The 71764-nt window shown below is 44.3% G+C and overlaps 4 protein-coding genes across 11 annotated transcripts; all 4 read left to right on the forward strand.

Moving 5' to 3' along the window:
• Positions 1–2489: 2489 nt before the first annotated feature.
• LOC109756121 (histidine-containing phosphotransfer protein 1-like) lies at positions 2490–6447 on the forward strand. 4 transcript variants are annotated; one of them, XM_073500784.1, is made up of 6 exons: positions 2490–2619; positions 2736–2866; positions 2978–3005; positions 4830–4901; positions 5628–5701; positions 6151–6447. In XM_073500784.1, the coding sequence occupies exons 1-5, from the start codon at positions 2563–2565 to the stop codon at positions 5658–5660; spliced, it is 321 nt and encodes a 106-aa protein (XP_073356885.1). In that variant the 5' UTR covers positions 2490–2562; the 3' UTR covers positions 5661–5701; positions 6151–6447. The 4 variants fall into 4 exon arrangements, with proteins under 4 accessions (XP_073356885.1, XP_073356886.1, XP_073356883.1 ...); XM_073500785.1 differs by having other exon boundaries at positions 6154–6447; XM_073500782.1 differs by lacking the exon at positions 2978–3005.
• A 22905-nt stretch (positions 6448–29352) lies between these two features.
• On the forward strand, positions 29353–30818 carry LOC109776900 (transcription termination factor MTEF18, mitochondrial). Its single transcript, XM_020335575.4, has one exon. It carries the CDS (start codon positions 29487–29489, stop codon positions 30639–30641), a length of 1155 nt encoding a protein of 384 aa, XP_020191164.1. The 5' UTR covers positions 29353–29486; the 3' UTR covers positions 30642–30818.
• Positions 30819–36069: 5251 nt separating this feature from the next.
• LOC109776913 (uncharacterized) lies at positions 36070–41557 on the forward strand. Of its 5 annotated transcripts, XM_045229513.1 has the most exons (3): positions 36076–37026; positions 37102–37327; positions 38557–38954. In XM_045229513.1, the coding sequence occupies exons 1-2, from the start codon at positions 36179–36181 to the stop codon at positions 37319–37321; spliced, it is 1068 nt and encodes a 355-aa protein (XP_045085448.1). In that variant the 5' UTR covers positions 36076–36178; the 3' UTR covers positions 37322–37327; positions 38557–38954. The 5 variants fall into 5 exon arrangements, with proteins under 5 accessions (XP_020191169.1, XP_045085448.1, XP_040247523.1 ...); XM_020335580.3 differs by having other exon boundaries at positions 36070–37327; XM_040391589.3 differs by lacking the exon at positions 38557–38954 and adding an exon at positions 39048–41557 and having other exon boundaries at positions 36076–37327.
• A 19696-nt stretch (positions 41558–61253) lies between these two features.
• Positions 61254–61969, forward strand: LOC141025670 (uncharacterized). The gene is made up of 2 exons (XM_073501584.1): positions 61254–61823; positions 61910–61969. The coding sequence occupies exons 1-2, from the start codon at positions 61254–61256 to the stop codon at positions 61967–61969; spliced, it is 630 nt and encodes a 209-aa protein (XP_073357685.1).
• Positions 61970–71764: the final 9795 nt, after the last annotated feature.

Genomic DNA, 71764 nt, shown 5'->3' on the forward strand with positions numbered 1-71764 from the left:
AGCAGTTAAAAATCTTTCAGGAGCCAAGTTAGCTCGAATCAGAGCAGAAAGCTAACAGCAATGCTGCCAGAAGCTAACAGGCAACAACTATTAAACTCAGAAGAGTATCAACATTTTCTATTATCACAGCAGCATCGGTATGACAAGAGTTCTTGTGTTTTCAGAACGTTGGGACTGGGCTTAGCTAGTTATGATGAGAAATCACTTTCTTATCTTAAATACATCAGTGAAATGCATAGTTTCATAGAGGTTCACCAAAAGCGAAATGTCATTTTTATAGTGTCACTGTCAGCGGATAAAACTGCTTTACCTTGAAGTGCATAGTCTATGTTTAGTATCTAAAAAATGTATTGAGGGCATGTGATGAAATCCAAGTGCAAATGCTAGCTGATTTGTATCATTCTTATTTTCTGGAATCTATTTCTCCAACATTTAATGCATATTCATTTAGAGTAGATAAATAAACTTCACAAGTGAACTTACTGCATGAAGGCAATGTGCTGACAGTTGATAATAAAATACAGCTCCTGAATTAATCCCAAAAATCTATATGGAGCAGAGATAAAAACTCACAGAAGAGGCCATGATGAGCAATCGACGCGGCGAGGATCAGGAGAATGAGAAGAGCAGCAACTGGGGGATGATCACAGAGGAGAGCCCAATGATCGCGCTACTCCAGAGCAAACTCTGTAAGGTTGTTTACCAACTGAAGTTTACACAAAGAGGCGAGCCTAATGATGAGAGATTCAGGGGATTGAACAGGGGTCGCGTTGGGTTTGAACATGACAGGTATGGTGCCACGTACAGGGATTCGGTTCAATTAAATATTCAGAGAGAAGAGCAGCACAAGATATTCCAAACTACAGCCACATCAAGTGCCTGACAGACAACATGTTCATTTTTCGTGCTATACTACGAAAGCCATTTCTCAGTTTGTAGAAGATTTGCTGATACGGGATATAGAAGATTCATGGTGCTTTCTTCGTCTTGTCCCAGGAAATCGGCGAAGCATGGCAGCTGGGCCTTTGCTATGCTCACTAAGCGTGATTCTGATGCCCTGAAACGACATTGGTGGGGGCTTTGTTCAGAGAAGAAGCTCCTTCTGGGGCTTTGCATTGCGGGATTCCATGGTCAGCTCAGCTCTGAACAAACAAAACAAGTTGAGCGAACAATCAATTCGATGTGGTATGCTTTTTCTACTCAAAACTCTGAATTTAAACCAGAGCCGAAAAGTTAGCTCCGAGACTGAAATTTTCAGACTTGATGGGTGAGCTCTGGAACTTATTACAGCCAAGGCAATTGTGATTGATGCTATCTATAGTAAGCGTTTATTAAATCTTACTCCCTCTGTAAACTACTATAAGATCGTTTAGATCACTAATCTAAACAACCTTATATTGGTTTACAGAGGGAGTACAATTGAACGAGTCATGCATGTGCGTAACAATCAGTTTGTGCCCTATAATAAGTTTTGCACTCGCAACTCTACATCTTTCAGACTTAATTAATTAGTGAACTCTGACTTACTTGTTAACTTGAATCACAACTCTTTTGAGAATTAACAAGAATCAGTTTGTAAGCATTCATCGCTAGAAATGTTATTTTTTTTCGTTTGAGTTAACGAATGAATGAATTGGCGCCAAAAGGTAATACGCAGCGTTCTGGAAAAATCATTAATTCTTTTTGAGCAACAATTGAATAATGTTTTAAGGCAAAAATCTAACACGTTGGATTTCTGGAGTGACTAAAAGGCTCCAAGGCCAATTAAGTCTAAGCAAACTCACTCCTTCCTTTCTTCCTAGGCTTGCTTGGCTCGACCACAACACGCAAACACCGACCAGTGGCGCTCGCAAAGTACTCCCTCCATTCCTAAATGTAAGTCTTTTTAGAGATTTTAATGCGGACTACATACGGAGCAAAATGAGTGAATCTACACTCTAAAATATGTCTATATACAACCGTATGGATCCTGATACGAAAGCCAAAGCTCTGCTATTCAGTTGTTGCATCCAGACAAAATCAGCAAGGCTCTCTGGTCTTTGCTCCAACATCCAACAGTTGGACCAGAGTATTGTTAACTATCTGCCAGTGTTTGCCAACCTCTATAGCTTTGTTGAGTACTGCTGTCGTTTTCGGTCTCTAGTAATGTAATGTAATAATTACATTACTAAAAACGCCGCTTAGTTGTAAACAGATGGGTAAAAGCTGGAACATAAGAGGTATCTAGCGATTTTTTTCTTTCTAAAAATAAAAGGTATCCAAAGAAACTATGTCTAACCAGTCGAATCAAGTAAGGCATTCAAAATGATAAGAAAAAACAATCTAGAAAATAATCAAAAGTTGCAGTTTTCAGATGAGAAAGGACGAAAAAGAAAATAAATGAGAGCTATAAAGAGAAGGAATGGTAGCCGTCCATTGCCATCTACGGCCGCAGACTTGCAATCCAACTCCCCTATATATATGGCACCTACCAACCCCAATCTCCATCCATTCACTCCCTGTCCTCTCCTCGCTTAGCTTTCTTCCTCCTTGGTAGATCTAGTCTCCTTGCTGTGGGTAGCCATGGCGGCCCCGATGTTGAACCAGCTCAACACCCTCGTGGCCAACATGTTCGCCGCGGTAAGCTATTTACTATTTTGGTGCCAATTATGCGGAATTTATTGAGGTGGATAGGTAACGCGATATTTGTCTGGGAATTTGATTTTTTTTTTTTCTGTGTTTATTTGGTGGGCTAGGGTTTGCTGGACGATCAGTTCCAGGAGCTGCAGATGCTCCAGGAAGGGAGCGCCCCAGACTTCATCGACAAGGTTGTCACGCTCTTCTCCGAGGATGGCGAGCGTATCATCGGCGAGATCGCCAAGCTGCTGTACATAAGCTTCCTTTCCTTTGCTCGCCCACCCATGTTGTGTGATCCGACCATTAGTGTAGAGTGGTTGGTTTAATTTTTAGCTTGGGGATATGGTTGCTGTTTTTGCAGGGACAAGCCATGTGTGGACTATCAGAAGGTGAGCCGTTTTGTGCTTGAACTCAAGGGAAGCAGTGCATGATGAGCTCTTTTCTTCTTCTTTCATGTCCTCTTTGTATGTAATTGTGCAATAGTATAGGAACCGTGATTGTTTCGGTTCTTCACGTGCAAATTAGGTGTTTAGCTCGCTGTTCGATACACGGTAAGGCGTCCAATCATCTTGGGGGAGAATTATGGTCTGTTTCATCATTATAGTGTTTTATGTCGTAGATCTGACAAGGATGGTCCATTTCCTGCATTGGTTGGACGACTCAATGAGTATAGATTGATGTTCGTTCGTATTAGTGCCACTTCTGGTCGACATGCGGAGGGCTGAGATCTGTTGGGCATGTTGCAGTGATTTACCATGTAGATCCGACAAAAATTATCCGTTCCATACACATTGGGCAGCTCACAAGTAGATCTTCCCATTTATTTGGGGAGAGGTGACATCCATTTGGCCGTTATACTCATTTAGATTTTGATACGACGAACAATTTTGTCGTCGTAATGTTTGTGATTTAGATACGACAAACTGATTGGCCGTTGTATTGTTCTATGATCTGCATTCGACAAATAGTTTGTCTGCTATATTCTTTTATGATTTAGGTCAGACAAACAGTTAGGCCACTGTACTGTTGTGTGATATGCATCCGACAAACCGTTTGGCCATTATACTACTATATTATTTAGATCCGACAAATTGTTTGTCCATTGTTACCATTTGATGATTTGGATCTGACAAATATGATCTGCTTCCCATAAACCAGACAGCTCAATGAGTACTGTGTAAAGTGGTCCAACCGATTAAGAAAATCCATTCAGCCATTGTCATGTTTAATAATTAGTTCCGACATCCGACAAAAAAAATCATATGTTCCACAGACATCAAACGGCTCAAAAATAGCACTTCACATCTCCTTTTTAAAGTGGGGCCTCCTATAGTTAATTTGGGTAGGATTATCATATTGTATTTTATGGTCACAATGTTCCATGACATAGATCGAAGAAACATGTCTCCATTGTCATGTTTAATAATTTAAATCTATCAATATGTTCCGCACACATCAAGCGGCTCAAAGAGTAGCACTTCACATCGTGGGTCTCTTATAATTAATTTGGTGAGGATTATCATACTCTCTTTTATCGTCACAACATTCCGTGACATAGATCGGAGAAACATGTTCCACTGCATACTCTCTTTTATCGTCACAACATTCTGTGACATAGATTGGAGAAACATGTTCCACTGCATTCACATTACTTGGATGGTTCTGTACACTCGAGTTATCTTACGTATTCAGGTCAACTTATCCCATTCGAACTAGTTGATAGTTTTGCAAGTTTAGCCCTTTGTGTGATTATTAATATACATTGGTAGTATTATCCTTAGAAACTAATATTATTATGCCCAAACTGTTCCCTTGCCTAATCAAGTTAAGTCCATGTGTGTTTTTGGTCTATACGTGTGGTTCTTATGGAATCAGAGGATGTAAGCCAATGAGTCGGTACCACTTTACATGTAAAATATCTAGCTTATTTAAAGTCATTTATCTTGGATTAGCACTTTCATTACATAAACTACACATATTCCCTACTGGATTAATGTTTCATATTGCATATGCTCTGGTGAAATAAATTGCTTTGCTTACACCGGGCTTTCATAGTTGTATTTAGTTGACTTCTTAACTCAGGTACAGATAATAATAGTGCTACATCTATTCGCTTAGGATTGTGAAGTGAAGAGATAGAACTGCGATGTTCATTTTCATTCATTAAAGCGATTTTGTGGGTCTTTCTGATTGTATGCTATTGCATATTGCAGTATTGGTGCTCAGAGAGTGAAGAACAGTTGCATTCAGTTCCATCAGTGTTGTCAGGAGAAGAGCAGAGATGGGTCAGTACCTTGTATCATTATGTCACACTATTGTATTTTCGATCATTTTGTTACTCAAATCTCATACTGACTGTGATGGCCTAGTGTGCTTTACTCATCTACTGCAACACATTTCCATATTATTAGTGTTAGTATATTTTGATGCAATTGCATGTTCATTGCCTTTGTAAACTACTCATTTTACTCAGCCTTTATAGACACAGGTTTTGGGCGACTCCACTGAGCTTGTTGGGTTAGGAATATAACTGCGCTAGCACAATTTTCTAGTTAATCATATCCTTTAATAATGTTGTATTAAATGTAGGAACACTATTCCATGAATGTTTAGAAACAAAAATTGAAACGAAAAGCTGGGTTCTCTTTTTGCAGCATTGACGGCAATGCCCTAATTATCATAGCGTTTAGAGCTATAAAAGGGAAGCTAGGATTTGTCTTCTTCTCTGGATATTGTCTCTGTTAGATTATTGTCTATGGACGCAAGTGTATATCTTGTTAAGCAAGTAAGTCAAGGACTCTGGGGTGATATTCATAAGACCTCTTAAACTGTTAAGATAATTCTACCGGAGAAAAAAAACCTATGGAGGCAAATTGTAATGGGATGAGAATTTTTAGTAGTTATTAATTATTATCATGTTTCTTTCATGAGCTGCTAATTATTTATAAGTTTCTTTTGTGAGCTGCAAATGGGAAGGAGTTTCACAGGTTACTGTACTGTTTTCCTTGTAGGTGCCTGAACTCACTGGATTCTGTGAGGAATGATTTCTATGATGTGTGCAGCATGTTCAATCCACATGCTTCAGGTACTACTTTTAAAAAACTCGTCTTAAACTCTTTGTAGCATTACAGTCGTAAAACTGGAATGCCAAGGAGACACTTCTTATCCTAAAGTTTGCTTGATATGAAAAACATTGAACCGAACAAATGAAAAACTTGTTAATGAGATGAATGCAGTATTTGCAGTGCTAAAATGAGTTGTCTAGAGTAGTGTTTGGGACTACTGTTGATAGATAACTGGTTTTGCATATATTTTATATATGAATATTAGCTTCAATGTAGCTCGAAAGGTCACTATAGTTTTGCATCAACTTATCCCATCATTGATATTTGATACACTTCATGTCGTGCTTTATTGTCTGGATGATGGACATCTTTGGAAATACTCTGTGTTTAACTGTTTGGGCTGTAGTTCTTAGTAAAACTCATTTTCTTATAGTGCAAGCTTTTCTTAATGGGTTACGCAACTAACCAGCAGGTCCAAGCCTTCATCCTAAACTGTAGACTTGAGCGATAAAGCTGGAACTGCATGTTTCTGATGGTACAACACCTTTGAAGTCGTGGAACCATGCTCAACCTAGCTTATATAGCTTGGAGTCATTTGCTTATGTGGGGTCTGTAGCTGCCTAGCGGCAAGCTAATCATCTACCAGTATCGATGTCTTTGTTATTGTTCGCACTTTCATTTGGAATTCTCAGTGGTCAAATTAAAAATTCAGCTGTGGTTGTTCTGTGGATTATTGGTGGTTAATCTGGTGCCTTATTTCTCGTCAGTTTGTTGCTCGTAGAAATGCAGCTGCAATATAATCTTTGTGCCTTGTTGATCGGTGTATCGACTGTGGAGGTATATTGTGGAGAACGTATTTTATCTATCTATTTTATTTTATATCATTAAGACGAGGCAAACAAGTCACCACATTTTGTAAACTAAATAATCTCCTCTGCTAATTTTTGTGCACATTATGTTTTGCTTGCATGGTTTGTAGGCTTTTGAACTACTCCTGTCTTCGTTTAGGCATGGATGTGGTTCGCAACTCAGTACTTTATTTCGTTGTTCAAAAATATTGGCTGATAAATCAGTTAAGTGGCTGATTATCCCTACTCGGTGGGTCACTGAGTAGCTTATCAACTGATTTATCGGCCGATTAACTGCCATTCCCTATTAATCCCCTATTCGCCAGCCGACCAACAGCTAATGATTTCCTTAATATTTTCTTATTTGCTATCTGTTAGCATACAAGATGACAACGAAATTATATCTTAATTCTTTTTCTCTGCGAAATTCAGTCTATTCATATATGGTAGTTGATTGATTGATTTGCTGTATTTTTAGGATAGTAAAACCTATCCTAATCTGAGCCCTCTCACACACTCTTCATTTCTGGTCGTTTGTTGTCGTGATTAGGCCTTTCTCGGTCGTTAGAGTTGTTTATTTCCACCTTCATCACATGTTAAATTTTCTGGCCCAACTATCTTAAGGGGCTGCCCGTTGCAGAAGAAAATTTGGGGACCCTGCGGTAAACTGGGCCTTTTCCAGCCCATTTAGTTAACGGACCGGCGGTCCACAAGGAGTCCATGTAGGTTGCACATCTCTTCTGAGGAGAAAAGGCCGCGAGGCGATGTGGGTTCCGCTTGGAAGACCTAGGCACCCTGCCCCACTTGATTCCTCTCATCTCGCTGCACACCAATTGTCGACTTGCTAGCCAGGCCACCACCGTTGTGCTCACTACAAACTGTGTGCTTCTATGACGAAAATCCTTATGACAGAACAAAAAACGCCGCATAAGATCATTCTCTGTGACGGAAAGACAGTCACCAGCGGATTTCCTCTCGGGGCAGCGCCCTCGACAACTTTGGTGACGTTCTCTGATTTTCGGCAACACATTTGATCGTCATTAGGCATGTGCATATTCACTGATGATTTTTAGTGTCATAGAAAAAGTTGGGCGAGTTAGAAAAAGGATTAAAAAAATTACACGATGGGGTTCACAACGTACTACCTGCTTTTCTGCCATGGAAGAAAACATATCGGAATCAAATTTTTAGGGGCCATAACTTGAGATGTTCATACCCAAATCCATTGTTTTTTGGATGTTGTTTCTGCATGCACAACGGAGTAGTTTCTGGATGCTATTTTGTGAGTCCTGATACTGTTTTACCAGGAGATTCGTAACTCTGGAAAATCTGAAAGCAAAATATGGTACTTCCAAAACTTGAAGTACAAGCTTGCGTCAGAACTCAGAACATTCATTTCTGGGGAGCTGCCATGTGCCCACACACTCCCTATACATGCCCCAAGAAACTACATCGCTTAATGAATAGGTTAGTATAGAAATTGATAGGAAAAACTATGTATAAATGACATGAATATAACATGTAAGATACAAAAACCATAGAAACATTTAGTATGTATCTCACCCCCCCCCCCCCCCCCCCCCCTCTTTATAGTATGGAGTTCTTGTTGACTTGATAAATCACGTAAATCGACCTTTAGTTGTCTCCTTCTCTTATCATGAGTGCTTCTCAAAAAATGTGCTAAGCATTGTGAAGAACTCATGCACATGGTTATATTAGCAATCATGTTATCATTAACATCAAAATCAACTTGGGGGATGTACATGTCCTTCCAGTTGTGTTTAAATTTTGTCATGTAATTACGTAACAAAGTAATTGTATGGGCGGGCCGGCTTGCATATTATGATTGAATGTGTTAACGAATACGGGAAACTAACAACTCGGTCACTGAGCAATGATAGTCAACCCTAGATATATGGAACCTCATTCAATTCCATATAGGATTGGCTATTACTCACGCTACATCCATACATGCAAGATCAATTGGTTTTCCATTATGCACTACTGGAATCAGATAATTTGCTGTCAGCCAGTTCTTTGCCGTCCGCGGCAAAGACCTTCTTTGTCGTCCGCTTATGAAAAACAGACGGCAAACTGCGCCTTCGCCGTCAGCCAGTTCTTTATCGTCGGCTAGCAGATGGCAAACTAGCTCTTGCCGTTAGCCAGTTCTTTGCCGTCGGCTAGCTGACGGCAAAGTTGCCGTCAGCTAGTGGACGGCAAAGAATATTCTATCTAACGGCGCTGACGCGCCCGCCGATTAACTATCACACCAGAATAGTCTGTTCAGATGGCCAGCTTCATCGACCAAGTACCTAAAGAAAAAATCTGAATCTCGCTCTTACCTCGCCACCATGTGACTGATCACCGTTTGAGCATCCCCGGAAGCAATTGATTCGTGCTTGTTAGCATGGCAGAAATTGTAAATGTCCCTCATAATGCATCCAACCTCATCATATCACCGTATTGCATGCACATAATATCCATAATATGGTGTTTTCTGATCCCTGATTTTTCCATATCTGCAATGTCCGCTTTCTGCTCATCGCTAATTCTTCTGTGTGAACGCAAAAGACACGACAGATCCCGTGGGGCTAGGGGATGGTTGTGTTCATCGATGAAATCCTTCACAAACCACTGACCTGTTTCCTCCTGTCTTGCAATCACCAATTTAGCTTTACACCCTACACGAGTTATACTCCGTGGCCTCCTCTTTCTATCTTCCATCTTCCTCTTCATGTGCTTCTCTTCACGAACCCCTTCACGACTGGACATAAATTTCCTTAAAATTATATGGCAGTTGGATCCGTCCCACTCGACATAGCTTCTCCGGACACTAAAACCTTTCTCAAGACCATATTTGTTATAGAATCTATAACCTTCATCCTCACTATTAAACATCTTGTTGGCAATATGATAGTACTCCATCATTGACTCATGACTTACATCCGCCATGTCTTCCTGCATCACAATTCAGATGAATAAAAATCTGAAAGGAAAAACAAAAATGCAAGCAAAACCCAGTACGAAATCTTGCGTGGAATTTTAAACTTTGCTCCTTGTACATGTTATGGCAAGCGATCATAAACGTCCATAAACTGGGTCCCCCATAAACTAGTGAAGTGACCATGGATGATGAAAAATTCTAAATTGAATTGCATGCATTAGGGAAACCTAAATCGATGATGACTAAACAAATCTAAGTAGGAAGTGCAGGCTATGAATCAAAGTAAGTTGAGATTCGGGCGATTCATACCTTAGGATGCAAGTCCGGAAGCGATGGGATCGGCGGGGGGCTTTCTCCTATAGCGTCGCCGCCGACACTGCCGCCGCAGATGTCACGCCTTATTCGTCTTCCTGCCGCCGGGATGTACATGATGTTTTTTTTCTTCTTCCGGGAAACAAGACGAAACATGGCAGCTATGGCTTTGCTGTGCTATACATGATTCTGAAGTCTCTGTTAGTTGATGACGCCCTGAAGCTTCAGCAACAAGTATGGCCTGACAATGGATTAGTTTTATTCAGGGAAGCTCCTACTTTTCTCTTTTTTGCATTTTGCAAGTTAAGTAATCCTTCTAGTATTGTACTATAGCTTTGAATAAACTAGCAGCATCTTGTGCTTTAATCAATTTTCTACATTTTGTTGCATCTTCACTTGGATGTAAACAATCTGAACGAGTCATGCATGCATGTAAACAGAAGGCGGTATGTAAATTTTGTACTCTGAAGTCTGAAGTCTGAATTTGAATCAGAGCTGAACGCTAGCCATGAATCTTTCAAACTTCATGTGTGAACTCTGAAACTTATTATACCCAATTCAAGTGTGAACCTATAGTAAGCATTTAGAAATCTTTTAGGAGCCCAAGTTAACTTGAATCTGAGCAGAAAGTTGCCAGCAGCTAATAGGCTAAACTTTTATTTACGATTTCACTCCAGTCTCTTCAGAGCCACAACTATTATACTGAGAAGAGTATCAACATTTTCCATTATCATAGCAGCATATGTATGACAAGAGATCTTATGTTTTCAGAACGTTGGGACTGGGCTTAACTAATTATGATGAGAAATCACTTTCTTATCTTAAATACATCAGTGATTAGAGGATTTTGATTCTCCTGTCGTTTTCATAAATGTCCAATTTAGTCTATTAAAATAGGCATATTTTCATACAGGTTCACCAAAATGGAAGTGTCATTTTTACAGTGTCAGCGGATAAAACTGTTTTACATTGAAGTGTAAAGCGTGCATTTAGTATCTAATGTATTGAAGGCACGGTGATGAAATCCAAGTGCAATGCTAGTTAATTAGCATCATTCTTATTTCTGCAATTTATTTCTCCAACATTTATGCATATCCATTTAGAGTAGATAAATAAACTTCTCTAGTGAACTTACTGCATGAAGGCAATGTGCTGAAAGTTGATAATAAAATACAGCTACTGAATTAATCCTGAAAATTATAACAATTTTCTCTATGGAGCAGAGACGGGAAGACCACCGCGGCCGTGAGGACGACCAGGAGAGCAGCACCAACTGGAGGATGATGTAGTACTGCTTCTGTTTCCAGATCAAACTCAGCAAGGTTGTATACCAACTGAACTTTTACACGAAGAGGAGAGCCTAATGATGAGAGATTCAGGGGATTGAACAGGACTATAAATCGATGAGTCTAAATAAACAGGGGCTGGGTTTGAACATGGACAGGTATGGTGCCACGTACGGGGATTCAGCACAAGATAGTCCAAACTACAACCACATCAAAGTGCTCTTTCGTTCCTCTGGTCGTTGCTAGCTCCTGATGAAACTGATACTTTCCATTCCTTGATGGCACGGTTTTAAAATTTTCCATCCTCATGTCATGTTGGAATAGAGATAATTACGAGATCAGGCGAATCTTCGATGCACTAAAAATGCTACTCCCTCCGTGAACAACTTTGCTTCCATCCAGAATTTTGTACCACCATGTGTTCCTACGCATTTTGCACAACTTGAGGAAAGAAAACTGTTTTGCATCGATTTCCCGTTGCACTTGCTTTCCCCATTCCCTCGCCGCCGCCGACGCCGATGCCATCTCCTACCTTCTCCGCGGCTGCGCCATGATTCAGTGTTGTTGGCCTAACTGAATGGTGGTTGGCTGCTATCTATAAATTATAGTATGTCTGTTACATGCTCATTTGGTAGTGCTAATTCGGGATGAAACTTATATTTTTAACAGGGGAGATGAACCAAGAATGGTTTTACATGAGTCAAGACTGGTATGAAAATGGGTGTGTTCATTATGCCATTTAGTAGAGAAGAAAACATTGCATTGCTATGAACTTGTACTTTGTCATTTCATATTGACATGCATCTTGTAACCAAGAGAGTGAGATCATGGCATCCTACAACTGCTCTGAAGTATCTGTGAGTAGTATTTATGCACACTCTTCTCTTTACATTCTGAAATGGCCATTGTAGTTTTCAATGCAATCCTCAATCTATCTTTCCATGAAAGAATGTTCTCATTCTGGCCATGAAGATGATAACAAGTCTCAAACTATCCTTCGGATGAAAATTTTGGACTTCTTTTTCTCTGGGAAACAATTTTGGATTTGTTGGCCACTGTGGAGGATGCAGTTTTGATCTAGTTTGTTGGTTTCTTTGCTCTTGTTCTTCTAAGCTGAAAATCTTTGTCCTCTTGTAGTAGCTTTGTTTATAAGATATTAACTGTTCTGAAAGCATGTCACTGTTTACTAGTAATTTTATTAGTTTAATTTTTTGTTTACTTGTCTCATGTATTTTCTGATGGCCTACTAAATGGCTGAGTAATAGGGGCAAGTAGCATTTGTATTCATACCCTACTTGTATATCACTATGTAACAGATGTTTCGAATGCTCTGGTATTCGACTATTCGTAAGAGCGAATTGATGCTTGTATGTATATGCTGCTAAAAAGCAGATGGCATTTCATACAATAAGGGAACTTATGTTATGGTAACCTTGAAAAGGGTTATGACATTACCATGTTAATTTCTGCCATATCATTTAGCTTTTATTCCATATTAGCACTTTCTATATAGATAATGTGGGCATCGTCATCCCTTGGCATATTTTTTTTACGGTAGTAAAGTGGGTATTATGTACCATTTGTTTTACAAATTAATATCTAGGAAGTTGGAGTACGGAAAGAAAAAAGCCAGATGGGATGCCATGTTGTATAGAATCTTGCAGAAATTCAAACATAGGGATTACTACGTGCCTCAGTGTATGAACCAACTTATGTGAGGATAGTGCACATTTGCTTGTTCCTGTTGTGAGGCTGTAGAAGTTGGAAGAAATGATATCTCAAGTGTGTGCTTGCAGCAAGACAAAGGAGATGGTCCATGCTATTACGGGCAAAGAGATAGTGCACATTTGTAGGAGTTGGTGCTTGTTGAAATTATAGAATCAAGATTAATGAAATGTAGGCAAGGTGAACAGGTCGATGGATGAAGTGACTTACCACCAGGTGAGAAGATGTGGAGTTCTTCCTCAAGCAAAAAGTGGCTGGGCAATAGGAGCATACTGATTTACTGAATGTGGATGGTGCTTTCTTTCTTCCAGGTGAAGATGTGCTGAAACCGCATGTAGGTGGTGGTTTTTCTTCTTCCAGGAAACAAGAGGAACCATAGCGGCAATGGCTTTGCTGTACTATACATGATTCTGAAGGCTCTGTTAAGTTGACGATGCCCTTAAGCTTTAGTGACAAGTATGGCCTGATGATGGTGTGAGTTTTATTCAGGGAAGCTCCTACTTTTCTCTTTTTTGAATCTTGCAAGTTAAGTAATCCTTCTAGTATTGTACTATAGCTTTGAATAAACTAGCAGCATCTGGTGCTTTAATCAATTTTCTACATTTTGGTGCATCTTCACTTGGATGTAAACAATCTGAACAAGTCACTCATGCATGTAAAAAGTAGGCGGTATTTAAATTTTGTACTCTGAAGTCTGAACTCTGAATTTCAATCAGAGCTGAACGTTAGCCATGAACCTTTCAAACTTCATGTGTTTACTCTGAAACTTATTATACCCAGAAAGTTGCCAGCAGCTAATAGGCTAAACTTTTATTTACGATTACACTTCAGTCTCTTCATAGCCACAACTATTATACAGAGAAGAGTATCAACATTTTCCATTATCATAGCAGCATATGTATGACAAGAGTTCTTTTATGTTTTCAGAACGTTGGGACTGGTCTTAACTAATTATGATGAGAAATCACTTTCTTATCTTAAATACATCAGTGATTGTAGGATTTTGATTCTCCTGTTGTTTTCATAAATGTCCAATTTAGTCTATTAAAATAGGCATATTTTCATACAGGTTCACCAAAAGGGAAATGTCATTTTTACAGTGTCAACGTATGAAACTGTTTTACATTGAAGTGTAAAGCGTACATTTAGTATCTAATGTATTGAAGGCACGGTGATGAAATCCAAGTGGAAATGCTAGTTGATTAGCATCATTCTTATTTCTGCAATTTATTTCTCCAACATTTATGCATATCCATCTAGAGTAGATAAATAAACTTCACTAGTGAACTTACTGCATGAAGGCAATGTGCTGAAAGTTGATAATGAAATACAGCTCCTGAATTAATCCCTAAGATCATTACAATTATCTCTATGGAGCAGTGACGGAAAGACCACCGCGGCCGTGAGGACGACCAGGAGAGCAGCACCAACTGGAGGATGATGTAGTACTGCCTCTGTTTCCAGATCAAACTCAGCATGATTGTATACCAACTGAACTGTTGAACAGGACTATAAATCGATGAGTCTAAATAAACAGGGGCTTGGTTTGAACATGGACAGGTATGGTGCCACGTACTGGGATTTAGCACAAGATAGTCTAAACTACAACCACATCAAAGTGATCTTTCGTTCCTCTGGTCATTGCTAGCTCCTGATGAAACTGATACTTTCCATTCCTGGATGGCACGGTTTTGAAATTTTCCATCCTCATGTCATGTAGACACCACATGTTGGAATAGAGATATTACGAGATCAGGCGAATCTTCGATGCACTAAAAATGCTATTTAGTAGGTGGTTCCTTGCAAGAATTTCAGTATTTTTTCACTAGGCACATTGTGAAGTTATCATTTCTCAGCTGTCCCAGCAAATGAGAAAAGTGGTGTAGCTTTCCTCATCAATATCAAGAAATCAATAGACAATCGTTGCCGGCCGGCCTGCCCATCCCTCCTTTATATACGTGGGGAGGGGGGCACCCTAGAACACATAAGTTGATCTTTTAGCCGGGTGTGGTGCCCCCCTCCACAGTTACACACCTCGGTCATATCGTCGTAGTGCTTAGGCGAAGCCCTGCGGCGGTAACTTCATCATCATCGTCGTCACGCCGTCATGCTGACGAAACTCTCCCTCGGCCTCAACTGGATCAAGAGTACGAGGGACGTCATCGAGCTGAACGTGTGCTGAACATGGAGGTGCCGTACGTTCGGTGCTAGGATCGGTCGGATCGTGAAGACGTACGACTACATCAACCGCATTGATAAAACGCTTCCGCTGTCGGTCTACGAGGGTACGTGGACACACTCTCCCCGCTCGTTGCTATGCTTCTCCTAGATAGATTTTGCGTGATCGTAGGAATTTTTTTGAAATTACTGCGTTCCCCAACACTATTTCCCAAGTGTGGGATGGTCACGCTATCAAACTAACTTTTAGAAGAAATTTTAACCCTACCATGATGGAAGAATGGTATTTTCTACAGCAAATCATCAGGGGGTGTCTTATATGGATAAAGAGGATGCACTCATTTGGCAATATGAGGCGAAAGGAAAATACACTACTGGTTCCCTTTATAGTATTATTAACTTTAGAGGGGTACAACCGGTATTCATTCCCTCCATATGGTCCATTGTGGTGCCACCTAGAGTTCAAGTTTTCCTATGGCTACTGTCGCATAATAAACTCATGACAAAAGATAACCTTAAGAAAAGAGGGATTGAAAAACCCCCTGAGTGTGTCTTTCGCACAGAGCATGAAACTGTTAGCCATTTATTTTTTGAGTGTGTTGTCGCTAGGATTGTTTGGCAGCATATTTCTGACTTCCTGGGTATTACCCTGGGGGGAATTTCTTTTCCATTGCTAGATATTGGCCTGCTAGTAAAAATCATGCCGCCACTAATTCTGTCTGTGCCAGTGCATTGTGGAGCATCTGGAAAATTAGAAACGCCCATGTCTTCAATAATGCTAAACGGACTGACATGAATGCAATCTGGTGTATGATACAGGTGAATATCAGGAGATGGATGATCCTCTACAAGGGGGATCACTTGACAAAAATGGAGAGATTATCCCACTTGATTACTCAGGTGATTCAGACCCCTTTCAGGCTGGGAGTGGGATGAACCTTACGTCTTTGGGCAAAAAGGCTGCCCTGCGAGAGATGCTGTTCAAAGACCCGACAACGCAGAAAGACAGAGCTGGGGGTGAAGATGGTTCTGCCTCCCCACCAAGAAGTAGTGGCTGGATCCAAGTTGATGACAAGCCCAACCACGCCGCTGGAGATCTCGAACTCCCCTGAGACGACTCCACTAAAGAGGAAGAAAAGTGTCGAGCACTACCGGAATCGCACCCTATGCCGACGGCCAGGGCCGTCGGCATAGCCCTGACTGGCCGTCGGGACAGGCCTATGCCGACGGCCTCCGTCGGCATAGGGCCGTCGGCAACATATCCGTCGGCGTAGCCCGGGTGTCCGTACATCTATGCCGACGGCCCTGGCCGTCGGCAACGTTACCTCCTAACGGCGGCCGCCGTCAAGTGCTGACCAACGCCTGCTCGCCACGTGGCAGGCCTATGCCGACGGCCTGGCCGTCGGCTTAGTTTGAAACTATGCCGACGGCCAGGCCGTCGGCATAGGCCTGCCACGTGGCGAGCAGGTGTCACCCCTGGGGCAGGTCTATGCCGACGGCCTAGCTGTCGGCATAGGCCTGCCACGTGGCAGCAACTGGGCTCTCCTGGGGCAGGGCAATGCCGACGGCCTGGCCGTCGGCATAGACCTGCCACGTGTCAGCCACTGGGAGCTCACGCCAGCTCTATGCCGACGGCCTAGCCGTCGGCATAGTTTCTGTCTACTTTTTTTCTTTTTCCTGTTTTGTTTCAGCTCAATTCATTTGAATATATACAGCATATATAAGGATCATACAACAATATATGCATCACATAACAATAAGGAGCAGCATCACACAATAAATTCATCATCACACATCATAAGAAGCATCGCAAAGTATAAACATATAAGTATCATCACCACCAAAGCATATAAGAATCTCACAAACAACAATAAGAAACATCACTAGCATATAAGTATCATCACCACCAAGACCGCCACAATGTGACCCAAAGGCTTAAGCGCCAGGACGTCGAGCACCGCGGAGGTCGTCACCGCCAAGACCGCCGAAGCCCAGGTCGTCACTGCTAGCGGTAGCGCTACCGCCAAGACCGCCTCCACCTCCGCCTCCGCCTCCGTGGATCGGAGTGGTTGGGCTCCGTGTCTCGGGAGTGCTGCGAAGACCACTGCCAACGGTAGATCCACCTGTTCCCTAGATGTTGAAAAGACATATTAACGGGATATATGACTGTGTTGAAAGGCATGACATGCTTTGGGTGAATAGATTGGGGATGAACTAACCGGCGAGGGGCCAGCATTCTGTGCCACAAACTCCTCAAAGGTCAGCAGCACTGGTTGTGCTGGAGGACATTGTGCTGGCTGCAACTGAGGACACCTGCCGGCCGCCATTTCCTGAAAAGCCTGCTGCATCTGGTGATCCCTCTGCACCTGGTGTTCATAAAGCCTCTCATGCCATGCCATGGTCTCCTGGCGTGTGTACTCCAGGTAGGCCTACGGTATGACATGATGGAACTCATAAAACTACTAAATGCGGAAAATAAAGTGAGCAATGAAGATAAGAGGGAAAATACTTATAGATTGTTGCTCCTGAAAGAGGGACTGTGACTGTGCACTGGTCACTGGCTGGCTCGTGCGCTGGCTCAGGCTCGGGTCGATCCGACGGAGCTGTGTGTAGGAGATAGTAGGAGTGATCACAACATCGAGAACCGCCTCCCGACCGTGCTCCTTGGGCCCCATGCCCACCACCACCCTCTCGTCCAGATCCGCCGCAATGGGGTCAGGTGTGTCAGGATGTAACTTCAAATACCCTTCGGAGTAGGCCTTCTTCCTCCCCGCGGTCTTCTTGCCGTAGTACTTGGGCTCGCTAGGCTTGGGGTCCTTCCGCGTATGGGCGATCTCCCACGCCTGCATGTCTGAGAGCGGCCGCTTCAGTTTCTCCTGCTGCACCACCAAACAGAGGTTAGTCATACATAAGAAAGTGATGGTAAATAGAAGAAGAAGAATGTTTAATGGGGTTAGTCATACATTAACTGCCTTGTGGAGATAGTGGTTTCGGTTCCCTGAGCATGTACTCCCTCCTTCCCTCGGTTAGCCTTGTTTTTGATTCTCATAGCCGCCCAGGCTCCAGCCTCATCACACCAAAGATCCACCAATGCCTCCCAGGACTCGTCTTTTCCATAACACCAATTTGGACACACCTACATAATAAAAGCATAATGGCATGTCAACACGAAACGGTGAAATGTACCACAAGGTAATGAAAGCATAATGAAAAATCTTCTATACTTACCGCCAAGAACTCGTCCCTCTCCAAGGTAAGGCCCATCCTCCGCGCTTCTTCCTTGGTCATCTTCACACCAAGATAGTCGTGGTAGTATGTCAAGATGGCCACATAGCGCACCTCGTACTACATCTGGCGGGCCTTCTTCTTGCATTGGCGCAGCACGATCTGGTCCGCTCTGGCCCTGTGCTCCGGAAGAACTCGATAGAATTTCTACAATCATGCATGAAACAAGAATGGAAGAAGCCATGAGTTAAATCATTCATGAAACTAGAATGGACTTGTGCTTCTGAAGAGAACTCACCCAGAAAGTAGTGATCACGGCCTTGGCATGGGTCTCATGGTCCGCGTGGAGGGCCGCTTCCCAGTGGTCCCAGCTCGTGGCCAAAACCCGACGGTCCGAGTGCCTGACTGGATCCGGACAGTACAACCCCGACCAGTATAACTTCAGCAAGACGGTGATGAGGCCGTTGGGAATACTTGTGTAGCTTGGGTAGCCGCAATGAAGAGATCGGCTCCGGCATAGACGGTTGATGGTTTAACTTCGACCAAACCAATGGAAGGCGTATGTTTTACCCCCTCCCGTGGATCGAACCATCGGCATTTGAACACAGGCAGACTTAGGGTCTGACGCCCCTAGCGGAATTTAACCTCGTATATATTTTGTACCCTTCCGTAGTAGTCTACTGAATTTTGACCGGGGGTGTACACTCCGGTATTTATAGTTTTGGGATCGGGCCGGCTGTTTTGGTGCTCCTCTGTATGGAAGCGATACCCATTCACATCATACTTTTTACATGTCATGACGGCAGGGTCAAAAACCATGGAAACCCATCTCAATTCATCATCCATAGATATGTTCGGATCTTTTCCCTACAAGTATAATTGAAATTGTTGCGTGCATTAGTTCGGTTGACTAATAAATGTTGAACTAGGTATTTAATAGGGGAGTGTGGAAAATTACTTTCTCCATGAACCAAGCAACAAAATTTTTACGTCCAGGGTTTCCATGACGGAGAAGAGTAAGTGCCTCCGCCTCGGTAGGAGGATTCATTCCCGTCCATTCCTCTTGAACGAAATCACTAAAAAAAGAAAAGCAGTGTTAGACCGGGACTAAGTGAACATGGAACATGATGATGTGGAAGACATAAAGGAATGGTGTAGTGGTATTACCTCATCCACACTTCCTCAACTTCCTTGATGTTGTGCAAGATATAGAACATGACGTCCTCCCACTCTTGTCGTGGCATGTTATAAGATTTTGAGGCCCCAGCCCTCCCACCTTGCGCGTTGAATAGATGGAGCCTGGGTTGATACTTGGGCTCTTCTATATTGTATCGAGGCACCTTGTTATGCAGATGGGGAACGTGGTCTGGATAGTATGATGTCCTGAGGTCTGACACCTCCTCTAGAATAACTGCCTCAGCTATGGAAGCTTCAATCTTAGCTTTGTTTCCACATTTCCGTCGGAGATGCTTGTTCTGTCTCTCAGGGCCGTACTGCCAGCGATTCTGCACAGCCCCCCCCCCCCAACAATACCTCATTCGCGAGGTGCAGAATGAGATGTGTCATCGGAATAAAGAAGCCTGGCGGAAAGATCTTCTCTAGCTTGACTATCAACTCCGATGCCTTCTTATGCAATTTTTCAATCACCTCTTTACTTACTTCTCGGAAGAAATGGCTAAGCTCGGCAAGCACTCGCCAGACATGCTCGGGGACATAGCCTCGAACCATCACCGGCATTATCCGCTCAATCCATACATGGTAGTCATGACTCTTCAGGCCGGTCACTTTGCCCGTTGAAAGATTGACTCCCTTACTTATATTCGATGCGCATAACCATCGGTGAACTTCAAAATTTGTTTCAGCCAGATAAGTACTTACTTTTTTTCGGGCGGTTTAAGGACAAAGTCAGCATCTGGCTTGAACCAGTTTTTTCGACCGCCTGTGGGAGGCTTCATGTTCAGGCGTGGTCTATCACAAATTCTCTGTTGATCGGCTCTAGCTTTAACGTTATCCTTCGTCTTATTAGGAATGTTGAGGATCGTGTGGAAAAGGGACTCTGCCACATTCTTTTCGGTGTGCATCACATCAATATTGTAAGGAAGTTTGAGGTCCTTGAAATAGGGAAGCTGCAAGAAGGGGGTAATGTGAGTCCAGTTGTGCGTCTCACCATATCCCTCGAAGCCTTTGGCTTTGGCTTTGCCTTTGACTTTAGGCTTGAGAGCTTTTAGCTGAGCAAGAACATCTGCCCCCGAAAATGTTGGAATCTCGATTACTTCATGAACAACCCGGCCTTTCGTGAAGTTCTTCTTGTCTTTCCTGTCTGGATGGTCTGGAGGGAGGAACTGTCGATGCAGGTCAAAGGCTACATACTTGCCACCCTTACTCAGCCAAATCATTCGCAGAGCCTGCATGCACACTGGGCATGGCATCTTCCCACTTGTACACCATCCGCAGAATAGAGCATAGCCGGGAAAGTCATGCAGGCAATAGTGCAACCAAACTTTCATCAAGAAATTTCTCTGCAGATCCCGGTCGTATGTCAACCTCGGAAAGTACCAAGAATGGTGCAAAGCATCCACCAGCGGCTGCATAAACACACCCAATTGCTTCCCCGGGTATTCAGGCCCCGGAATGATGAGCGACAAGAACATGGTCTTCCGTTACATTAGGGCACCGGGAGGAAGATTGAGCGGAATTACAAACACGGGCCAGCAGTTGTATGGATTAGACGACATACCATATGGATTCAACCCATCACCTGATATGGCTATTCTTACATTCCCAGCCTCGGCTGCTTCCTCGGGGTATTCTTCATCGAACGACTTCCATTTTTCCCCTTCCGATGGATGTACGATTTTTTTGGATTGTACCTTATACCTTCCTTGTGCCACTTCATCATTTTGGCAGACTCCTTCGTGATGAAAAGGCGCTGCAGTCTTTTTATAAAATCAAGATACCGAAGAACCTTAACGGGGATGGTTAGCTGCTTTTTCTCACCATCCTCACCGACCACCTCAATGTACCGAGACGAACCGCACTTCCTACAGTACTTGTCATCCGCATACTCGTGCCTAAACAAAAGGCAATTCTTTGGGCAAACATCTATTTTCTCATAATCCATAGAGAGTGCCTTCATGATTTTCTTTGTATCGTACATGCTTTTCGGCAGTTCATGACCCTCAGGGAGGCTGTTAGCCCATACTCCCAGGAATGCTTCGAAGCATTTCTGGCTACAGCCGTACTCAGCCTTGACTGCAATCAGTTGAGAGATGGCATCCAGCTGAGATATTTTCGCACCCGCATAAAGAGGTTTCTTCGACGAGGCCAAGCCCTCCAAGAAGGCCTTTGCGGTTGCCTCCGGCTCCTCCGGTTCATTCTCTGAAGGTGTCGCATTTAACGTTTCTGCAACAATGACATCATCTAGCATGTCCCTGACCCCGTCGTCCTCATATCCATCGATGCGTTGTCGCATCACCTCCTCTCTACCACAGTCCTGCTCGGCTATGTTTATCGGCGGCATGTCAAAGTTTGGCATATATCCGTGCGTGCGAAGGTGCTCACTCATGTCCATCTGATTTCTACGGTGACGTCTGGCACATCTCGCACAGGGGCATGGTGGGATAATTCTCATTGGACGACGGAATATCTCCTTCAAATACACATCGGTTTTCGCGATCCACTCTGATGTTAATCGATTCCGATGGATAAAACCACTGTACATCCACTGATTATCTGCCATCCTCTGCTTTTTTGCAAGCCACACAACATAATTAAGGATTCACTTAAATTAATCACATCAAATTTTTAGTTTCTACCGCGTTGAATCCACCTACATCTCTAATAGGTAAAGATGGGTCCTAATCCCACCCGAGGATGTGTAGATTGAGTACGTTCTCCATTCTACCCCGTTCCGAGACAAAATTTCGGCAGCACCTCCCCGCTGTTCTCCAGATACACGTCTCGGCAAATAGCCGAGAGAATGTGCTCCGGAGAACAATGGGGAGGCGCCACCAAAATCATGTCTCGAAACGGGGTAGAACATGGAGAACATACCCAATCTACACATCCTCGGGCTGTCCATGGAAAACGCTGGACAATCCGAAAGAGCTGCGGTGATAAATATGCAATTGAATGCATATTTATCGATGCAACCCTTTCGGACGGGAGACGCCTAGGTTACGCCAGTTGACTTGAGAATGAAATCTAGTGATATGAAAAAAATGGAGGAGATGGACTTGTAGCTCACCCTCGGCTGTAGAGGAAGTAGTCGAACAGCAGAGGGATGATCAGGGGGACCAACGCGTCGGACAACGGTCACTCCGATGAAATGCGAAACCACAAAGCCTGCAAATTCCATCGCGACAAAAAAATAGAACATCACAACTCATAGAGCATATTTAAAACATTTAAACATGCATTCATTTATTTTTGCATCATGTAGGAAAAAAAACTAACAACATTAACAATATATTCATCATCGTCATCACATATTCATCATCATCATTATCACCTACTCATCATAATCATTGATTCATCTCATCGAACCAATTTTTTTTCGAGATATGCAACATATAGCATCTCATCTAACCAAATTTTTTTACTACCTATCTCACTATCTATCTATCTATCTAACTATCTAACTATCTAACTATCTACCTATCTAACTATCTATATAACTATCTATCTAACTATGTATCTAACTATCTAAATACCTATCTAAATACCTACCTAAATACCTATCTAACTATCTATCTAACTAGCTACAAAATTACTAAAAAACACTAAAAAATATATAAAATTTTCACCTTCGAGAGGGCCGACCGGAGTTGGGGCGGGGAGGCGCGGGGTCGGGGTGGGGCGGCCGGCGCGAGGTCGGGGCGGGGCGGCCGGCGCGGGGTCGGGGAGGGGCGGGGCGGCGCAGGATCGGGGCGGGGCGGCGCAGGGTCAGTGTGGGCAGCCGGCGCGGGGTCGGGAAGGGGCGGCGCGGGTTCGGGGCGAGGCGGCGGAGGGCTCGGGGCGGGGAGGCACGGGCGGCGGCGGGCTCCGGGCGGCGCGGGCGGCGGTGGGCTCGGGGCCGCCGGTGGCGTGCTCAGGGCGGGCGGCGGAGGTGGTGGGCGGCGGCGCGGGTGTGGGTCGGGGGAAAGGGGGGGATGGGGAATGGGTGGTCGGGGGCGAACCGCAGCGGATAAGGTCAACCTATGCCGACGGCCTGGCTGTCGGCATAGGCCTGGCCCTTTGCCACGTCATCGATCCGTGGCCATGTGCGTTGCTATGCCGACGGCTAAGCCGTCGGCATAGATACTTTCCTTTTTTGCGGCATATGTGTGACTCTCAGCATAATGTAAAAAATAGTCCCACCTGGCCCAAAGACAAGCAACATGACCTGTTTAAATAGTTGGCTAATCCATACGACGTGAGCTCCAGTATTCATTAGACTTCTGTTAAGAAAATGGACAATTACGGTGAAACGTTCAGTTACCAGCCCGGTGCCCGGGTCTGAAGGTTTCACCGTGATAGTCCATTTTCCATGATGGATGCCGGTGTTTTTTATAAATTCAATTATTACTTTTTGTCAGTTTCTCGTGTGTAAGCTGTGGTGGCCGTTTCCCCCTCTGAGACATGGCGGCAGTGACGCCCGTGAGGTCTACACGGCGGGACGGGGGCCCAGGGGGGTAGCAATGCCGCCAAATCATGTGTAGGCGGCCTCTCACAAGTCTGGAAGTGTTGTGGCGGTTGCAAACGCCCGGCACGCGTCTCTGGGGTTTGCCCCCCCCCTCACGGACGGCGCCGCCGCCGGCACCTGGAGGGGGGAAACAGACGCGTCGGGTCTACACGGAGGGGATCTTGCTATGGGTCTGGCCCGGATGTTGCTCCAAAGTGTTTCTATGGGCTGACCTACCACAACCGGGTGGATAGGTCCACTGCTCAAAGCCCGTCCGTGCAAAGTAAAAGGGCTAGATCCCGTGGTCAAACACTACACGGTTAGGCGGGACGGGGGCCCTGGGGGGTAGCAATGCCACCCGAGCGTCGCACCGGGCCCTCATACATGCGGGGTGGTGTGGTGGCATGTCCGAAGAGGCGGCACGCATCTCCGGGTGTGCCCCCCTCACGAACGGCGATGACACGGTAGTAGACGTTCTGCGGTAACGATGCGGCGTGAATATTATTAAATACTCGGAGCGCGATAAAATCATGAGTTTTTTACATGACGTGGGCACATGTGCTGTAGGACTGATGGTAATTTTTCATAATTGTTCGTGATGGAGTAGTATCTGAACAATTCCCTCTACGCGGATTGCTGTTCGCGTGTCTACGACTGTGGCCGGCGGTCTCCGGGGGCTAGCATGCCGCCAAATCTTGCGTAGGCGGCCTCTCACAAGTCTGGAAGTGTTGTGGCGGGTGCAAACGCCCGGCACGCGTCTCCGGGGTGTGCCCCCCCTCACGGATGGCGCCGCCGCCGGCACCTGGAGGGGGGAAACAGACGCGTCGGGTCTACACGGAGGGGATCTTGTTGTGGGTCTGGCCCGGATGTTGCTGCAAAGTGTTCCTATGGGCTGACCTACCACAATCGGGTGGATAGGTCCACTGCTCAAAGCCCGTCCGTGCAAAGTCAAAGGGCTAGATCCCGTGGTCAAACGCTACAGGGTTAGGCGGGACGGGGGCCCTGGGGGGTAGCAATGCCACCCGAGCATCGCACCGGGCCCTCATACATGCGGGGTGGTGTAGTGGCATGTCCGAAGAGGCGGCACGCGTCTCCGGGGTGTGCCCCCCCCCTCACGAACGGCGATAACACTGTAGTAGACGTTCTGCGGTAACGATGCGGCTTGAATATTATTAAATACTCGGAGCGCGATAAAATCATGAGTTTTTTACACGACGTGGGCACATGTGCTGTAGGACTGATGGTAATTTTTCATAATTGTTCGTGATGGAGTAGTATCTGAATAATTCCTTCTACGCGGATTGCTCTTCGCGTGTCTACGACTGTGGCCGGCGGCCTCCGGGGGCTAGCATGCCGCCAAATCTTGCGAAGGCGGCCTCTCACAAGTCTGGAAGTGTTGTGGCGGGTGCAAACGCCCGGCACGCGTCTCCGGGGTGTGCCCCCCTCACGGACGGCGCCGCCGCCGGCACCTGGAGGGGGGAAACGGACGCGCCGGGTCTACACGGAGGGGATCTTGCTGTGGGTCTGGCCCGGATGTTGCTCCAAAGTGTTCCTATGGGCTGACCAAACACAACTGGGTGGATAGGTCCACTGCTCAAAGCCCATCCGTGCAAAGTCAAAGGGCTAGATCCCGTGGTCAAACGCTACAGGGTTAGGCTGGACGGGGGCCCTGGGGGGGTAGCAATGCCACCCGAGCATCGCACCGGGCCCTCATACATGCGGGGTGGTGTGGTGGCAAGTCCGAAGAGGCGGCACGCGTCTCCGGGGTGTGCCCCCCCCCTCACGAACGGCGATGACACGGTAGTAGACGTTCTGCGGTAACGATGTGGCGTGAATATTATTAAATACTCGGAGCGCGATAAAATCATGAATTTTTTACACGACGTGGGCACATGTGTTGTAGGGCTGATGGTAATTTTTCATAATTGTTCGTGATGGAGTAGTATCTGTACAATTCCCTCTACGCGGATTGCTCTTCGCGTGTCTACGACTGTGGCCGGCGGCCTCCGGGGGCTAGCATGCCGCCAAATCTTGCATAGGCGGCCTCTCACAAGTCTGGAAGTGTTGTGGCGGGTGCAAACGCCCGGCACGCGTCTCCGGGGTGTGCCCCCCCCTCACGGACAGCGCCGCCGCCGGCACCTGGAGGGGGGAAACGGACGCGTCGGGTCTACACGGAGGGGATCTTGCTGTGGGTCTGGCCCGGATGTTGCTCCAAAGTGTTCCTATGGGCTGACCTACCACAACCGGGTGGATAGGTCCACTGCTCAAAGCCCGTCCGTGCAAAGTCAAAGGGCTAGATCCCGTGGTCAAACGCTACAGGTTTAGGCGGGACGGGGGCCCTGGGGGGTAGCAATGCCACCCGAGCGTCGCACCGGGCCCTCATACATGCGGGGTGGTGTGGTGGCATGTCTGAAGAGGCGGCACGCGTCTCCGGGGTGTGCCCCCCTCACGAACGGCGATGACACGGTAGTAGATGTTCTGCGGTAACGATGCGGCGTGAATATTATTAAATACTCGGAGCGTGATAAAATCATGAGTTTTTTACACGACGTGGGCACATGTGCTGTAGGACTGATGGTAATTTTTCATAATTGTTCGTGATGGAGTAGTATCTGGACAATTCCCTCTACGCGGATTGCTCTTCGCGTGTCTACGACTGTGGCCGGCGGCCTCCGGGGGCTAGCATGCCGCCAAATCTTGCGTAGGCGGCCTCTCATAAGTCTGGAAGTGTTGTGGCGGGTGCAAACGCCCGGCACGCGTCTCCGGGGTGTGCCCCCCCCCCCCCCCTCACGTTTCTTTCCTATTGCGCACCTCCAAAGTGCTAGCTTTGAATTGTAGGCTTATCTCAGCATGTTTATTATACAGGGAGGTGACTGATAGGTGATAGCACAATCTGATCTTCTCAAGAACCATGCTTCATTCAGCTGCAAGACAAAGCAGATTGCTTTAGGTTCTTAGGTGCTATAATATCGAATAAATATCCTATTAGTTTACAGGATCACATATTTTTAGGTTTTTAATGCGGTTCATGATGAAACAGCTAGAGCCTATCATTATACATTATTACCTAACTGATATGGTTTTAGTTCCGAACGGAGGGAGTACCATTTATACTAATACTGATTTTGGGTGACCGCTCATCATCCTCTCTATATCACTGATGCTACATGCCAGAACAAGTTTTTAGATTTCCTTTCTAGAGATAGTTGTTCTTAGAATCAGCATATTGTCACCAGATATGCACTCCATTTACCCTTTTAAAAGAGAAAGGAGCAGGCATATTTGATAGCTGGAGACTCCCTGACAGTATCCCAATTTCAAAATATCGATACAGTTATTATGTTCTTGCAATGAAATGCCTACTATTCTGATTGTTACCCGAAGTGTGGGACCGTTTTCAGGTAGTCCCAGGTTTTGACCTTGCTGCACATTTGCGTCCCTTGTCAAATGCCATTAGATTTATGAGGGCGGGGTGATCCATTATGAGGCATTTTCTGTGTTCTTCAAAATTTAAATGGTGGAAATATTTTAATTCTTAAATAGACAAACATGAATGACCATTTTAATGATCCAATACTAATACCATCTGCTTTGGTGCATCCTATGGCTGAGAATAGGGTGGTGTCACTGGCAGGAAAATTGCACAGAAGAGAAATTGTTTTTCGAACCAAACTTTGGCAAAACCGCGGACAGGTACTTATGTCTTTCATGGAAGGAACTCCGAGTATCAGTGGATGTTTGGTGAGGAAGATCTTAAATCTCTCCCTATTTATTTAATATGTTGAATAATTCTATCAGGATGCATGGTCCGATAACACGCAGCGAGTGCATCGGGATTTGGTGATTATTCATGGTTTTGGTTTGATTGGCTCCACACTGCACAAGACAAAGAATTTGTTTCAAAATCCTGGCAAGTAATTTCGGAGTTAGGAAATTGGAGTATCTACACCACTTTGTTGAGTTTGTTTAATTTATGTGAAAAGCAATGCTAATGTGAGATTCTGTTTATGTTTAGAAGGCAGAATTAGGTCAACAGAACAAGTATTACTCTATGCTCCCTAATTTTTTAGCATCACAATCAATTGAGGACTCAATGCAGCTTGGGGGTCCTTCTGGACCCTTAGTTTGTTCAAAAAAAAATCAATTGAGGACTCAATTGGGAATTGGGTCATTTGATTTTGACCGGGTCAACAATTTCTTAAGAAACTCTTTTATTGAATTCTTTTAATTCATTGTGGTCCTTAATTTTTAAGCTTTTTCATTCAGTTGAGGTATCCAATTTCAGATTTGATTCATGATTTTGACCGGGTTAATGATTTTAAAAATTAATCGGGAGCAACCGGCATATAAAAACATATGAAAAATATTGCATGCAGACAGCAGTGCACAAAATTTCCCCACATAAGTATTAGTTGATTAGCAGATAACACAAAATTACAGCGCGAAAGGCCCACCAAAACACTATATTATAAATAAAATGAAAAACAAGCTCGATCATCTCCCCCTAGCCAAACCAAATACTCCCTCCGTTCCAAAATATAAGGTGTATTTGTTTTTTCGAAAAGTCAAATTTATTTAACTTTGACCAAGTTCGGGGTGAAAAATATTGGTATCCACAATGCTAAAAAAATGTAAATTCATTTCATGATGAATCTAATGATACTAATTTGATATTATGCATATTAATATATTTTCCAATAAATTTGGTGAGACTTAAAGAGGTTTGACTTAAAAAAAGCTAATACTCCCTCTGTAAAGAAATATAAGGGTGCTTTGATTTCTTTTACAGAGGGAGTACACCACCTTATATTTTGAAACATGCGCAGTAAAAGAATAATGAAAATCCAACAACATGAATGGCGCAACAAAGTTCGCCCTACCCTTCTAGTCAATGATGATTCCTTGACTCCTAGGCAAAATAGGAAACAACTAATGTGGTTGTATAGATTTTTTTTCCTGAGAATCATGTGATTGTATAGATAATGCACATATGTCAATAAAAAAAGTGTAGAGTTTGGTCAAAAAACAAACTTCCTCCAGTGAGCTAGATGCATGTCTCCAACTTCTCTTTTTGGATATTGAGCTAAACAATTTTTTTGGAATGATTTGAAGATATTGAGACCAACTAGATCCCCGGGGAAAGAGCAAGTGGCAGAAGATAACAATACTTTTAGGTCTTGAGAGGCGAATAGGAATCGTACCTAGTTCTTGAAACAATGCGGCAAGAAAGTACTAGAGGGTGGTCTTGTAAAATTCACATTCAGGTCGAATTAAGGGCAAAGAACTCTTAAAATCTTGATTCGACGGATGGAAGTGCATCAGTTTTTGTGTCATTGAAAGAAAAACAAAGAATAAATTCAGTTGTCTTTTTTTTGACGGGTAGTTGTCTTTTTTAGGAGAACCAAAAACTATTCACTGCAGCCCAGCCCAGCCCAGCCCATCAGCGCGTGGGGTCACCTTGTCAGCATCAAGGTCGAACAAGACCAGACCAGACCATTCTTCTCTCTCTCAAAAAAAAAAAAGGAAAAAAAGAAGAGACCACGCAAATCCTCTGGCTCTCGCATTCGCCCCCGGCCGTCGTTCCCCATTCCCTCGCCGCCGGCGCCACCGCGCCGCCGCGGCGCCATGCTCCGGCTCCGTCGCAGCCTCCTCTCCCAGATCCTCTCGTCTTCCCCCGCCTCTCCCATCTCCCACCTCAGCCGCCTCATCTCCGCCGCCGCGCCCGCCGTCTCCCCGAACCCTAGCTTCGCGGTGGAGGACTACCTCGTCTCCACCTGCGGCCTCACCCGACCCCAGGCCCTCAAGGCCTCGGCCAAGCTCTCCCACCTCAAGTCCCCTTCCAAGCCCGACGCCGTCCTCGCCTTCCTCGCCGGCCTCGCCCTCTCCGCCGCCGACGTCGCCGCCCTCGTAGTCAACGACCCGCTGTTCCTCTGCGCCAAAGTGGAGAAAACTCTGGCCCCCATCGTCATCGGGCTCACCGCTCTCGGTCTGTCGCATTCTGAGATCGCCCGCCTAGTCTCGCTCAGTCGCGCCTGCTTCCGCAGTAGATCCATCCTCTCCAAGCTGCACTACTACCTGCCTCTCTTCGGCTCCTCCGAGGACCTCTTCCGGGTGCTCAAGCGCGGCGCCGGCCTTCTCTCGGCCGACCTCGAGCGGGTGGTCAAACCCAATTCCGCGTTCCTTCGGGAGTGCGGGCTAAGTGATTGCGACATTGTCAAGTTGTGCATCGCTCGGCCATGGCTGCTCCCCTCCAGCATGGAGCGCATCCGGGCAATGGTGGCACACGCTGAAGGTATTGGTGTGCCTCGTGGCTGTAAGATGTTCAGACACGCGTTGCATGCTGTTGCGCCCCTCAGCAAGGAAAAGATCACCAACCAAGTGGAGCACTTGAAGAAGACATTTATGTGGTCAGATGCTGAGGTCGGCGTTGTTGTCTCCAAGCATCCATGTGTGCTGACGGGGTCTCACCAGATGCTGCAGAGCAAGTCAGAGTTCCTCATCTCTGAGGTCGGGCTGGAACCGACATACATTGCTCATCGTCCGGCATTGCTCACGTACAGCCTGGAAGTCCGACTCAGACCCCGGCACTACGTCGTAAAGTTTCTCAAGGAAAGCGGATTGCTGGATCGCGGCCGGGACTATTATAGAGCAGTCATGATCAGTGAGAAAGAATTTGTGGAGAAGTTCATATGCCCTCACAAGGAAGCTGCACCACACCTTGCTGAAGACTATGCAGCAGCTTGCAGAGGGGAAGTGCCTTCCAGTTTCAGATTTACATAAACCAAGAGCGGGCTATGAGAATTGGTAACTGTGTATGACGCAACAAAGTTTACGCTCTGTGCAGTGAGCTAGTAATTTCTGTTTCGGTGTTATTTGCCTAATTGGATGTTTGTTGTCTGCTCTAGTATGTCTGGTACATGTCAATTTAGTGTCGCTAATTCCATATGAAACTGATAATTTGATTGTGACTTCTTTGTATGTCTATCACACCATTCCAGTAGAGAAGGAAGCATCGCACTACGGTGAACATGTTCCTCGTACCATGTTGACACACATAATGGAACTAAGAGTGGGAGATCAGGGCATTTCTGCAAATGGTTTCAAATATCAGCGATAGAGTATGTCGTTATGTTCTCAACGACCATTGCAGTTTTCAGTGCAAATCTTCAACTACCTTTCCATGAAAAATGTTCCCATTTTGTTCATTATTAATTGAAGTCTCAAAATTTCCATTTGGATGGCGGAAACAATTGTGGAGTTGTTGATGGCCACAATGTGTAGATTACTGCCGAGGATGTAGTTTTGAACTACTCTGTTGGTTCCTTCCTCTTTAGTTCTTCTAAGCTGAAAGTCTTCGTTTCCCTGCAGTTGCTCTGTTTATAAGATATTTACTGTACAAGAAAGCAGGTCATTGTTTACTACTAGTACTTTGTATCACCTTTTTTTTTCTCGCTCTATGTTTTTGGATGGCCTATTGGCTTAAATTTTTCTAGGGACATCTGATCTCGAAATTGAATAATGTTGTTCATGTTCTGAAAGTACTTGGCAGTTTTACGGCTACTTCAAAAAATTTATCACCTTTTGAAAGCCTTGTATTACTTAAGCTTTATCAAGCACAAAAAGATAGGTCATGTTGTTTCCTTCACAATATTAATTATAATGTTAAATGTATTATATATCTAGATGACTGTTAGGACTGAAGTTCGAGAGACACTGGGTCCATTTTATGCCACACAAGTAAACCCCAATGTATCCACACATACAGTGTAAACATGAACTCCTGGAGTTATCAGGTTGCCGTTGCAGTTAACACTTTAGTTGTCTTTTTCTCTTTATTTGCTTCAAGGACCACTGAGAGTAGTGCACTTAGTTACTTCCTGGTCCTCTTGTTGGTGGAAGTGTTACATCAAAGAATGTAAACAAAGGGGCTCGATGAGATGACTACATGGTATGAATCTTCCACGAGTGAATACCACAAGTTGCTTATCTCCCTGTTGAAGATACTGTGTCAGCAAAATGGGAAAGTACTCGCACCTTTTGGGTCTGACTCATCACAAGAGGTACTTTCTTTGTTTGATGCTTCATTTTGTTGCAGTCATAGTTGTACTTATATTACCGTTCTATTGTGTGCCTGTAAGCATGTTCCCCTTTGCTCATAATGCATGTTTGACTTAACCACCCTTGTGTTGTGATGATGTCATATAGTGCAAGCAAACTAATACTTTTGATACGATTACCATTTCTGAACGGTTGTGACGCATGCAGTAGACTTGCTTTTTCATAATTATGTTTGGTATTATTGCCTGGCCATGTCATAGGTTCTGATTCTACATTTCCCCTCCGTTGAACTGTACTGGTTTCTGAACTGAACTATTACCTGCACCTACCGGCTACTGGTTTCAACCTGTTTCACGGTCCCCATTTGGGCTACAATTTAAAATGGTTCCTTTCAAGGATTCAGAAGATTACTGAGTTGGCTTATACCCAGTGCCAGTAGTATCTCAAATTATAGATTGGTATTATGAGGTAGCTGAATGCCTAACTCGTCTTCTAGCACTACGAGGCGGTGGAACCTTGCAAAACTTATTTTTTTCTTCTTTCGTTGAGTAACATATAAATTAGACCTGTCATTTTCGCAGCACCATTTATGGGGTGATTTTTGACTATTTCGGTAACCTTTGCACATCTGACTCGTTTGAATTCTTGGTAGTAGGATACAGACGGTCCAGAGATGGCAGTAACTAAGCTGTTTTCATCTTGTAAGAGAAGTGGTGCTCATATGGGGGATTTTGAATCCAATGTTTGTTGCGGTGAAAATATCCCCCCACGAAGTCAGATGCAGGCTCTTCCTATGTTCTGTGTCATTGCCATATTTAGCCGAGTGTCCCCCACCCCCAGTACTACTTGTGGCCGGGTTTTACACTGTCTGAAATGAAGATAAAGATGTATCTCATGGGGTAGCAGTAGCATATTAGTTTATCATCTCGATAAGCTATAGAGCAAGTGGTCGATGGGTCGATGGGTAGCAGTAGCATATTAATTTATCATCTCGATAAGCTATATCTCCTGAAGTTTTCGATTTACTGATCTACCAGGAGAAGATGATCTAAAACTGGGTGCAGACGCAGGGCGCCTAAAACGAGGCAGAGGATCAACTTCAGTCCAGGGCACACTGCAGGCGCATATTGCAGTCAGACTCCCAAAGTTTTCAATTTTGATTTTGATTTGCTTGCGGATTATCGAGAGCAGTTTGATTAACTAGCAAATTTTGAGCTGAGAAGATGGCACCCAATATATGTTCTGTTATTATTTTAGGTGGCGGTGTGTTGGCCGTTGGATAAACAAAATCTTGCCTGGTCTGTGATGGGCTCGACTTTTCTTTTCTGTTGCCCCCATGATACATACACGACCTTTTGCGTCTGACCCATCATGAGAGGTACTATGTTTCATGCTTTATTTTGTTGCAGTCATAGTTGTACTTATATTACTGTTCTACTTAATCCACCCCTTTCCTATAATTTTACATTCGGAATTTTCATCAGAAGGAAGATGCCCATAATGCGTGTTCTACTTAATCCACCCTTGTGTTGTGATGGTGTCATATAGTGCAAGCAAACTAATACTTCTGATACGATTGCCGTTTCTGAATGGTTATGACGGACGCATTAGACTTGTTTTTGTATATAATTATGGTTGGTAGTATTGCCTGGCCATATCATAGGTTCTGATTCTACATTTCCCCTCCGTTGAACTGTACTGGTTTCTGAACTGAACTATTACCTGCAACTACCGGCTACTGGTTTCAACCTGTTTCACGGTCCCCATTTGGGCTACAATTTAAAATGGCTCCTTTCAAGGATTCAAAAGATTACTGAGTTGGCTTATACCCAGTAGTATCTCAAATTATAGATTGGTATTATGAGGTAGCTGAATGTCTAACTCGTCTTCTGGCAATATGAGACGGTGGAACCTTGCAAAACTTACTTTTCCTTCTTCCGTTGAGTAACATAAATTAGACCTGTCATTTTCGTAGCACCATTTATGGGATGATTTTGACTATTTGGGTAACCTTTGCACATCTGACTCTCATTTGAATTCTTGGTAATAGGATACAAACGGTCCAGAGATGGCACTAACTAAGCTGTTTTCATCTTGTAAGAGGATTTTGAATCCGATGTTCGTTTCGGGGAAAATATCCCCTCTCGAAGTCAGATGCAGGCTCTTCTTATATTCTGTGTCATTGCCATATTTAGCCAAGTGCCCCCACCCCTAGTACTACTTGTGGGTTTTACACTGTCTGAAATGAAGATAAAGATGTATCTCATGGTCATTGCCATATTGCAGTCAGCCAGCCAGACTTCCAAAGTTTTCGATTTTGATTTTGATTTTGATTTTGATTTGCTTGCGGATTATTGAGAGCAGTTTAATTTTGAGCTGAGAAGATGGCACCCAATATATATGTTCAGATAATTTACTTTAGGTGGGAGTGTGTTGGCCGTTGAATAACCAAAATCTTGCCTGGAGTGGTATGTGACGGGCTCCACTTTTCTTTTCTGTTGCCCCCATGATACATACAACAGCTCGTCGCTGCTCTTATTTGACTCACTGTAATTGGGTACATGCTCACATTTTTTTTCTCATGAAGAAACAATGCAACCGGAACTCCTTTTCTGACTCCGAGCTCAAATGCTCATTGATCAACAGTAAAATCGAAAATAATAGTAAAAAGATCTACCACAAATCCTTTTTTTTTTGTAAACTTTGACAGATGTTTTGTATGCCTGACAAATTTCAGCATGAAATAACTTTTGTGCAAGTGATGGCAAAAAAACAAAATCAACACTCCAAAATGTTTTCAAAGCTAGCATTTTTGGAGCATAAAATATTCTTTTGCCATGACTTCCAGGAATGTCAAGCGAGGGTTCAGGTGCGCTGATGTAGCCCTCCTGCCCCCTACACTTCCGATGACCCTAACTTTATCGAGGTCATGGAAGGAACCCTCGGAGACAGACTCAAAGTTGGAGTATCCCGAGGAGGAGGACAATCTTTCTTTTCCCTTTTTCCACCCCCACCAATACTGCCGCATCATTCGTGTGAGATCATTACAAACCGATGCCGGCAACTAGAACATACTCATTACATATGTGGGAATAGCCTGTGCAACTGCTTTAATTAATAACTCCTTGTTGCCAACTGACATGTATTGCTCACTCCAATCAACTAGCCTCTTTGCTTAGACTCGCCTGAACTGTTTCAAACATACCTTTATTCATTTTCCCATCTAGAACCGGTAGTCCCAAAATTTCGGGGTCAAACACTTGTTGAGATATGTCAAGAATTCCTTTCACGTTCTCCACCACCGCACCAGGACAATTGTCAGAAAAGAGGATGAAACACTTTGAGGGGTTTATGAGTTGCCCTGTCGATGAAGAATAAGTGTTCAACAAACCTTTAACTAACATTGCATGATGTTGTGAGGCTTCAAAATATAAAAGGGAATCATCTGCAAATAATAAATGGGTGATAGTGGGCGCCCTTCGACATATTGCCACACCCTTGAAGCCCTCCTTCTCCACAGGCTTATGTACCAGAGCAGATAAGGCATCAACAACAAATAGGAATAAGAAAGGTGACAAGGGATCACCTTGGCGAAGACCCCTTTTAGGTATGAAGGAATTCAATATCTTCCCATTGATTTTTACTGAATACTTTACAGATCTCACACAAGCCATAACAAAAGAAATCCACCGTGCGGAAAAACCCCATTTAACTAAAGCACCTTCCAAAAAGTCTCAACCGACACGATCATAGGCACTCGAGAGATCCAATTTATATGCACAAAGAGGTGACAAGGCCCGTCCCTCCTACTATCATGTTTGTCGCTGCTGCTGGAAATAATTTATTGGTACCCAGCGATTCCTCTATATTATCCACACTATTTTTTTAGGTGAATGTGTCAGTATCCGTAATTTTGATTCATTTGACGAGTTTCGATTATGAACTTGGATGTTGGAGTATTCTGAACTCGATAATCTCCTTGTCATATTTATCATGTTGTTATGTTCTCCAACCTATTTTTCCTCATTCTTGAACGAAGCGATAAAAAGAAAGAAGCAATAAAACATGACGTGGCATGAGACTGACGGGTGGGAGCCCACCTGTTTTTCTTTTCTTTCTTTTTTCGAGGGAAAGGAGCTCACCTGGGTTGGGTCGAACCAGAAGATCAGATCAGACCCACGCAAATCACTTCCCCATTCCCTCGCCGCCGCCGCCGCCGCCGCCGCCCCGTCGATCTCCTCCTCCGCGGCGGCGCCGCCATGCTCCGGCTCCGCCACACCGTCCTCTCCCAGCTCCTCTCGTCTTCCCCCGCCTCTCCCATCTCCCACCTCAGCCGCCTCTTCTCCGCCGTCTCCCCGAACCCTAGCTTCGCCGTGGAGGAGTATCTCGTCGCCACCTGCGGCCTCACCCGACCGCAGGCCCTCAAGGCCTCCGCCAAGCTCTCCCACCTCAAGTCCCCCGCCAATCCCGACGCCGTCCTCGCCTTCCTCGCCGGCCTCGGCCTCTCCGGCGCCGACGTCGCCGCCCTCGTCGCCAAGGACCCGCAGTTCCTCTGCGCCAAAGTGGAGAGAACCCTGGCCCCCGTCGTCGCTGGGCTCACCGGCCTCGGCCTGTCACGTTCTGACATCGCGCACCTCGTCTCGCTCTCCCGTGACAAATTCCGATGTAGATCCATGGTCTCAAATCTGCAGTACTTCCTGCACCTCTTCGGCTCCTTTGAGAACCTCCTCCCTGCTCTCAGGCGCGGCTCATGCTTTTTCTCAGCCAACATTGATACAGTGGTCAAGCCCAATGTTTCGTTCCTGCGAGAGTGCGGGCTAGGTGACTGTGACATTGCCAAGTTGTGCATCGCCGAGCCATGGCTGCTCGCCTCAAACGTAGAGTGCGTGCGGGAAATGGTGGCACGCGCCCAAGGTATTGGTGTGCCCTGTGGCTCTCGGATGTTCAGGCACGCGTTGCGGGCTGTTGCATTCCTTAGCAAGGAGAAAATTGCCGCCAAAGTGGAGCACTTGAAGAAGACGTTCAGGTGGTCTGATGCCGAGGTGGGCATTGCTTTGTCCAAGCTTCCAATTGTGCTGGTGAGGTCTAACCAGATGCTGGAGAGCAGGTCAGAGTTCCTAATCTCTGAGGTGGGGTTTGAGCCAGCATACATTGCTCATCATCCGGCATTGCTCACGTACAGCCTGGAGGGCCGGATCATACCCCGGTACTATGTTGTAAAGTTTCTTAAGGAAAATGGACTGCTGGATCACAACCGGAGCTACTATTCTGCAGTCATGGTGATGGAGAAAGTATTCGTGGACAAGTACATATGCCCTCACAAGGAAGTTGCACCATACCTTGCTGAAGACTATGATGCCGCTTGCAGAGGGGAGGTGTCAACTAGATTCAAATTTACATGAAAAATGGTAACAGTACGGCACAACAAATTTCTTACATTCTGCGTTATGCTATTCATTCCTGATTTGGTGTTATTGGCCGAACTGAATTGTAGCTGTCTGCTATTGATAATCTATAGTATGTTTGTTACATGCTGATTTGATGGTGCTAGTCTAGGATGAAATTGGCAATTTGATTTGAGAGTATTGGAATTCTCATTATGACATTCAATTAGAGAAGAAAGCATCGTACTACTGCTTTGACGTACATATTGGATTTACGGGAATCTTTGTGAAAACCATGGAGCGGCTGCTCCAGCCACGGATACCCTTCATTTCCACCTCAAGATAGGAACCATGTCAGAAAAAGCACTGCAAAGTACTCCCCCCGTAAACAAATATAAGAGCGTTTAGATCGCTACTTTAGTGATCTAAACACTCTTATATTTCTTTACACAGGGAGTACTAAGCACTGTCTGACACATATCCCCACAAAATTACGTTTGAAATGGACGGCGTCCAAGAGTGGAGAAGTGGTTTCATGGAGCTAAAAAAAGTCTCTCTAAGAACTAATGGAATTAAAGAGAGTGAGAGCAGGACATTCTGCAAATGTTCTCAAATGACCATAGCATTTTCAGGTGCACCTCAATCTATCTTTTCATCGAAGAAGGTTCTCATTTTGGCCAAAGATGACATGGACTTTTAAATTTTCTCCGGATGAAAGTATGTTTGTCACTCCCAAGGATGCAGTTTGGATCTAGTATGTTGGTTGCTTGCTCTAGTTCTTCTAAGATGAAAATCTTCGTTCATCCAGCAGTAGCTTTGCTTATAAAACTGTTGTGAAAGCAAGTCATTGTGCACTACTCAGTAGTTTGTATCAGTTTTTCCCCTTATATTCTTTGATTGATGGCCTACTAGTTGATATTTTTCATATGGCTTCTGATGTCAGAACTGAATAGTGCATTAGTTGGCTAGTAGCATTTTTGTTATCGACTTATCCATGTAGAACTATGTAACGGGCATTTTGGAGGCCCTAGTATTTGTGCTACAGAGGCAAATTTCTGAAAAGCAGAGGGCATTTCATATAACAGAACTTTTGTTAAGTTAATCTTAAAATCGGTTATGTCATTTATCTGTCGTACCTTTTTACTAATTTTATTCCATATTAGCACTATGTACATAGATGCTTAGGCATCTGTATTCCATATCAGTATTTGCTTTTTTTGGATGATCTTTTATATTTTCTTTTGTTGTGTCAGCTATGATTTCTTCTAAAGACGTGTATGCTGGCATTGGAGAAAAGAGAATGAACACTTAGCATGTTTCATTTTTTTCGGCTCTGAAAGAATGAAGACTGTCACCTCATCTAAGAGATTATCCCACTAATTTTCTCATTTATACCAAATGTCATCTCTTCGTCGCCTGTTTAGTTAAATCTAAGTCTAGATATTGCATAATTATAGATCTTGCAGAACTTAGAACATAGGAATAGTATACATGTTGTGTACCTCAAATTAAGACCCAAGCTGTGGTGGGGATGTCCATATTTGTCTGTTCCTGATGTTAGGCTTTAGAAGTTGGAAGAAATGAGATCTCAACTGTGTGCTTGCAGTAACACAAAGGAGATTAATCGCAAAGAGATCTGATTTGAAATGAACATCTGTCGTGTGTCCCTTCTCTGGTGCCTAGCTTGTGGAATTATAGGAGCATACTGATTTACTGAATGTAGATGGCGCGTTCTTTCTTTCAGAAGATGTGCTGAAACTGGATGCAGATGCATGGTTCCCTTTTTGTTCTTCCAGGAGATCGACAAAGCAGGGCGCTCGGACTCTGCTATCGTATATGTGATTCTGAAGGTATTTGTGGACTTGACGCCTTGCGTGAAGAAGCCCCTATTTTTGTCCTTTTGAATTTTTCAATTTCAGTAAACCTTCTTTCTAGTATTGTCCTAGAGATTGTTAGTACGCAAGGTGGCACGTGCGTAGCTGCAGCCTGCCTGCTGGATTCGTCAGTTCAACTGAGCCAACCTGAACAAATAAACAAGTTGAATGAACCACCAACATTCGTGCTTTGGTTAATTTGTAGATTGAGCTTCGTGCATTTTTGCTTAAGACATGTTGGACGTAACCAATTGAAAGATCCATGCATGTAAACAATCAATTAGTGTGTGTGCTCTGAATCTGAATCTGATCTGATTAGTTAACTCTGAACCTTTGAGCCACCCAAGTGAAGCTATCTATAGTAACTGCTTAAATGCTACAGCCATGTTTGTTTTACTCGAATCAGAGCTGAAAAATGAACAAGAATCTTAAAACAAAGTTGGTCATTAATGCTAATACGGTAAGAACGTGATGTTTTGTAGTATTCAGCAAATCTTCAAGTATCATTGATGAGTATATCTGCACACTCTGTATCTCTATGTTCTCGATAGCCATTGCAGTTTTCAATGCAATCCTCAGTTTTTCTTTCAGTGAATGAATCTACATTGTTATGTCATGATTTATGCCCAGCAAATGGCTAGAGTATGTACTCTTGGTTCAGCGTGGTATCCAGTCTGCCTAGATGATCTCAGGTGTTACATTTGTAGTCTATGCTATATCAAACCAGAGTTACTTTAGGCAATAACAAATGCAAACTGGCTTCCATTATATGGGATTTATCTTTTAGTGTTGAAAAAATATATCTTCAGAACTATGCCGAGCTTCTACTACTGACCGTTATGAAGATATTATACTATGTTTTCTCCATACGCTCCCAAAATGGGGCATATTACTGGATGGCAACGAATCTGAAATTTTCTGTCATGAGAAGATTGCTAAATCTATTCTGCATATTTTTTTAATTTTTGTGCATGCTATCTTTTGCTTCCACGGCTTGTGTGCTTCAGAACTCGTGTTTTCATTCAGGCATGTATGTGCTTCATAATCCAAAACTTCCGTTCTCAATTTGTTAGCTTATGAGATGACAACGAAATTGTATCTTGTTACTTCTCTTGCAAAGTCAGGTGTGTTCATCTATAGTAGTTTGATCCACCCTAATGCTTGAGAGCTATAGTAGCGGTCCATTGATTTCAAATAAGTACTCATGCAGTTGAGCTATTAATAATTTAGGACTCCTACTGAAGAGATACTCCTATAATTCAGTGTAAGGGCATATTTATCCTAAGATGTTTTGGCGATTTATGACAATACTTTTGCGGACTAATCGTATGCATTGAGTTTTTTCAGAGATTCATCCCTTTGGCACGAGACGATTCCCTTCCCTCGGAGTTTGAAGCGAAGATGGTGTAGTCCTTTCGAATTAGTTTGGTGGATTAGTTTTGTAGGAGTCACCATACTATCAAGAGGGGGTCCGCTTTGGTAAGGCTAGGGTGGAATCAACACGTACACATCCTCTTTACACCCTCTGAGCCTTTCTGCTTCATTGGAGTTTTCTTCCTTTCTCTTTGGGCTGAGTCTGGTCCCAGCGGTAGTACCGCGGTACCCAGCGATAGTACCGCTTAGGGGTCACAAGCGGCAGTACCGCTCCGCAGCGGTAGTACTGCTGGTGGGTCCTCATCTGTAGTACCGCTACGGTACTAGGTCCCTACCGCGTCGACTCGAGGGGTCATTTTTTGTGTTGGATAGTGCGGTACTTCGCAGCGGTAGTAGGGCGGCAGTACTGCTCACGAGCGGTAGTACCGCCCAACCACTGCGGCAGTACCGCTCGGGTCTGTCATTCTCCTGCCCTTCAGACTCCACGGTAGTACCGCCCGGGGGAGCGGTAGTATCGCCCTCTACGGGGCTGTTGTGGGGGGTAACGGTTGGATTGTTCCCCCCATTATATAAGGAGGTCTTCTTCCCCAAAGTTGACCTACCTCTTTCCCCAAAAGCTCCATTGTTGCTCCAAGCTTCATTTTCGCCCGATCTCCCTCCCTAGCCAATCAAACTTGTTGATTTGCTCGGGATTGGGTGAGAAGGCCCCGATCTACACTTCCACTAAGAGAAATTTGATTCCCCCCACTAATCCCTAGCGGATCTTGTTACTCTTGGGTGTTTGAGCACCCTAGACGGTTGAGGTCACCGCGGAGCCATAGTCCATTGTGGTGAAGCTTTATGGTGTCGTTGGGAGCCTTCAATTAAGTTGTGGAGATTGCCCCAACCTTGTTTGTAAAGGTTCGGTCATAGGGGCACCAATAGTGGAATCACGGCATCTCGCATTGTGTGAGGGCGTGAGGAGAATACAGTGGCCCTAGTGGCTTCTTGGGGAGCATTGTGCCTCCACACCGCTCTAACGGAGACGTACTTCCCTTCAAAAGGAAGGAACTTCGGTAACACATCCTCGTCTTCACCGGCTACACTCTTGGTTATCTCGTGCCTTTACTTGTGCAAGCTTATTTGCGTTGTATCCCTTGCTTGCTTGTGTGCTTATTGCTATTGCATCATATAGATTGCTCATCTAGTTGCATATCTAGACAACCTACTTTGATGCAAAGTTTAATTTGGTAAAGAAAACCTAAAAATTGTTAGTTGCCTATTCACCCCCTCCTCTAGTCAACTATATCGATCCTTTTAATTGGTACCAGAGCCTCGTCTCTTTATTAAGGATTTTGCCGTCCGAAGAGTATGGTTGACACCGTAGACGGTGGGGAGGAGCACTCCGGTGTGAATCCGTTCTCGTCTATGGCCGATGGGGGAACCGCGGTCTCTCGTGAGGAATTCAATGTGGCTTTAGACACATTGAAAACCTCCATGACGACCGAGGTTGAAAGCATGTTTAACAAATTCATTGAAGGGCTTAAACTATCTACCGCACCGTTGAAAGTGGGTGATCCCACTAACAAGGTGACGGATGCTAACTCCGACAAGGGGGAAGCTACTAGTGAAAAAGCTCCTTCTACTAGTGGTAAGAATGGCATCGGCATCTTTGCCCTTGTGGAACCTCCACCTGTTTATGGTGGACCGCTTCCTTCTACTCATTTGAATCATGCCGGTCCTCCCCCTAAGATTGTGAAAAATGAGGATTTTGATTCTTGGGTCTATCGCTTTAAACGCCATTTGAATCATGTTAATACTAATCTTTGGAGAATCATTGAAGAAGGTTCTATCCGCATGACCGAAGCAACTTCACGCCTAGAGAAGCCGTGGACCATCAATTCAATGAGAATGCTCTCTTCATCATTCAAGATGCAATTCCACCCGAAGATCTTCCTTACCTCCGGCCCTACGCCGTGGCCAAAGACGCTTGGCACCAAGTCGTTTCCCTCTACCGGGGAAGCGCAAGCATACAACGCTCCAACTATGAAGTGGTGCAAGATGAAGCCGACGAGTTTGCCATGAAAGAAGATGAAGAACCTCGTGAGCTTTATCGGAGAGTAACCAAACTCGCGGTCTCTCTCCGAGATCATGGGAGCAAGGACACGGATGACAATTGGATCAAGCGCAAATTTCTCAAGGCAATGATGCCTTACCACAAGGCCATGTCCTCCGTCATTCGTCAACGGTCGGACTTCCACACTTTGTCCTCAAGTGAAGTGTTGGATGAGTTTGTGGCTATGAGCATCTTGGACAAGACCGCCGACAATGCGGTGCTTCGCTCCCAAAGAGCAAAGAAACCCAACCTTGCGTTGAAGGCCAAGGTTATTGCGGAGGAAGAGGAAGAAGAGGAGAGCAACCTCGAAGATACAAAGTATGCCTATCATAAACACATGGCTCTTGTTTCAAGGCAATTTTGGAGCAAGAAGAACTCAAGGCCCAATTTCAACAAGAACAATTCAAGTGGCGCCAAGGGCAAGCAACGTTTGAGGACTTGCTTTAATTGTGGCAATGTGAGCCATTTTGTTGCGGAGTGCCCTTATGAGAAGAGGGAAGACAATGGTGGCAAGCTCATCCGAAAGGACAAGGTCAAATCTTCCCACAACAAGAACAACTTCACCAAGAAGACTCCTTCTAGGGTGTTGGTGGTACAAGAAGAGTACAATGAGGATGATGATGATGATGAAGATGATGAGTCGGTTGCCATGGCCTCCGTTGCCATTGCTTCAACTCCACGGGCGTCTCTCTTTGACTCACCCAATGAGAACATCACCGTCAAGTGCCTCATGGCTAAAGCCACCAACAAGGTAACCCCCAACATCAAAACTACCATCATTAATAATCCTTCATTGACGGATTGCATTGATGAACATGAGGGAACTAGTGTGGAGGAGAGTGAGTTTGAGTCCTTTATGGGTAAACTCAAGGGTAAATCCAAGAAGTACTTCGTTGCTCTCTTGAAACAACTTGGTGAAGCCAATGTCATGATCGAGGCTCACGAAGAAACCATCTCTAAGATGGAGGAGCATAGTCGTGACTATGCCGATGAGATTTCAGATCTTTCCAATGCTCTTGAGGAAGAGCGTGGTCATTGTTTGGCTCTTGAGGAGTCATACAACGATGATCACGCTAAACTAAAGAAATATCTTGATCATGCTCTTGTTGCATCTCGTGTGCTAAATTCTGAGAAAGCCAAACTCGGGATTGATCTTGCTAGACTCAATGAGGAGTTTGATACACTTGACAAGGCTCACAAGGCCTTAAAGGGTATTCATGCTAATCTTAAAGAGTCTCATGATCAACTTCAAGTGAAGCTAACTAAGGAGAAAGCCACCTTTCCTCATATGGTTTTAATTGATAATGCAAATGCCACTAACCCGTGTTGTGAGCATGTGCATTTTGTTGAGGAGAACGCTAAGTTGAAAGAGCAACTTGAGAAAGACCTTGTGTCATGCATACAAGGTGAGAAGAACCTCAACGACCTTTTGAGTAATCAAAAGGAAGTTGTTGCCAAGGAGGGGATTGGGTTCACACTCAAGCCCAAGAACAAGAAGAAGAGTGACAAGACCAAACGACCTCCTCCTCTCAAGAAAACCTTTCTAAAGGAGGGAGAGGGTGTTCCCAAGGAGAAGAAGAACAATGCGAAGGGTGATGGTGCCAAGAAGAGCAATGTCATTCCTCCCAACCAAGCCGGCGACTTTAACCCTTCTTATGTGTTGTGCCGTGCTAGTGATGGGCATGTTTATGCCAAATTTGTTGGTTCTCCTCATGAGTATATCGAATGGTCTATTTGGGTTCCTAAGACCCTTGTTGCTAACATCAAAGGACCCATTACAAAATGGGTACCTAAAACCAAGCATTGATGTCTTGTAGGTGTTTGCTTCCGGTGGGGGATCATGGTTGCTCGATAGTGGAGCTACAAATCATATGACCGGAAGCAAGGACTTGGTGGTGGATGTTCACAAGATTTCATCTATGCCCACCAATGTCGAGTGGGGTGATGCCTCGTTTTCTAAGGTATTGGGACCTGGCAAGGTTGTCATTTCTCATGATCTCATGATCGAGGAGGTCATGCTTGTTGAGTCCCTTGCATACAATTTACTTTCCATTCGTCAACTTGCAATCATGGGCTTTGCCACTTTCTTTGATATTCATACCGTGGCCCTCTTGTGGAGCAAGACTCTTAAAGTAGCCTTTGGTGGGCATGTCGAGAACGGTCTCTATGTGATTAACTTTTCGGAGCGACCCACTAAGACCGCGACATGCCTAATGGCTAAAGTTGACGTGGGATGGCTTTGGCATCGCCGTTTAGCCCATGTCAATATGAGATCTTTGCAAAGTCTTCTCAAGGGGGACCATGTCCGTGGACTAACAAACGTTAGTTTTGCTAAAGATCGTGCTTGCAGTGCTTGTATCGAAGGAAAGCTTCATGAGAAGGCTCACCCTCCCATGACTCTCATTTACTCGAAGAGGCCTTTGGAGCTCCTTCATTTGGATGTCTTTGGGCCTCCATCCTTTGATAGTCTTGGGGGTAGAAAATATTGCTTGGTGATTGTGAATGACTATTCAACATACACTTGGGTGTATTTCTTCAAGAGGAAGAGCGAGACCCAACAAACCGTCATTGACTTTGCGAATGAAGCCCAACGTCAACACAATACAAAGATCTTGACAATAAGGAGTGACAATGGCACCGAGTTCAAGAACTACACCTTGGATGAGTTCCTTAGTGATGAGGGGATCAAGCATCAATATTCCGCTCCATACACCCCTCAACAAAATGGTGTTGCGGAGAGGAAGAACCGGACGTTGATGGATGCGGCAAGGACCATGATGGCGGAGTTCAAGTCTCCATACAACTTTTGGGCCGAAGCCATCAACACCGCGTGTCATGCTTCAAATCGGCTCTATCTCCGCAAAGGCTTGAACAAGACTCCATATGAGATACTCACCGGTAACAAGCCCAACCTCAAGTAATTTCGGGTGTTCGGGTGTAAGTGTTTCATTCTCAAGAAAGGTGTTCGTTTGTCTAAATTTGAGGCTAGAGCTCATGAGGGCATATTTGTTGGTTATGCTACAAACTCCCATGCTTACCGTGTTCTCAATAAGTCCACGGGACTTATTGAGGAGACGTGTAACGTGGAGTTTGATGAGAATAACGGCTCCCAAGTGGAGCAAAGTGGTACTTGTGATGTAGGTGATGAAATTCCTCCCCAAGCCATAAGAAGAATGGGTGTTGGTTATATCCTACCCATTGAGGAACCCCTTGTGGCCGAAGGAGAAGGACAATGCTCCACTCAAGTGGAGCCATCACCAACCCAAGACCCACACGCTTCCGAAGATCAAAGTGAAGGCCCTCAACCTCATGAACAAGATCAAGGGCAAGATCAACCTCAAGATGGTGGTGATCCACCAAATGATGCCCAAGGTCAAGTTCTCCCCCTCGAGCAAGTTCAAGATCATGAGCAAGCTCAAGATCAAGAACAAGCTCAAGACGACACTCAAGATGATCAAGTAACCCCTTCTCGTTTCGCTTCCGAGGAGGAATTGGAGCGTCGTGCCGCTAAGATCGCTTCCAAGCTCACCACCAAAGGTCATCTCATGGAGAATGTGGTTGGAAGCCTAAGAAAGGGGGTAAGCACTCGTAGACAATTAGCAAACTATTGTGAACATCATGCGTTTGTTTCTTGTGTCGAACCCCAAAAGGTTTATGAAGCGCTCGAGGACCCGGATTGGCTCAATGCCATGCATGAAGAACTCAACAACTTCGAGCACAACCAAGTGTGGAAATTAGTGCCAAGGCCAACCGGGAACCATAATGTCATTGGAACCAAGTGGATATTCAAGAACAAGCAATATGCTCATGGGATCATTGTTCGCAACAAGACTCGTTTGGTGGCACAAGGCTACTCCCAAGTCGAGGGTATCGACTACGGTGAAACCTTTGCCCCCGTCGCTCGCCTTGAATCTATTCGTTTGTTGATTGCTTATGCTTCTCATCATAATTTCATGTTGCAACAAATGGATGTGAAGAGTGCTTTTCTTAATGGTCCCATAAATGAGTTGGTGTATGTCAAACAACCCCCCGGGTTCGAAGATCCCTATTTCCCTGATCACGTGTATCAACTCCATAAGGCGCTCTATGGCCTTAAACAAGCCCCACGTGCGTGGTATGAGCATCTTACGGAGTTGTTACAAGATCGTGGATTCGAAATCGGGAAAATCGACCCCACTCTTTTTACTAAGAAGGTCAAAGGGGAGTTGTTTGTGTGCCAACTATATGTTGATGATATTATTTTTGGTTCCCCTAATAAAGCTTTCAATGAAGAATTTGCCGCTCTCATGACCTCAAAGTTCAAGATGTCTATGATGGGAGAGTTGAAGTTCTTTCTCGGGTTCGAAATCAAACAAAGAAGAGAAGGAACCTTCATCAACCAAGCCAAATACACTCAAGACATGCTAAAGAGATTCAAGCTAAGTGATGTCAAGCCGGCTTCCACTCCAATGCCCACCAAGTGCCAACTTGACATTGATCCCAATGGTAAAGCGGTGGATCAAAAGGTATATCGCTCCATGATTGGATCCTTGCTTTACCTTTGTGCATCTAGACCGGATATCATGTTGAGTGTGGGAATTTGTGCACGGTTTCAAGCCGCACCTAAGGAAAGCCACTTTGTGGCGGTCAAGCGAATCTTTTGATATTTGGCTCATACCCCAAACTTTGGCTTATGGAACCCAAGAGGAGCAAACTTCAAGCTTGTAGGGTATTCGGACTCGGATTGGGTGGGAGACAAAGTGGATAGGAAGTCCACTTCCGGAGGGTGCCAATTCCTTGGTTGCTCTTTGGTAAGTTGGTCTTCTAAAAAGCAAAGTTGTGTGTCTCTCTCGTCCACCGAAGCGGAGTATGTGGCGGCCGGGAGTTGTTGTGCACAACTCTTATGGATGAGGCAAACTTTAAAGGATTACGGTGTCATTTGTGACAAAGTGCCTCTTTGGTGTGACAATGAAAGTGCCATCAAGATTTCTCTCAACCCGGTGCAACACTTCAAGACGAAGCATATTGAGATTCGGTATCACTTCATCCGGGATCATATTAGGCGAGGGGAGATCAAGCTCAACTATGTCAACACTCATGATAACCTTGCATATATTTTCACGAAGCCGTTGGATGAAGCAAGATTTCGCGAGTTAAGGCATGAGCTAAATATCATTGATTCGAGCAATGTTGCTTGAACACTTGCACTCCCCACCATACTCAACTTGTTATCTTGTTTAGGTGTAGGCATGGACATAGGGGGGGTGTTGTTCTCTTAATGAACACTCCCTCCCTTTACTATGCATAAATTGATCAACTCTTTCACATTAGCCATTTTTTATGGTACTTGTGCTTCAAAGACGAGTTTTGGTCATGGGTCCAAGGATAATTCTTCGCGGTGCCATACCAATTGACTCAAACATAGGTGGCCTCGGCCACCGCCCTCTCTTGTAGAGGTGTGTGGTTCTTGTCCTCTTGCTGGTGCTTTTGTTGCTTTGTGTTTGCTCTCTCTTCTTGCCGTTTGTTTTTCTTTTTCTTTTGAGCTAAGCCTTTGTGTCTAGTCTTTGGAGTATTGGCTGGGCGGTACTACCGCTGGGGTGCGCGGTACTACCGCTTATGTTGACAAGCGGTACTACCGCCCACCCAAGCGGTACTACCGCTGGGGGGCGGGATCAGGGGGTTATGTCGGGGCAGGGGGAGGTTTCTCCTCCCCCATACCCATTCGCACCACCCCTTCATCCCTCTCCCTCTCTCCAGCGACTCCTCGCCGCGGGAGGGCTCCGGCGGGCCGCCGTCTTCGGGCCATCCCTCTCCATTCCCTTCGGTGGAGTCGATCCCCACCTCGTCCTCTTGCCATGGATGCCGGTATTGCCCTCGTTCCTTTTCTCTTTTTGTCTAGTTCTCAGATCTAGCGTTTTTGGGGCAATAGTGGTTGCATCTCTAGATTTTTGGCTAAATCTCGGCTTGAGTAGTTTGGAGAAGGCGTCTAGACTATGTGGATTAAGTTTTGGTAGGATTATTTTTGAATTTGGCAGTCCGGTAGTGCCGGATCTGACCACGGCAGTAGGAACCGCCGGTTCCCTGTCTTGCGCGGTACTACTGCTCCCGCTGGGGCGGTACTACCGCTTGGGCGGTACTGCCGCCTATGGCCAGCAGTACTACCGCTGCCTGCCAGATTCCATCATTCCCCTACCTCTGTTTGATCCATGTTGTTTTATTTGGAGGCTTACGCTTTTTCTTTCGTGTTGGTTTGTCTGTTCATGTGTTTGGTTCCAGGTGGTGAACGTCCTGAGCAGCAAGTCCGCCGTGTCAACTCCGGGCGTTCAACGTCAAAGCGGTACTGCTCATCTGAGTCTGCAGGTGGTTCCTCCAGTGCTCCACCGCCGCAAGTGGGTGCTTCCTCAAGTGCTAATCCTCCTCTCAAGAAGAAGACTGCCAACAGGCCGAAGCCAAGTGGCAAGAAGGTGACTGAGATGACTAGCAAGGAATTCCGGGACAGGCGTCGCCGCAACCCATATGAGGAAGACCAAGAATCCAACTTTGTCAATCGTCCGTTCTGGAACCGGTTTCAGTATGCCACCTACTTTGAGGTGATCAAGACTAAGAAGAACCTCTTTGTCAATGTTCATTCCATCAACACGGATGCTATGGAGAAGGACCCTGAGTACTTTGGTGATGCCCTTCAGATGTGCTCTCAGTTGAACATTCTTAGGATCATGCAGTTCAACAAGGACTTTGATGCAGATTTGGTGGCTCAGTTCTTTGCCACTGTCCACCTAGGAACTGATGAAGACAGGACTCTGACTTGGATGACTAATGGGAAGTTGCTAGCTGTCAAGTGGAAGGCCTTCATGGAGTTGTTTGAGGTGGAAGATCAAGGGCTCGAGACTCCAGTCGGGTTCCGTCCTCACCGCAATGTTACCTCCACTCACAAGCAAGCCCTCTGGCCCTTCTGTACTCTGAAGATCAACCCTGAGACCAAGAAGGAAACCTATGAGCTGTCTGCCTTTCTGGACATCCTTCACCGTATCTTCCGCGAGACTCTCTTCCCTCGTATCGGGAATCTGGACATGGTTCACTCCTATCTCGTGGACATGCTTCTCTTCTGCCAGCGTGAGAAGGAAGCAAACACTGGCGAGTCCCTGGACATCTCTCATGTTATGTGGTCTGAACTTCTTTCTGCTGTTTCTGAGCACAAGTGCCCGATTTATGGTCCGTTCATCATGTTGCTCATTGAGAAGGCTTGGAGATGTACCTATCCCGAGGAGTTGCTGGAAACTGGAGAGTTGGTTTCTCATGAGATCAAGCGTCTGAGGAAGAAGGATAATTGGGGCACCTCCGTTCCTAAATCTGGGGTTCCATCTTCTGCTGCTGCCATGGAGACCGAGGGCGAGGCTGATGCTGGTGATGACCATGACTTTGTGCCTTCTGAGGCAGAGCCCTCTTGGGCAAAGAAGCTCAAGCACAAGATGAAGAAGCTGTTCTGCATGGAGTCTCACGGTCAGTACATGACTCATGTGGCTGAGAAGAAGGCAAGGGGACGTCACAAGGAGCTTATGCGTCAGTTGGGTGCGACAGTCACCAGCGGCTCTGAGGGTCAGATCACTGAGGAGGAGTGGATCCAGCAGCACTGTCCGTGGACCGATTCAGATGCCGAGCAGTTTCCGACCGAGGACGGTGGTGCAGATGATCACGTGGAGTACTGATGTTCGAGATCCTCAGCATGCTCTCACCTGGAGCCGTAGGAACGCTCTTTGCCCCTTTTGGTGTCTCGATGCCAAAGGGGGAGAGAGTTTAGGGATTTGCGTGGTTGTGTTGCGAGTGTGTCTTTGTGCTTTTGTTGTGTCTGCTTTCTTTTGCTTTGTTTGGTTTTGTGTTCCGTGAGACCTAAGTTCCAGACATATGGTGTGAGACATATGCTACCTTATCCTTATCATATCTTTACCTATGTCTCTAGTCATTTGGTATCTCATGAGTTGCATGCTTATTATGTTATATTATATATCCTGCTCTCTTGAATCACGATTAGGTTGTTGGTCTCTAAAATACAGGAGGAGTGTTGATCCTAGTATGTGTGTCGTGCAGTCCAAAGCACTTATCTTGATGGCACACATCTAGGGGGAGCCTGTCTATATTTTAGAGATTTAGGGTTTGCTTATGTCCTTTGTCCTTTCCCGTTTGTGCAAATCCCGTATTGTCATCAATCCACCAAAAAGGGGGAGATTGTAAGGGCATATTTATCCCTAAGATGTTTTGGTGATTGACGACAATGCATTTGCGGACTAATCATGTGCATAGAGTTTTTTCAGAGATTCATCCCTTTGGCACAAGACGATTCCCTTCCCTCGGAGTTTGAAGCGAAGACGGTGTAGTCCTTTCGAATTAGTTTGATGGATTAGTTTCGTAGGAGTCACCGTACTATCAAGAGGAGGTCCGCTTTGGTAAGGCTAGGGTGGAATCAATACGTACACATCCTCTTTACACCCTCTGAGCCTTTCTGCTTCATTGGAGTTTTCTTCCTTTCTCTTTGGGCTGAGTCTGGTCCCAGCGGTAGTACCGCGGTACCCAGCGGTAGTACCGCTTAGGGGTCACAAGCGGCAGTACCGCTCCGCAGCGGTAGTACCGCTGGTGGGTCCTCATCTGTAGTACCGCTACGGTACCAGACCCCTACCGCGTCGAATCAAGGGGTCATTTTTCGTGTTGGATAGTGTGGTACTTCGCAGCGGCAGTAGGGCAGCAGTACCGCTCACGAGCGGTAGTACTGCCCAACCACCGTGGAAGTACCGCTCGGGTCTGTCACTCTCCTGCCCTCCAGACTCCACGGTAGTACCGCCCGGGGGAGCGGTAGTACCGCCCTCTGCGGGGCTGTTGTGGGGGGGAACGGTTGGATTGTTCCCCCCACTATATAAAGAGGTCTTCTTCCCAAAGTTGACCTACCTCTTCCCCCAAAAGCTCCATTGTTGCTCCAAGCTCCATTTTCGCCCGATCTCCCTCCCTAGCCAATCAAACTTGTTGATTTGCTCGGGATTGGGTGAGAAGGCCCCGATCTACACTTCCACCAAGAGAAATTTGATTCCCCCCACTAATCCCTAGCGGATCTTGTTACTCTTGGGTGTTTGAGCACCCTAGACGGTTGAGGTCACCGCGGAGCCATAGTCCATTGTGGTGAAGCTTCGTGGTGTCGTTGGGAGCCTCCAATTAAGTTGTGGAGATTGCCCCAACCTTGTTTGTAAAGGTTCGGTCACCGCCTTCAAGGGCACCAATAGTGGAATCACGGCACCTCGCATTGTGTGAGCGCGTGAGGAGAATACGGTGGCCCTAGTGTTGGGGAACGTAGTAATTTCAAAAAAATTCCTACGCACACGCAAGATCATGGTGATGCATAGCAACGAGAGGGGATAGTGTTGTCCACGTACCCTCGTAGACCGACAGCGGAAGCGTTATCACAACGCGGTTGATGTAGTCGTACGTCTTCACGATCCGACCGATCAAGTACCGAACGTACGGCACCTCCGAGTTCTACACACGTTCAGCTCGATGACGTCCCTCGAACTCTGATCCAGCCGAGTGTTGAGGGAGAGTTTCGTCAGCACGATGGCGTGGTGACGATGATGATGTTCCACCGGCGCAGGGCTTCGCCTAAGCTCCGCAACGGTATTATCGAGGTGTAATATGGTGGAGGGGGGCACCACACACGGCTAAGAGATCTCAAGGATCAATTGTTGTGTCTCTGAGGTGCCCCCCTGCCCCCGTATATAAAGGAGAAAGGGAGGAGGAGGCCGGCCCTAGGAGGGGGCGCACCAAGTGTGGAGTCCTACTAGGACTCCTTAGTCCTAGTAGGATTCCACCTCCCATATGGAATAGGAAAAGAGGAAGGGAAAAAGAGAAGGAAGGAAGGGAGCGCCCCCCTTCCCTAGTCCAATTCGGACCAGACCAAGGGGAGGGGTGCGGCCACCCTTGAGGCCCTTTTCCTTCTTTCCCGTATGGCCCAATAAGGCCCAATACGTATTCCCGTAACTCTCCGGTACTCCGAAAAATACCCGAATCACTCGGAACCTTTCCGAAGTCCGAATATAGTCGTCCAATATATCGATCTTTACGTCTCGACCATTTCGAGACTCCTTGTCATGTCCCCGATCTCATCCGGGACTCCGAACTCCTTCGGTACATCAACATACATAAACTCATAATAAAACTGTCATCGTAACTTTAAGCGTGCGGACCCTTTGGGTTCGAGAACTATGTAGACATGACCGAGACACCTCTCCGGTCAATAACCAATAGCGGGACCTGGATGCCCATATTGGCTCCCACATATTCTACGAAGATCTTTATCGGTCAGACCGCATAACAACATACGTTGTTCCCTTTGTCATCGGTATGTTACTTGCCCGAGATTCGATCGTCGGTATCTCGATACCTAGTTCAATCTCGTTACCGGCAAGTCTCTTTACTCGTTCCGTAATACATCATCTCGCAACTAACTCATTAGTCACAATGCTTGCAAGGCTTATAGTGATGTGCATTACCGAGTGGGCCCAGAGATACCTCTCCGACAATCGGTGTGACAAATCCTAATCTCGAAATACGCCAACCCAACAAGTACCTTTGGAGACACCTGTAGAGCACCTTTATAATCCCCCAGTTACGTTGTGACGTTTGGTAGCACACAAAGTGTTCCTCCGGTAAACGGGAGTTGCATAATCTCATAGTCATAGGAACATGTATAAGTCATGAAGAAAGCAATAGCAACATACTAAACGATCGGGTGCTAAGCTAACGAAATGGGTCAAGTCAATCACGTCATTCTCCTAATGAGGTGATCCCGTTAATCAAATGACAACTCATGTCTATGGCTAGGAAACATAACCATCTTTGATTAACGAGCTAGTCAAGTAGAGGCATACTAGTGACACTCTGTTTGTCTATGTATTCACACATGTATTATGTTTCCGGTTAATACAATTCTAGCATGAATAATAAACATTTATCATGATATAAGGAAATATATAATACTTTATTATTGCCTCTAGGGCATATTTCCTTCAGTCTCCCACTTGCACTAGAGTCAATAATCTAGTTCACATCGCCATGTGATTTAACATCAATAATTCACATCACCATGTGATTAACACCCATAGTTCACATCTCTATGTGACCAACACTCAAAGGGTTTACTAGAGTCAATAATCTAGTTCACATCGCTATGTGATTAACACCCAAAGAGTACTAAGGTGTGATCATGTTTTGATTGTGAGATAATTTTAGTCAACGGGTCTGTCACATTCAGATCCGTAAGTATTTTGCAAATTTCTATGTCTACAATGCTCTGCACGGAGCTACTCTAGCTAATTGCTCCCACTTTCAATATGTATCTAGACCAAGACTTAGAGTTATCTAGATTTAGTGTCAAAACTTGCATCGACGTAACCCTTTACGACGAACCTTTTGTCACTTCCATAATCGAGAAACATTTCCTTATTCCACTAAGGATAATTTTGACCGCTGTCCAGTGATCTACTCCTAGATCACTATTGTACTCCCTTGCCAAAATCAGTGTAGGGTATACAATAGATCTGGTACACAGCATGGCATACTTTATAGAACCTATGGCCAAAGCATAGGGAATGACTTTCATTCTCTTTCTATCTTCTGCCGTGGTCGGGCTTTGAGTCTTACTCAATTTCACACCATGTAACACAGGCAAGAAACTCTTTTCTTTGACTGTTCTATTTTGAACTACTTCAAAATCTTGTTAAGGTATGTACTCATTGAAAAAACTTATCAAGCGTCTTGATCTATCTCTATAGATCTTGATGCTCAATATGTAAGCAGCTTCACCGAGGTCTTTCTTTGAAAAACTCCTTTCAAACAGTCCTTTATGCTTTGCAGAATAATTCTACATTATTTCCGATCAACAATATGTCATATACTTATCAGAAATGCTGTAGTGCTCCCACTCACTTTCTTGTAAATACAGGCTTCACCGCAAGTCTGTATAAAACTATATCCTTTGATCAACTTATCAAAGTGTATATTCCAACTCCGAGATGCTTGCACCAGTCCATAGATGGATCGCTGGAGCTTGCATATTTTGTTAGCACCTTTAGGATTGACAAAACCTTCTGGTTGCATCATATACAACTCTTCTTTAATAAATCCATTAAGGAATGCAGTTTTGTTTATCCATTTGTCATATTTCATAAAATGCGGCAATTGCTAACATGATTCAGACAGACTTAAGCATAGATACGAGTGAGAAACTCTCATCGTAGTCAACACCTTGAACTTGTCGAAAAACCTTTTTGCGACAATTCTAGCTTTGTAGATAGTAACACTACTATCAGCGTCTGTCTTCCTCTTGACGATCCATTTATTCTCAATTGCTTGCCGATCATCGGGCAAGTCAACCAAAGTCCACACTTTGTTCTCATACATGGATCTCATCTCAGATTTCATGGCCTCAAGCCATTTTGCGGAATCTGGGCTCACCATCGCTTCTTCATAGTTCGTAGGTTCGTCATGGTCTAGTAACATAACCTCCAGAACAGGATTACCGTACCACTCTGGTGCGGATCTTACTCTGGTTTACCTACGAGGTTTGGTAGTAACTTGATCTGAAGTTACATGATCATCATCATTAACTTCCTCACTAATTGGTGTAGGAGTCACAGGAACAGATTTCTGTGATGAACTACTTTCCAATAAGGGAGCAGGTACAGTTACCTCATCAAGTTCTACTTTCCTCCCACTTACTTCTTTCGAGAGAAACTCCTTCTCTGGAAAGGATCCATACTAAGCAACGAATGTCTTGCCTTCGGATCTGTGATAGAAGGTGTACCCAACTGTCTCCTTTGGGTATCCTATGAAGACACATTTCTCCGATTTGGGTTTGAGCTTATCAGGATGAAACTTTTTCACATAAGCATCGCAACCCCAAACTTTAAGAAACGACAACTTTGGTTTCTTGCCAAACCACAGTTCATAAGATGTCGTCTCAACGGATTTAGATGGTGCCCTATTTAACGCGAATGTAGCTGTCTCTAATGCATAACCCCAAAAACGATAGTGATAGATCGGTAAGAGACATCATATATCGCACTATATCTAATAAAGTACGGTTACGATGTTCGGACACACCATTACACTGTGTTCCAGGTGGCGTGAGTAGTGAAACTATTTCACATTGTTTTAACTGAAGGCCAAACTCGTAACTCAAATATTTTACCTCTGCGTTCATATCGTAGAAACTTTTATTTTCTTGTTACGATGATTCTCCACTTTCACTCTGAAATTCTTTGAACTTTTCAAATGTTTCAGACTTGTGTTTCATCAAGTAGATATACCCATATCTGCTCAAATCATCTGTGAAGGTCAGAAAATAATGATACCTGCTACGAGCCTCAATATTCATCGGACCACATACATCTGTATGTATGATTTCCAACAAATCTGTTGCTCTCTCCATAGTTCCGGAGAACGGCGTTTTAGTCATCTTGCCCATGAGGCATGGTTCGCAAGCATCAAGTGATTCATAATCAGTTGATTCCAAAATCCCATCAGTATGGAGTTTCTTCACGCGCTTTACACCAATATGACCTAAACGACAGTGCCACAAATAAGTTGCACTATCATTATTAACTTTGCATCTTTTGGCTTCAATATTATGAATATGTGCATCACTACGATCGAGATCCAACAAACCAATTTCGTTGGTGTGTATGATCATAGCAGGTTTTTTATTCATGTAAACAGAACAACAATTGTTCTCTAACTTAAATGAATAACCGTATTGCAATAAACATGATCAAATCATATTCATGCTCAATGCAAACACCAAATAACACTTATTTAGTTTCAACACTAATCCCGAAAGTACAGGGAGTGTGCGATGATGATCATATCAATCTTGGAACTACTTCCAACAAACATCGTCACCTCGCCTTTTACTAGTCTCTGTTTATTCTGCAACTCCCGTTTTGAGTTACTACTCTTAGCAACTGAACCAGTATCAAATACCGAGGGGTTGCTATAAACACTAGTAAAGTACACATCAATAACATGTATATCCAATATACCTTTGTTCACTTTGCCATCCTTCTTATCCATCAAATAGTTGGGGTAGTTCCGCTTCCAGTTGACCAGTCCCTTTGCAGTAGAAGCACTTAGTCTCAGGCTTAGGTACAGACTTGGGCTTCTTCACTTGAGTAGCAACTTGCTTGCCGTTCTTTTTGAAGTTCCCCTTCTTCCCTTTGCCCTTTTCTTGAAACTAGTGGTCTCGTCAACCATCAACACTTGAAGTGGTCTCGTCAACCATCAACACTTGATGTTTTTCTTAATTTCTACCTTCGTCGATTTCAGCATCACGAAGAGCTCGGGAATTACTTTCGTCATCCCTTGCATACTATAGTTCATCACGAAGTTCTACTAACTTGGTGATGGTGACTAGAGAATTCTGTCAATCACTTATTTTATCTGGAAGATTAACTCCCACTTGATTCAAGCGATTGTAGTACCCAGACAATCTGAGCACATGCTCACTAGTTGAGCGATTCTCCTCCATCTTTTAGCTATAGAACTTGTTGGAGACTTCATATCTCTCAACTCGGGTATTTGCTTGAAATATTAACTTCAACTCCTGGAACATCTTATATGGTCCATGACGTTCAAAACGTCTTTGAAGTCCCGATTCTAAGCCGTTAAGCATGGTGCACTAAACTATCAAGTAGTCATCATAATTGAGCTAGCCAAACGTTCATAACGTCTGCATCTGCTCCTGCAATAGGTCTGTCACCTAGCGGTGCATCAAGGACATAATTTTTCTGTGCAGCAATGAGGATAATCCTCAGATCACGGATCCAATCCGTATCTTTGCTACTAACATCTTTCAACATAATTTTTCTCTAGGAACATATCAAAAATAAACACAGGGAAGCAACAACGCGAGCTATTGATCTACAACATAATTTGCAAAATACTATCATGACTAAGTTCATGATAAATTCAAGTTCAATTAATCACATTACTTAAGAACTCCCACTTAGATAGACATCCCTCTAATCATCTAAGTGATTACGTGATCCAAAGCAACTAAACCATGTCCGATTAACACGTGAGATGGAGTAGTTTCAATGGTGAACATCACTATGTTGATCATATCTACTATATGATTCACGCTCGACCTTTCGGTCTCTGTGTTCCGAGGCCATATCTGTATATGCTAGGCTCGTCAAGTTTAACCTGAGTATTCCGCGTGTGCAACTGTTTTGCACCCGTTGTATTTGAACATAGAGCCTATCACACCCGATTAACACGTGGTGTCTCAGCACGAAGAACTTTTGCAACGGTGCATACTCAGGGAGAACACTTTTATCTTGAAATTTTAGTGAGAGATCATCTTATAATGCTACCGTCAATCAAAGCAAGATAAGATGCATAAAGGATTAACATCACATGCAATCAATATAAGTGATATGATATGGCCATCATCATCTTGTGCTTGTGATCTCCATCTCCGAAGCACCGTGCTCGTGATCTCCATCTCCGAAGCACCGTCATGATCACCATCGTCACCGGCTCGACACCTTGATCTCCATCGTTGTCGTCTCGCCAACTTATTGCTTTTACGACTATCGCTACCACTTAGTGATAAAATAAAACTATTACATGGCGATTGCATCTCATACAATAAAGCGACAACCATATGGCTCCTGCCATTTGCCGATAACTCGGTTACAAAACATGATCATCTCATACAACACATTATATCACATCATGTCTTGACCATATCACATCACAACATGCCCTGCAAAAACAAGTTAGACGTCCTCTACTTTGTTGTTGCATGTTTTACGTGGCTGCTACGGGCTTAGCAAGAACCGTTCTTACCTACGCATCAAAACCACAATGATAGTTTATCAAGTTGGTGCTGTTTTAACCTTCGCAAGGACCGGGCGTAGCCACACTCGGTTCAACTAAAGTGAGAGAGACAGACACCCGCCGGTCACCTTTAAGCAACGAGTGCTCACAACGGTGAAACCAGTCTCGCGTAAGCGTACGCGTAATGTCGGTCCGGGCCGCTTCATCTCACAATACCGCTGAACCAAAGTATGACATGCTGGTAAGCAGTATGACTTATTCGCCCACAACTCACTTGTGTTCTACTCGTGCATAGCATCAACGCATAAAACCAGGCTCGGATGCCACTGTTGGGGAACGTAGTAATTCAAAAAAATTCCTACGCACACGCAAGATCATGGTGATGCATAGCAACGAGAGGGGATAGTGTTGTCCACGTACCCTCGTAGACCGACAGCGGAAGCGTTATCACAACGCGGTTGATGTAGTCGTACGTCTTCACGATCCGACCGATCAAGTACCGAACGTACGGCACCTCCGAGTTCTACACACGTTCAGCTCGATGACGTCCCTCAAACTCCGATCCAGCCGAGTGTTGAGGGAGAGTTTCGTCAGCACGACGGCGTGGTGACGATGATGATGTTCCACCGGCGCAGGGCTTCGCCTAAGCTCCGCAACGGTATTATCGAGGTGTAATATGGTGGAGGGGGGCACCACACACGGCTAAGAGATCTCAAGGATCAATTGTTGTGTCTCTGGGGTGCCCCCTGCCCCCGTATATAAAGGAGCAAGGGAGGAGGAGGCCGGCCCTAGGAGAGGGCGCACCAAGTGTGGAGTCCTACTAGGACTCCTTAGTCCTAGTAGGATTCCACCTCCCATATGGAATAGGAAAAGAGGAAGGGAAAAAGAGAAGGAAGGAAGGGAGCGCCCCCCTTCCCTAGTCCAATTCGGACCAGACCAAGGGGAGGGGTGCGGCCACCCTTGAGGCCCTTTTCCTTCTTTCCCGTATGGCCCAATAAGGCCCAATACGTATTCCCGTAACTCTCCGGTACTCCGAAAAATACCCGAATCACACGGAACCTTTCCGAAGTCCGAATATAGTCGTCCAATATATCGATCTTTACGTCTCGACCATTTCGAGACTCCTCGTCATGTCCCCGATCTCATCCGGGACTCCGAACTCCTTCGGTACATCAACATACATAAACTCATAATAAAACTGTCATCGTAACTTTAAGCGTGCGGACCCTTTGGGTTCGAGAACTATGTAGACATGACCGAGACACCTCTCCGGTCAATAACCAATAGCGGGACCTGGATGCCCATATTGGCTCCCACATATTCTACGAAGATCTTTATCGGTCAGACCGCATAACAACATACGTTGTTCCCTTTGTCATCGGTATGTTACTTGCCCGAGATTCGATCGTCGGTATCTCGATACCTAGTTCAATCTCGTTACCGGCAAGTCTCTTTACTCGTTCCGTAATACATCATCTCGCAACTAACTCATTAGTCACAATGCTTGCAAGGCTTATAGTGATGTGCATTACCGAGTGGGCCCAGAGATACCTCTCCGACAATCGGTGTGACAAATCCTAATCTCGAAATACGCCAACCCAACAAGTACCTTTGGAGACACCTGTAGAGCACCTTTATAATCCCCCAGTTACGTTGTGACGTTTGGTAGCACACAAAGTGTTCCTCCGGTAAACGGGAGTTGCATAATCTCATAGTCATAGGAACATGTATAAGTCATGAAGAAAGCAATAGCAACATACTAAACGATCGGGTGCTAAGCTAACGAAATGGGTCAAGTCAATCACGTCATTCTCCTAATGAGGTGATCCCGTTAATCAAATGACAACTCATGTCTATGGCTAGGAAACATAACCATCTTTGATTAACGAGCTAGTCAAGTAGAGGCATACTAGTGACACTCTGTTTGTCTATGTATTCACACATGTATTATGTTTCCGGTTAATACAATTCTAGCATGAATAATAAACATTTATCATGATATAAGGAAATATATAATACTTTATTATTGCCTCTAGGGCATATTTCCTTCACCTAGTGGCTTCTTGAGGAGCATTGTGCCTTCACACCGCTCCAACGGAGACGTACTTCCCTTCAAAAGGAAGGAACTTCGGTAACACATCCTCGTCCTCACCGGCTCCACTCTTGGTTATCTCGTGCCTTTACTTGTGCAAGCTTATTTGCGTTGTATCCCTTGCTTGCTTGTGTGCTTATTGCTATTGCATCATATAGATTGCTCATCTAGTTGCATATCTAGACAACCTACTTTGATGCAAAGTTTAATTTGGTAAAGAAAAGCTAAAAATTGTTAAGTTGCCTATTCACCCCCCTCTAGTCAACTATATCGATCCTTTCATTCAGTATACTCTTCAAAGGACGGAGGGAGTATGTTGTAGGCTTGGTTGAATTGTGAATTACATTTAACTTTCACAAATCGTCCTCTCATGCTAAATTATATGTTGGTTTAACATCTGCAACTGCAGGCGCTAGCATCGTAGATCTGCCAACCGTGATGACCATCACGAATAAGCTCGAACTTGATATCTGAGCCCTAGCCTTTTGCTTCTCCCACACTTGAGATCCATCTTCTCCCACTTCTCCCATGCTAACTTAGAAGAGGCATCTGGCCCTCCAGATCAGGAACTCGACGAGCGATTTGCTGGACGAACCCCAGTAAAACCCAGGAAGAAAGGCTGTACTGCTGGAACTGTTGAAGAAGTATGAAAACGCCATGATGTGTGGGCTAGGTGCTTGCGATATTGCCAAGCTGTGCATCTGTGTGCCATGGCTGCTCCGCACTAACCCGGAGCGAGTTCATGGGATGGTGGCATGCGCCGAAGGTCTTGGTGTGCCCCGTCGATCTGGGATGTTTAGGCAAGTGCTCCAAGCTGTCACATTCTCCGACAAGGAGAAGATTGCCGCTAAAGTGGAGTTCTTGAAGAAGACATTTAGGTGGTCCGATGCCGAGGTGGGCATTGCTATTTCTAAGGTTCCAGGGGTGCTGACCAAGTCGAATGACATGCTGCAGAACAGGTCTGAGTTCCTCATCTCCGAGGTGGGGTTGGAACCTGGGTACATTGCTTATCGCCCAGCAATGCTCACTTACAGCCTGGAAGGCCGGATGAGACCCCGGTACTATGTTGTAAAGTTTCTCAAGGAAAATGGATTGCTCAAGCGTGACCCGAGCTACTTTACCGTTTTCAAGGAGTCCGAGAAGGCATTCAAGAAGATGTTCATACACCCTCATAAGGAAGCTGCACCGCACCTTGGGAAAGACTATGATACTGCTTGCAAAGGGGAAGTGCCCACTAATTTCAGATTCACATAACCCAGGAATGGCCTCTCATGTAACTGTGTGCTTGTTGTTCGTTGCTGTATGTCTGTTAGATGCTGGGTTGGTTGTTGTTAACATGTGATGGAACTGATAATTTGATCCCTGAATACTGATATGTAATGTCTTCACTCAGCAGAGAACAAACAATGGGCCGGCTATCAAATTTTCCGTCCTCATTCATGTTTTTAAACACACATATTGGAACTAAGTGTAAGATCAGGCCGTTCTGCAATGCATTTAAATTTCATTTTTCAAGTTCGTTGCTGGTGTGTTGAGACAATTAGCCATGGTAAGGTCTCCTTCATGTTGGTAATTCACTCCTAACGATCTATTAATGTTTTTGCAATTCATAGTGGATAATTGGAGGATCAATCTGATGCCCATCCCAAATTTAGGTAAATAGCCTTTATGGAAGCAGCTGGAGAAGTGGAGAGGATGTTGCCTCCTGGTGTTAGTGCTTCCTATTTAGGGCCCAGGGTCCAATTCACCTGGCCTTGGCTTAATCTATTTTTCAATCATGGTTTGATATAAAAAATCATTTTGGTTTGTTCATGTGCAGATTCACAGCAATCCGTTTTTGCTTTAACTAACTATAAGTAAAGATGGATGCATTCATTCAACCATGGATAGTGTATACAAGTGAGTTCTCCTTTGGTTAGATCGGAAGCAACGATTTGGAACCATTGGTCATATTGGAAATACCTACTGGGCTGCAGGATGAAATGTGCAGGGCTCACATGTACAGGTTATCTGCTAAAGAGATATGTCCACTTGATTAAACATCAAACTGTCACATGGAGGAGGGTTGGCATCATAGCGACCCTTTTTTTTTGCTTTAACTAACCAACCAAATATATATGCATTCATTCAACTATGGAAAGTGTCTGGAAGTGAGTTCTCCTTCAGTTGTATCGATTTGGAGCCATTGGTCATACTGGAAACACCTACTGGGCTGCATGATAATATGTGCAGGGCTCACATCTGTACACTTTATCTAAAGAAAACATCGAACTCTCACATGGAGGAGGGTTGGCATCATTTAAGTTTAAGTAAGTAAACTTAGGTGCCTCTGTTCATTTTTATGCTAGTAAATAGTAATGTTATTGATACAATGGAGAAGCACTTGCTGCTAGTGATGTTATCAAGACAAAGAAGCACTAATTTTGTACTGTGTTTATTATGGATTTTCATGCTCTCCGCCATGGCCATAAATTATGTGTTAGTGTGCATGTCAGCTTAAGATTTTTAGTTCATTATTCTGTTTTGGTCCTATGGATAGTTGGTTGTGCCAAGCACCACCAGGAGTTTCACTAGCAGGTAGTTGTTATTTCTTCCTTCTATGTTTGAGCTAGCTCTTCTTTAGTTTGGCTAAAACTGAGTGCTTAATTTGTTGCTTTGGTCGGTGTGATTGTGAATATAGTCACCAAATAGTTGGTGTCATATACATCCATACTCTGAACACATGATCTGAATATCGAGAGAAACTGCAGGTTCTTAATTTCTTCCCCCTAGTATTTTTGTTTGCTCGAAATGCTGCACATAATCTGCTAGCTTTTTGGGGCAGATTACTTTCAACTGGCAACATAATCTGTACTTGAATTGGTTTCCACCATCTCTGGTGTTCATCTGGAGAAAGATATCATTGAAGTTCAGTGACGCAGAGTAAAATTTGATACCTGTGTCTGTATGATTTTCGCCAAGGGAAAATTAAGGATTTGAACCATGTTTGTAGCTTAACTTCTATTTTTCAACAAGATTGGTTGTAGTTGTCATGGTCTGTTTTTTCTGAAACAAAGTAAGCATTTCAAGCTGACCGTACTTAAACCTTTCATACATCCACTTATCTGTAGATTAAGTGTTTGCTACGTGTCATTTTGCCGTGTTGTTAATGCTCTAGTTATTTACTTGCCAATGCCGGGCTATGGAAAGGCTACTGGGCGTAAGAATTGCTTTTATTGGAGATGGACCTTAAAGGTGTGTGATTGCTCAACTGTCAATGACCCGTTGTTTCAGTAAGACACAAACCTGTTGATGTTTTTGCAGTGATGTTTCTTCCTAGGTTTCATTAAGATTTTGTTGCCTTGTTGGCGATGATAAAGGATATTTTGTGGCAGTAAATCTATATCATGCAGCATACACTTGAGTGTTTACATGTTTCATCAAGTTTGTCTGGCCTACGATGATATTGAAGTCCAACTGGACATTGACCTTGAACTTGACTTGCTCTGCCCAGCGTAAACGATAATATTGTTCCTCTTATAAGTATGATATCCCGTATAATTTGTGATTCTGATTGATAGCAATGTGTTGATTACTGCCAAGGATGCAGTTTGGATCTAGTATGTTGGTTGCTGAAAATATCCGTTCTTCCTGCAGTAGCTTTGTTTAAGATATTAATTGTTGTGAAAGCTGGTTGTTTTTTCTAGTAGTTTGGTCCAGTTTTTTGTTTATTTTTCTCCTGTATTTTTGGATGGTCTGTCGGTTGAATAGTGCAGTAGTAATGTAGGAACTATCTAATGGACATTTCAAAGGCCCTGGAATTTGTACAGGAGATACAAATTGATGTTTGTATGGTACGGCGCTGAAAAGCATAGGACATTTCATACAATGTAGGAACATATGTTATAATCTTAAAAAGGGTTATGGCATTACCCTGTTAACCTATGTCCTACCTTTTAGCTGAGTCTATTCCATATTAGCACTATCTATAGTTCTATTCAGAAGGTCAGGACATCTTTAACCCTTGGCATATTTTTTTAGGACAGTAAGGTGGGTCTTATGTACCATCCTCTGTTTTATGCTATTTGCTTTTCAGATGCTCTCTTATATTTGCTTCAGCTGTGTTGGCTACAATCTCTTCAGAACAAATGTATGCTGGTACTTGAGAAAAGAGAATGAAGATGACGAGATGTTGAAGGCTGTTGCCTTAGCCAAGAGATGATACCAGATATGTCGTCTTAACCAAGCTTGGTCTCAACATTTAGGGGAATGAAATTTTTTCTTAGTTTTCTTGCATGTCACGTCACCTATTTAGCCAAATCTCAGTCTAGGCATGCAAGTACTAACTGTCACACATAGCGTAGTTGTAGAATCTTGCAGAATTTCAAACACAGGAATAGTAGACATGCTGTGTACCTGAAACTAAAATATGAGAACCAAGCTATGTAATGATGTTGCACATGTGTTCCTGATGTGAGGCTGTAGATGTTGGAAAGGGGGTAATCATGTGTGCGCTTGCAGTTGCAGTATCGCAAAGGAGATGGTGGCGAAGAGCTCTGGTTTGAAGGTCACTTGTGCCCCTCTTCTTTGGTGCTTGTGTAATTGTAAAAAACAAAGAAGATTAATCTGATGCATGTGAGGGGACCGGTGAAGTGACGTACCAGCTGAGAAGAAGATGCGTGTCTCATGAAAAAAAGAGAGTACATTTTCGTCAAGCAAAAGTGTCCGGGCAATATGAGCATGCTGATAGTGCTGTGTTTCTTCCAGGAGAAGATGTGCTGACTGCTGAAATTGGATACAGAGGGTGCTTCCTTCTTCCAGGATATCAATGAAGCCTGGTGGCTATGGATCAGCTTCGGTTCAGATCCAGGTTCGAATCATATCGTAGCGCAAGCAGAGGCGGATCTCAGTCGATGCTACTCTAGTTGATGATGCCCTGAAGCTTCCTTCAGTATCAGGTATGACCCGACGCCAGCCTGAGTTTTGTCTTCAGAGAAGAAGCTCCTGCGTTTCTCTTTCTGGATTCCGCTGGCTGTGCAATCCTTCCTTGTAGTACTGTGTTAGAGATTGTAATATGCAAGATGGCGTGCATGCGTCCATGTTACCTGCATGCATGCTGGATTTCATCAGCTCGGCTGAGTGAGGTAGCCTGAACATATAAACAACTTGAGTGGTGGACCACAAGAGGTCTCATCTGGTGTTGAGCGTATGATCTCAGAGGAGCAGGAACCTGTTCAAGAAACTCACAGAGAATGTCATTTGTCAAACGATGACCTTCCTAACATGATCGTGGAGAAAAGAATGGAGTTAGTTGACAATGTTTTCTCCTTGAGAGAAAAGAATATCCTTTGTAAATAACCGCTTGAGGTATCAGGATTAGACACATACACATAGAACAGTGTTATGAGACTGAAAGAAGTATGCAATTTAATTTTGGAACATATTTGTAGAAGTCATATTGATGAAATGACCAGGAGTGACAAAATAAAGCTAACTGTTCAGTGGTTCACTATGCTTATGCCTCCATTTTTGGAGCACACGAGGCTCCAGCATAACAAACTCGAGGCACGGCAATCTGATACATGGCTCGTTGAGCGACATCTGAAGGAGAATCTCCACCATGTAGCAAAAGCAGGCCAATTAGATCAAGACTTTGTTCGGCATATTGCTCTACCAGATTCAAGCCTTGTTATGGAAGAATTCATCCATTTTAAGGAGCAGAGTAATGAGTATCATATTGTTGAAAGGTCTGTTTCAGATAACCAACAGCCAATAGATGATGGATTTTCAATGGAAATTACATTAGTACAAAATGAAGTTCTATCAGGGGCCATCCTACACAGGCAATGGAAAATGAGCCAGTTGCAACTTAGGTGGGTTCATGTGGGCATCGTGGGATAACCCACATATTCCACATATCGGCATGTCCTGACCGTGGGTGTCCACAAACGCAAAATAAACGGGCCTTTAAGTGGGCACTGTGGGCGGCCCGTTCCACCTACAGCCTGATTCATCAAGTACTATTCCTGCAAATGATGATACAGTTGGTCAGGTATTATGTTCATTTTCGGGAATGCATTTATGCTTGTCATATGCATGTATAAGATTTTTTTCATACACGAGGACTGCTGAAAGAACTCGCTTGTGCTTTAATCCTGACTTCTCGCAAGAGTTAACCTCAAGCCAGTGGCGGTGCTAGATCCATAAATTTTCTGAATTATGATTGTTTTGATGCAATATCAAGAACGAAATTAGTAGTGATTATAAAAAAAACCTACGGGTTCAAGTGACTCCACAGGTTGCACATGGAACCGCCACTGGTTGGGGCTGATATATTTTGCACATAGTCAAATGCCATGTCACATATAGAAGATTAGCAGATAACCAAAATCGCGCTATTTTGCTGCAGTTCCCCCATCCTAATTGTGAGTGAGACGAGTTGGTCTGTTTGTTTGCAGTTGTGTTCCTTGCAGAGGGAACACACCAGGTAGTTCTACGAGGCGGTTGTGCATGGATGCTGTTTTGCATTACATAGCAGTTACTCCCTCCGTTCCTAAATATAAGTTTTTTTAGACATTTCAAATGGACTACAATATACGGATGTATGTAGACATATTTTAGAGTGTAGATTCACTCATTTTGCTTCGTATGTAGTCATTTGTTGGAATCTCTGAAAAGACTTATATTTAGGAACGGAGGGAGTAGATGCTAACTGAAATTAACTTTCCTTATGCTCCAGCCTCCATGATTAGATGACCACCTTGTTGGCCCTTAAAAATATCATTGGGCAAATTACTGCTTTGTAGAAACTGCTCCTCTGATTTTCCTTAATCATAATTTCCTAGGTGTGAAAATATCTATATCAGTCTGTTCTTGTTAAAGATGATGCACTGTTACATATGATTCTGAGAATAAAGACTTGGTAAATTCTTTTTCCAGGTACTCAAGATCATGTGAGCTGCTGAATCTTTTTGTAAGTCACCTCAACCCTACCTAGTGCTCTGCGGCGCCTTGCGGAAAAGTTGGGAGTGTAGTACAGATAGATTTGTATATATTGTGAAGAAAACACCGACGTGCTCCACATTTAACCGAAGAGTAGAGAGAGCGAGCTATGTATGTATTTGGTACTGGTAGTTGTGTTGAGTTTCTGATCCAAGCCGTTATCGTGCGCCTAAAATTCAGTCTGTGAAGCCTTTAGTTTGTAAGGGAGATGCCAGAGCAAAGCATTTTGTAGCTGTTTTTAGTTGTAAATACGATTTACATATGTGCTGAAGAAGAGGTATAGGATATATTCATCATTTGTCTGAGAGCAATTTCTGTTTTTTGGAGGAAAGAAACAGGGCCTAGTGATTGATTGGATCTCTGAAACCAAGTTTTACCAACTGATTTACTGAATGTTGTATGAACCATCAAAATGTCATATATTTAGGAACGGAGGAAGTATATCGATGGTCGAGGAGCAGATGTGCCGAGATGGTACGATGCACTGCTTTCTCTTTCTTGTTCTTCAAGGAGATGGAGATGGAGACGGAGCGAGCGTGGCGGCTGGGGCTCTGCATGCTTCTAGCTGATGAGCTTCAGTAAAAAGAATGATACGCCAGGGTGGGTGTGTTTTATCCAGAGAAGCTCCTTTTGGATGAATCTCAACACATCTTTGCAGCTGAGGTCTTTGCAGGTTCATGTCGTAGATTCTTTGCAGCTGCTGCTTGAGCTGAGGTCTGATTGTCCACATATTTTGGTTGGTTGCTTCGTTTGTTCCTGCGCTGCCATTGTGGCAGCATCTGAATTCTCACATTCAGAATACCACTCCATGTTAATATCTGTCTGCTAAATGATTTGCTTCAGATCTTGGTTCTCGAGTTTGAACTTCTAAAAAAAATGGTAATCAGAGACGCAACATGACAGGATGTTATCAGTTGACACAATGGGTGGAACTACTATTGGACACTGATTGCATGAAATTCACAATTGGGTCGACCTTGCTGCGAAAACACATTCTAAAATCTTCATAAGACCGCTGGAAGAGTGACGCCGAAAAAATGTCGCACGCCATACATACTAGTAACAACTAGGTATAAACCATGTTTTAAATATGGCTTTGATGCTTGCATCCCTACCACTTTGTGGCCACATCGACCCTCAATCTCCGTCTGGTACGACATGTGATTAGGGTCCTTTTATGTTTTTGAAATCACAACGAGAAAGAAAAAAAAAACATGCTTTTGTAGGAGAAAAAATCAATCATGTAAGGTTCTTCTTTAGAAACACATGATTTTTTTTCTTAAACATCATCTAAGACCCTTTTTAGAAACTCAAGATCATCTTGATTTTCTTTCAGAGGGCTTGCAAGATCATCTAAATGAGTCTTTGTTTTCCCTTTTTTTAGAAGAAGTCGCTTTGTTTTCCCTTTTTTAGAAGTATAGCTATGCTTTATTGATCATAGTTCACATGAAGTGGTATACAAAAAACAACATCGGGATGGATGAACCATAGATGTCACCACTGATCAAGAGTGTTTTAAAACTTAACCAAACTATCTGCATCGGTGTTTGATGTCCGCCTTCAAAAGTAAACCTATGATTAATTAAACTAGCTTGCTGCTTAATCTCGCTAATGATACAACCATAAGTGCTACTAGACCCTCTTTCAATGCCATTCACCACCTGCTTTGAATCGGAGGCAATTATAACATTTTGAATCATCAAGTCTTCTGCCAGAGCCAAAACTTCTCTGCATGCCATCGCCTCGAGTGTGGCTACATCGATGATTCCCCGGATAACCAGAGAGGAGCTGCCCGAATATCGTCCATCATCATCTCCGCACACTGCAGATGCCTCTCCTCTCAACTTGGACTTTGCCACGCTTGCATCGACATGGATTTTTTCGTAATCTGGCTTGGATAATTACCCAATTCTGCAATCAAAACAGAGCACATAGGAAAATATACAGTTTTTAAAATTCTTGCACTTATTGATTCTGGATTTTGAAGAATACGCCATGCATGTTTAGCTAGGAGAGCCAAATTAAGAAGTTCAAAATCAGCCTAAATGTGTCGTCGCTGTTCTTCTGATCTCAGTCGGCGCCCTTGTCTCCTTCTCTGTTGTCATCTCAACTTAGTTTGACCCTTAAGATATTTAAGTGTTTCATGATCGGTGTGAAGAATGAACTCATGAGGGCGGAGATAGTGCTCCCAAACATGCAAGACTTACTAAAGCATAAAGCTCTTTGTCATAGATGGGATAATAGAGTTGCGCTCTGGAAAGTTTTTCACTAAAGTAAGCAATGGGGCGCTTCTCTTGCATTAACACACCTCCTATGCCATAACCGCTAGCATCACAATGTATCTCAAAAGGTTTATCAAAGTTGGGCAAAGAAAGCAAAGGAGCATGCGTAAGCAAATTCTTAAGCTCGTTGAATGCGGCATGTTGAGATGGTCCCCAAACAAAGGGTGCATTCTTCTTGCTCAAAGCATGTAAAGGTAAAGCAATGGTGCTAAAATCCTTCACAAATCTCCGGTAGAAACCGGCTAAACCAAGAAAAATGCGCACTTGTTGCAAATTTGTTGGTTGTGGCTGATGTCTACTACACAACCTTCTTCTTGTAGACGTTGTTGGGCCTCCAAGTGCTGAGGTTTGTAGGACAGTAGCAAATTTCCCTCAAGTGGATGACCTAAGGTTTATCAATCCGTGGGAGGCGTAGGATGAAGATGGTCTCTCTCAAACAACCCTGCAACCAAATAACAAAGAGTCTCTTGTGTCCCCAACACACCCAATACAATGATAAATTGTATAGGTGCACTAGTTCGGCGAAGAGATGGTGATACAAGTGCAATATGGATGGTAGATATAGGTTTTTGTAATCTGAAAATATAAAAACAGCAAGGTAACTAATGATAAAGTGAGCGTAAATGGTATTGCAATGCTAGGAAACAAGGCCTAGGGTTCATACTTTCACTAGTGCAAGTTCTCTCAACAATAATAACATAATTGGATCATATAACTATCCCTCAACATGCAACAAAGAGTCACTCCAAAGTCACTAATAGAGGAGAACAAACGAAGAGATTATTGTAGGGTACGAAACCACCTCAAAGTTATTCTTTCGGATCGATCTATTCAAGAGTTCGTACTAGAATAACACCTTAAGACACATATCAACCAAAACCCTAATGTCACCTAGATACTCCAATGTCACCTCAAGTATCCGTGGGTATGATTATACGATATGCATCACACAATCTCAGATTCATCTATTCAAACCAACACAAAGTACTTCAAAGAGTGCCCCAAAGTTTCTACTGAAGAGTCAAGACGAAAACGTGTGCCAACTCCTATGCATAGGTTCACGGGCGGAACCCGCAAGTTGATCACCAAAACATACATCAAGTGAATCACGTGATATCCCATTGTCACCACAGATAAGCACGGCAAGACATACATCAAGTGTTCTCAAATCCTTAAAGACTCAATCCGATAAGATAACTTCAAAGGGAAAACTCAATCCATTACAAGAGAGTAGAGGGGGAGAAACATCATAAGATCCAACTATAATAGCAAAGCTCGCGATACATCAAGATCGTACCACCTCAAGAACACGAGAGAGAGAGAGAGATCAAACACATAGCTACTGGTACATACCCTCAGCCCCGAGGGTGAACTACTCCCTCCTCGTCATGGAGAGCGCCAGGATGATGAAGATGGCCACCGGAGAGGGATTCCCCCCTCCGGCAGGGTGCCGGAACAGGGTCCTGATTGGTTTTTGGTGGCTACAGAGGCTTGCGGCGGTGGAACTCCCGATCTATTCTGTTCCCCGAAGGTTTTAGGGTATATGGGGATATATAGGCGAAAGAAGTCGGTAAGGGGAGCCACGAGGGGCCCTCGAGGGTGGAGGGCGCGCCCCCCTGCCTCGTGCTCTCCTCGTTGATTCCCCGACGTGCACTCCAAGTCCCCTGGATTGCTTCCGTTCCAAAAATAACTCTCCCGAAGGTTTCATTCCGTTTGAACTCCGTTTGATATTCCTTTTCTGCGAAACACTGAAACAAGGGAAAAAACAAAAACTAGCACTAGGCTTTGGGTTAATAGGTTAGTCCCAAAAGTAATATAAAAGTGCATAATAAAGCCCATAAACATCCAAGATGGATAATATAATAGCATGAATACTTCATAAATTATAGATACGTTGGAGACGTA

This window comes from Aegilops tauschii, chromosome 6 (genome assembly GCF_002575655.3).
Source record: "Aegilops tauschii subsp. strangulata cultivar AL8/78 chromosome 6, Aet v6.0, whole genome shotgun sequence".
NCBI lineage: Eukaryota > Viridiplantae > Streptophyta > Magnoliopsida > Poales > Poaceae > Aegilops > Aegilops tauschii.

Bases quoted from the DNA above. Each gene is read 5' to 3' on its own strand.
- LOC141025670 (XM_073501584.1), top strand. From the start codon at position 61,254: ATGATGTGTGGGCTAGGTGCTTGCGATATTGCCAAGCTGTGCATCTGT. The intron at 61,824-61,909 runs GTGCCCACTAAT...TATGTCTGTTAG, and splicing joins ATACTGCTTGCAAAGGGGAA to ATGCTGGGTTGGTTGTTGTT.
- LOC109776900 (XM_020335575.4), top strand. From the start codon at position 29,487: ATGCTCCGGCTCCGTCGCAGCCTCCTCTCCCAGATCCTCTCGTCTTCC.
- LOC109776913 (XM_020335580.3), top strand. From the start codon at position 36,179: ATGCTCCGGCTCCGCCACACCGTCCTCTCCCAGCTCCTCTCGTCTTCC.
- LOC109756121 (XM_073500782.1), top strand. From the start codon at position 2,563: ATGGCGGCCCCGATGTTGAACCAGCTCAACACCCTCGTGGCCAACATG. The intron at 4,902-5,627 runs GTCAGTACCTTG...TTTTCCTTGTAG, and splicing joins CAGGAGAAGAGCAGAGATGG to GTGCCTGAACTCACTGGATT. The intron at 5,702-6,150 runs GTACTACTTTTA...GCAACTAACCAG, and splicing joins GTTCAATCCACATGCTTCAG to CAGGTCCAAGCCTTCATCCT.